This window comes from Silene latifolia, chromosome 6 (genome assembly GCF_048544455.1).
Source record: "Silene latifolia isolate original U9 population chromosome 6, ASM4854445v1, whole genome shotgun sequence".
Taxonomy (NCBI): Eukaryota; Viridiplantae; Streptophyta; class Magnoliopsida; order Caryophyllales; family Caryophyllaceae; genus Silene; species Silene latifolia.
In genome coordinates, this window is record NC_133531.1 from 137,757,634 (window position 1) to 137,829,722 (window position 72,089).

General features: G+C 37.1%; 2 protein-coding genes across 2 annotated transcripts; both read left to right on the forward strand.

Annotated features, from left to right (window-relative positions):
* Nucleotides 1-2,802: 2,802 nt before the first annotated feature.
* On the forward strand, nucleotides 2,803-4,410 carry LOC141588795 (protein FAR-RED IMPAIRED RESPONSE 1-like). The gene is made up of 2 exons (XM_074410220.1): nucleotides 2,803-3,060; nucleotides 3,481-4,410. The coding sequence occupies exons 1-2, from the start codon at nucleotides 2,803-2,805 to the stop codon at nucleotides 4,408-4,410; spliced, it is 1,188 nt and encodes a 395-aa protein (XP_074266321.1).
* A 25,649-nt stretch (nucleotides 4,411-30,059) lies between these two features.
* LOC141587379 (putative inactive receptor kinase At4g23740) lies at nucleotides 30,060-33,782 on the forward strand. The gene is made up of 3 exons (XM_074408855.1): nucleotides 30,060-30,250; nucleotides 31,012-32,333; nucleotides 33,026-33,782. The coding sequence occupies exons 2-3, from the start codon at nucleotides 31,070-31,072 to the stop codon at nucleotides 33,640-33,642; spliced, it is 1,881 nt and encodes a 626-aa protein (XP_074264956.1). The 5' UTR covers nucleotides 30,060-30,250; nucleotides 31,012-31,069; the 3' UTR covers nucleotides 33,643-33,782.
* The last annotated feature ends 38,307 nt before the right edge of the window (nucleotides 33,783-72,089 follow it).

The following is a 72,089-nucleotide window of genomic DNA, read 5'->3' on the forward strand; positions in this document are numbered from 1 at the left end:
AAGGTACATTCGATAAAAAATTCGAAAATTTAAGTAAAAACTTTAAAAAATCCGCCCCGGCTCCACCAGTGAGTACGGAGTATCGTTATCTTAATATAGAGAAAACTAATTATCGTCAAAAAATAAAAATACATAAAGAAAAATTAGAGAGCGCTTTTATATTAACAATTACTCGTACGAGATTGTATTATGATACTTATGAATTATGATTACTACGTCGCATTTTCTTATTAACTTTTCTACTTAAATTGCACGACATTTGAACAATATTGCTACATGATTAAATTGACGTAATTTAAAAAAATCAATTTAATCCGAAAATAAATGAACTTTCGAGTATGGTCGATCTCTCACTAAATAATTTAGATACCACTTTTGCTTGGAAGAAAACTTACCGTATTGCTTGGAAGAATGGGTGAGCAATTGGAATGCAATTCGTGCTTGGAAAGGGAAGCGGATGATGATTAGATAGTTTACTACTGCTTTCTTTGTTTTCGTTTTCTTTTGTTGTGAACTTCGTTTTGTGGCCCTACTCGCTGTAGGTCACGGGTTAATCCCATTTTAATCAAAAAAAAATGTAGATACCACTTTTATCTTACCTTTTTTAATTTATATTTTCATGCTGCTTTTGTTATCGGTAATTGTGATTTAGAATTTATCTTTCATTTGGAACATGTTTTTATAACGATTATACAATAATATCTATTTTATTATATATTGCAGCCACTTTTATTTATTAATACCTATTTTATTATATATTGCAACCACTTTTATTTATTAATACCTCATTTTATAGTAAACATACTAATTTTATTACCTTTTGTAACATCTATTCATCAATTTGTAATTGATTTCCCAATAAGTTTGTGTAAGATCTTCAATCTAAAACTAACACGCATGTTCATATTGATGTGAACTTATTTTATTTTATGAAATATTTTCCAGTTTATTGACCGTCTCTCCAGAGATAGACCTACTCGATTTATAATTAGTTAAGCCAAAAAGACATGATGATAAGGTAACTTTTTGCTCTATGAGAACAAATTTACTAGTATATTTGGGCTATCAATCTATCATGTCATTATATATCTTTACACTCCTACTTATGATAAGAAATTAGAATTAAAAGATCAAAGTAAAAAAGTTAAGTTTTCATTGATTAGGAATATGATTATGAGATGGGCAGATGGTAGACATGGTACTATACGACATCCAGCATAACTAAATATTTGCCAACACGCATGCTTGTGTTTTTTTTTTCTTTTTTTTCCGTGTAAAATAAGGTGTCCACCGTCGACAACAGTGCATAATCTTCTTAATGCGGGTGCTCTCATAAAGAGGTAAACGGTTGGTTAAAAAGATTGCTCCATTTTTATTAGCAGGAATCGAACCCTAATCTCAGGATTAAGGAATGAGATGAGCAACCATCACATCAAACTCATTTAATTATACATGTTTGTGTAGTTGTGTTACTTGTGTAGAAGGATTTTGTTTAGAAATATATCTTTCCATCGTTAATCATTTCCTCAAGATAAACCTATCTATGTTATGAATTGATGATGTGTGTATAGGTCGGTCTTCGTGATCACTAACACATCAACTTTTTCTATAGTTCTATTGATCAACTTAATAATGTTTACTTCAAGTGAAAAAAAAAGGAATCTTGTTTTTCATGAAAGCTGACTTAACTCGTAATCCGTCTTAGTAAAACCCGATAATTTTTTGTTGATGTAGTATCAATTACAGCAAATATAGATTCCGTCAATATTAATTACAAGTCTTATATATGACCGTCACAAGCTTGTGATATCTCACAAGCCTTTTCCTACTTATTTTCCCACTTACCCTTCCACTTACATCTTCTGAGAGATAACAAGCTTGTGACGAAAAATGTCCATCATAAATGAGAATTTGTGCGTATTAATTAAGCATCAAGCATATACAATCTTTCACACTCTTCAAGATTTAATACTATCCAATGATGGTTCGACTCATTGATGATCCGTATAAACTTGATCAACTCGGCACCTATATTATGATGTCTTGTAGTGGAAAAGCCAATACTTAGGTGTAGATTAGTAATGAGGCTGAAAGAACATTCTTCATGGTGTCTTGTCACTTGTGGAGTTGTGGTAGACAGTAAACCTGATAAATGGGTCAGTTGGGTTCGGGTCGGATTAATTAAGGTCACGTTAATTTTGAGTTTGTAAAAGTTTGGGTCACGTCGAGTGGGGGCTAAGTTATTTCGGATTCGGGGCCATTTTCGGGCCACCTATTATCAAATTAGTTATGATACGTTGATCGGGTTATATACTTATGTTGTATCGGGTTAATTCGGGTTCTAATCAACTTCGGGTCTTAAGTTCAAATGTCGGAGTTATTCAACTCGGGTCATTCAAAAACCGTGACAGATCAATTTTGACAAGTCTAGTGGACAATATTCTAAATATATAGTACGTTGTTTTTTATTTGAAGACTCATAATGTAATTGGTCATTGAGTTGCTAGTTGCTACATCTCTAACCACTAAATGGCGTCCACTCAAGATGGCATTGAGTTTCTCCTTTGATTAAGGAAAGGCTATTTTGTGTAATGTGGTATGTAGCCATGTAGGTCAGTAGGTCGGCCTTAGGAACTTGGGGGACTTCGTGGAGCAATATTCTTTTGTCACGTAGATAGAACAAAATTACTAAAGACCGCCCCTAAAATACTCATATCGCCCCTAAAATTCATTTTTTTTTCCAAGTTTGCCCTTCTCTCTACTTTACACTTTAAAAAATTGTTTTTTTCCGGAAAAATTTAAATGAGTGACGGAAATCCTTTTTTTAATTATCTCTTTAATTCGTACAATAATGATAATTCGTACAATAATGATAATTCGTACAACAATGATGGATATCGATTTCAAAACGATTGGAATGCCGAACAACATTATCGGTACAACGATCAACAATATAGTTACGGTAACGGTGAAGGTAGTGGTTATGGAGACGGTAGTAACACGGGAAATTACGAGGAAGCTGAAAATACGCAAGACAATGAAAACACGCAAGAGAATGAGGTAAATTTGACGCATTTTTGTATTAAACACGCGTACAACATTACCCAGAAAAATGATTTCGTGTGAGATTCACGAAATGGCCCAAGAATTGTCGTCCAAAATACACGAAACTGCCCAGACCAATTCGTGCAAAACACACGAAATAGCCCAGACCCATTCGTGTGAACTGCACGAAATGGCCCAGGTTTTTTCGTGTGGTTTACACGAAATGGCCCGGGTTATTTCGTGTATTTCACACGAATGGGCCCAGGCTGTTTCGTGTATTTCACACGAATGGACCATTTTTTTTTTTTTTTTTTTTTTTTTTTTTTTTATTTTATTTTTTTTTTTTTTTTTTGTAATAAACGTTATTGTGTTTTACATTAATGGACTTTTATTTGTTATTTAAATTTTAAAAAAACGTTTAATGGATTTAATTAGGAAAATTATGAAGATCCCGGTGAAGAGAATGTTGATTACGGTGATAATTTTGTATTTAAGCATCCGTTTAACACATTTGAAGAAGCATTTGATCGTTGTGATGAAGTTGCATATGGGTTAGGCTTTCATTTGGTAAAGGCTAAGTATCACATGGAAAAGAGTCCTCCGTATAAAATAGTGAAATGTGACCGACACGGACCGTATAATAGCAAGGCTAAGGATCCCTTGAAACCGCAAAGAAAATCGAAGACCAAAAAATTTATGTGTCCATTTTCATTAAGAATGATTAAAAAAGGTGAAGGTGTGTGGGTTGTTGTTCCGAAGTGCGGTGTGCACAATCACAAGTTTGGAAAGTTTCTAGAAGGTCACAGGCGTAGAGCGAAATTTACTGAAGAACAGAAAGAATTGATTAAGCAGTATCGGCAGTCTCACGTGAAACCGGGGATGGTTAGACATGCTTTTACGCTTCGGTATCCTGATCAACCGCCCCCGATTCTGAAACAAATTTATAATGAGAATGCCCGATTGAGTGCGAAGGATAAAGATGGGAGAAATAGTGTGCAATATATGTTGCATTTAGCGAACCAAGCTAACTACATTAGTGAGTCCGTCAAACATCCTGAAACAAAAAAACTTACACATGTTTGGTTTACTCATCCAGAGGTGGTGCAGATGTTTAAAGCGTGGCCAAATGTTATTCTAATCGACTCCACTTACAAGACAAATAAATACGGTCTTATATTGGTTCAATGTGTAGGTGTCACACCTGTTGGAAAAAGTTTTTTGATAGGTTACGCGTTAATTGAGAATGAGGATAAAGAAGGGTATAAGTGGGTTTTGAGAAGGTTAGAGTCATTGTTGGAACCAGGTGTGAGGCCAACAGTCATAGTTACGGATCACGAGCGTGGTCTACTTGCTGCACTTCCGTGATTTCGTACTTCCCATCATTTCTTGTGCTTATTTCACGTATACACTGCAATTGAGGCTAGAGCAACGAACATGGAGAGGAATGGTAATTTTGGGAAAGCGTTAGCACACGGTGCTTGGAAGAAAGTTGTTGAAGCTAAAACATTTGATGAATGTACCATGGAGTGGAATGAGTTGCGGAAAAAATATTGTTGTCATCCCGCACTTATCGATTATCTTGAGTTGACTTGGTGGCATAAAATCCATATGTTTGGCAAATGCTTTACTAATTTGGTGCTTCATTTTGGCAACACAACTACGTCTAGAGTTGAGTCCGCTCATGCTCAATTGAAGATGTGGTTAGGATCAGCTGAACTTACTCTTGACAAAGATATGGAAACGGGGGTGATGTTATGCTCCACGGGCAACATATTGAAATTAAGTAAAAACATTTGGAAGATTCTATAAGCAAGACAGTTGTTACTAATATGTATTATGGGAATATATTTTCAATGTTGAGTGGAAGAGTTTCGGCGACCGCCATTGAAGCAATGTTAGTGGAATATAATCGTGGGACTGATTTGGGTTATTATTTGGAGGAGAATTGTGGTTGCACATTATGGACGACCCATAAGCTATTGTGTGCTTGTCGGTTACATACAGTTTTCCATGAAGGTAAAAAAATTCATCCGGATGATTTACATGTGTTTTGGTCACGGTTAGCCTACACGGATTCCAGTCATCGGCTTGTCTCCTTCAACCAAATCTTTCAAAGCTTTTTGTAAGATCAAATTTCCCTTGTAAATCTTTGCATCCTTATCAGGTCCCCACTGACTTCCCAACTCCGCCTCAGTCATACCCAACAACTCCGACACGCCAAGTATCGGATGTGCCATATCTGCATCGGGTATGCTACAAGGAAATCCATCAATCTCGATCCCAAGAATCTCTTGCACATCATGTAATAATATCGTCATCTCACCCCATGGCATATGGAAAGTGTTGGTGTCTGGCTGCCACCTCTCAATAAAAGCACACAACAATGGCATGTTCAAATGTTTATGCATGATGTTGGGCAAATGACTAATCCCCGAATCCTCAACTAACTTCCAAGCTGCCGCCGACAATTTCCATGAACGAAGCTCGGCCAAAGATCGCTCTCTAGTATATTTAGTCAACAAACGCTGCAACTGAGGCTGACTCCACAAAAGGTAAGATATGTGTCCACCAAAACTCGGAATCAAATCCGGTACTCTTGTCCTCCGGTCTTTGGCCCTCTCAATATCCAACTAGTATCTTTCCCTCTAGCCCTTACTTTCCTCCGCGGCTCAGGAATCGAAGTGCTAGACCCCTCACCATAGACCTCAAATCTACCATGGATCCCCCGCCTAACACGTAAAGCAGAAGTAGCCTCCACATTTCCCGCCTCCTGATTTCCCGGCACCTCATTATCCATCACCTCATTTTCCATCACCTCATTTCCTACCTCCTCATCTTCCTCTTCCTCGTTTTCCGACCCCTCATAATTTCTCATCTCATCCGCAAGCTCTTTCTGATATTGCTCGAACTCGCCACCTTCATAAAAATCTGTCTCAGAAGGCATAGAAACTTCTCTCGAACCAAAACTAGTACTACCCATCTTGAAAGTAATTTTTCGGCGAGCTGAAGCATGAAGTTTGTTTCGACGTTCATCACCATCGGCCATCTGCATTAACGAACAATTTAGTTACGTAAAATTACAAATAAAATGCTAATTTAAACGTAATAAAAAAAATATTAAACTAATTCAAATCTAATATTACAAATAAACTAATTCAAACGTAAATATAAAAATAAAAAACGTAATATTCGAACTAAAAAATAGAAAAAAAAAACAAAAGTACACGAATTAAGTAAAATTATTTCAAACACCTAATTTACGAGTTAAAATAAGAAAAAAAAAATTAAACGGATTAAACTAATTCAAATCTAATATTACAAATAAACTAATTCAAACGTAAATATAAAAATAAAAAACGTAATATTCGAAGTAAAAAATAGAAAAAAAAAACAAAACAAAAGTACACGAATTAAATAAAATTATTTCAAACACCTAATTTACGAGTTAAAATAAGAAAAAAAAAAATTAAACGAATACAAATAAAACTAATTCAAACATAAAAAACGTAATATTCGAAGTAAAAAATAGAAAAAAAAAAAAAGTACACGAATTAAATAATCGAACACCTAATTTATGAATTAATATAAGAAAAAAAAAAATTACGGCTAAAAAAAAAAAAATAACGGTCCATTCGTGTGAAATACACGAAAATGGCCTGGTCCATTCGTGTGAAATATACGAAAATACCCAGGTCCATTCGTGTAAATCACACGAAAAAACCCAGGTTTTTTCGTGTATTTCACACGAAATAGGCCAGTTTTTTTCGTGTTTTTCACACGAAATGTGCATCGTTCCCAGAAATTTCTGGGTTTCCAGAAATAATTCGTCCTTTTTTTATTTTTTATTATTTTTTTTTTTTAGTTTCCGCATTCAATCAAACACAACAAATCACAAACAAACATCCTAATTTTGGCTCTAATCATCACAAATCTATACCTAAATCAACCTATACATAAATCTATACTAACCAAACAAATTTAATTGGGTTACAAAACAAAATTAAAAAACATACCTTCTTCTACTTTGGGAGGAATGGAGGACAAATCCGTTTGAATTTTGAAGCGATTTGTTGAACAAAGTTGTTGAAACGATTTTTAAATTTTGAATTTGAAAAAAAAAAGGGGAAGTTGTTGTTGTTGTTGGGTGTGCTGGGTTCAACGTGAGGATGAGTGTTGTGTGTTTTTTTTTTTTTTTGTTTTTTTTTTTTCAAAATTTAATTCAAAATTTAATGCTGTGTTCTATTTTTGAAGCGGGCTTGAAGCGGTTTTGAAACGGTTTTGTTGAGTTTATGGATTCAAGTACCTAAGAGGGGGAGGGGGTGAATTAGGTACTATTTAAAAAATTTATAACTCCAACTTTATTGAATTAAAGAGAGTTACGAGGACAAAAGAGATGAGAAGATACTTTGAATAATATTGAAAGATTGAACAAGTATTACGATGAATGTTTGCTGAAGTATGAAAGTAACAATCGTTCGATTTGTATCTATTTGTCTCGATTTGTGGAATATGACTGAGACCAAATGCGATGATATGATGATGAATTACTTCTAAGGTTAAGCAAAGCAAAACAAACACACAAAGTAAATTGCAGCGGAAATAAAGTAAAACAAATGAACACGAGATTTTTGAATTGGTTCGGCAAATACTCAAGTGCCTACGTCCAATCTACCTTTTTATTGCTTTCTTTTAGTGATCTACTCCGACAACTAAAAGACCCTTACAAAAAAAGACACCAACCTACTCCGGTTGTAAACCTAGTACAAGAACTACTCCGTTCTTATGACAAGCTAACTCGCAACCTACTAGGTTGCCAACTCACAACCTACTCCGGTTGCCAAGAGTTAAAGACTACTCCGTCCTAAACTCTACTAACACACTTAGAATGTTATAGGATCAAGTTTTCACTAACATATTCTTAGCAAAGAATAGAGATGGACAACTTTTACAAGATCAACAATTCTTAAGCAAGAGAGTTTAGTATAAAAGTAATGATGAGCCACGATCGTAACAACTTGAAGACTTTTAATGGTTTTGCAAATAAACACGATTTTTATGCTTTAAAAACAATTTGCAAAGTTGGAAAAATTAATTCAGAAAATTTTAAGGATTTATGAAGGAGGGGCTCGCCTTTTATAGAGGAAATGGGTGAGGAGGTTGCTAGGGTTTTGAAGGGTCAAAGACCTCACATGTGAAGGGTATTTGCAACCACCCAAAGCTTACACCAAAGAGGGCTCTTTTGCAAAGGCAAGAATAGGGAAAGATGGTTTGAAAGATATCCTTAAAAGCTCATGCAAATTCAGAAAACAAAGAGAGAAAAGACAAGTCACATGATGACAAGTTAACACCAAAATGGCAAAAAGCATTCTTTGTTTTCTTAAAGAACCAAAGGGTTGAATTTGCATAAAGAGGAAACATTTTGAAAATAATAATTCAAACCACTCTTTATTGAAGACCATCTCCTTAATAAAAATCTGATTTTTATCTTTGAAAAATAAGAGTCACGTGAAAGGCTTTTGAGAGATAAAATGGGACTTCAAGTTTTACGAGTTGTGGCAATAATCCAAGCAGCTGTTTACTTGTGAAAGCAACAGTCGTCTGGACTGTTTCTATTACTCTAAGATACTCTACTTTCTTGCTTGTACATTAGATGACACAACGACTTAATACAAAGGGATGATTAACAACTTCAACACTTCTTAATCCATGCTTGATATGATCATATATCCTGAAAAGGTAAACTAAGATGACACAAATCAAATGGGCATGTTATCATCAACATAAGGAACCCAACAAATTCCCCCTTTGATGATGACAAGCCCCAAACGAATGTATAAGCAATGTAAACACCTTGATTCAAGATTTTAAGCAAGCAAGATCAAATGAGAGAAGGGACAATATTACCTTACCTAAGGCAAAAGCTAGAATCAAACTACCATGACAATTTTACATTTCCCCAAAACAAGATTCAAAACTAAGAAGGTTAGACAAGGCATTAGTTAATCAATATGCAAAGAGATTAAGAGCATGAGTTTACCTTTTCCCCCTCTTGACATCATCAAACGGATAGGGATGTCAAAAGCATTAGAGTGCAGATATTTCACAAGAAAACACAAAAAGACACATGTAATCGTGACAAGGTAACAAGGTCAACATAAACAAGGATTAAACATAAGTTAATCAAATTTCAACATGGCTAAATAAAGTTTAAAATACACCACCAAATGTCAAGATAACAAGCAAAGAAAATATTGTCTTAGAAGGGCACAACCGAGGTGGGACAAAACGAAAAGGCACGGGTAAAAGTCAAGTAGGCCGAGAGGGAAGGATAGGCTAAGGGGAGGAAGCTTGTTCACCATCCGAGCCACTACCCAAAGGATCATCATCCACATGAGCATCATCACCAATTTCTTTTGTTGACACAAGGGTGGAAATGATATCTACCTCACCACGGATGAGGTCCACTGTAGAAGCAAGGGCCGAGATTGCCAAATCCTTTTGACGAGCATCTTCCTTAAGCCACGCACCCAACTCAGCCACAGCATTAAGAACTTCCCGCATACCACTCGTATTCACTTGACTAGATGACCCAACCTCCGGGTCCTTCTTAATTTTCACCGAAATTAATTCATCATTTTCAATTTTGATAAGCATCTTCCCCATTTGACCGTCACTCATAACATCACACATATCCAAAGAACCCAAGCTAGTACTCACTAAAACCCCTTGTGCCTTGAGCACAACCGACAACCACATTTCATAGGGTAAGTGAACCATGCTAGAAGAGGGTCTACGAAGTTTGGTCGAAATAAGATGAAAACGCTTAAACATTAACCCGACTAGGTTTACCTTCTTATGAGTTGCAATGTGATAAATAAGGTATTGTTGGGCTATGGTGAGTTTTCCCCTATCACCCGAGGGATAAATTGAGCGACAAAGCATATTAAAAATGATACGAAGAGGAGGGGGTATTTGGGTGTTGCTCACTGGACCGGGAGAGACGGTTTTGGGACACACTACTTGGGCGACATTAAGAGGTGAGGCATAAGGTAAAGCGACCCATGTTTCGGAGGGGAGTTTGTCATAACCTCCGACTGGAATATCAAGGGCGGTAGCAAAATCAGATTGAGACAGTTTTAGAGGCTTACCGTTCACCTTAGCCGTAACAAATTCACCAGATTTATCAACACGTACAGTTGCAAAGAACTGAATCACCTCGCTCACAAAGACCGGTTCACGCATTTCCAATAATTTTTCCCAACCTTGAGCTAAGACCATGTCACGGACTGAATGAAACGCAGGCGGCTCAAACCAGGTTTGGTTGTAAACCCGAGGAGAGTGGATTGCTTTGGTATTCATCAACCTCTCACAATTTTTGTAAATGGAGGTAGGGAGGTCTATACTTTCAAGGTGATCCCAAACAATAGCCAAGTCCCATTTCGAGGTTAAGGAAACCGGATCAGAGGGAGAAAGGTATACAAGCTTCTTCTTCAATGGTTTTGATTTTTTCTGGGGAGGTTCATTGGGAGTTTCAGTTGGAGTATCAACAATGGGGTTTTCGATGTTACTTTGCTCGACATTTTCTAAATTTGGGGGTAATTGGGATGAAGAGGCTTTTCTTTCCTTTTGTTGTTTTTCTTCGCCGGAGTCGGGTCAGACTCGGCGGACTTGGTTGGATTCTCATTTAAATCGAACTCGGTTTCTTCTTCAACATCTTCAACATTTACCAATACCGGTTCAGTGGAAGAGCTTGGAACAGTAGAGCTTTTCTTCCGACCTCCTCGTGTGCGCCGTCCTACCATAGTGGAGATGGGGATGTCGTCGGATGATGGTGGGACAGTGGAAGGAGGATTTGGAAGAGGGTTAGGCTGTTCTGGGTTTGGTTGAGGTGATGGAGATGGAGTCGAGGTTGAGGTTTGTGGAGGGAAGGCGTAGGAGATTTTTTGTGAGGGCATGGTTTGAGTTGTTGTCGGTGGGTTGGATGTGACAGGTGGGGATGTCATGTTTGTTGGTTTGATGGGTATGTGGGTATTGAAAGAGGTCTTGACCATGGTGGGTTAAGAGGTAGGTGAGATGAGGGAGTTTTGTGGATTTGGGAGATGAAGGGTTTAGTGGATTAGGAGGTTTGGACGAGTAGGCATAGATGGTGGGTTGAGGTAGTTAATGGCCCAATAAATGTGGGAGATGAGGTAGTTGGCCCAACTTAAACACATTTAATTACTCGAAATAAAAACGCAAGGTAGCATATAATAAACGTAAATTTAGATATGAGGTTGAGTGATTACCGACTCACAAATACGGTGTCAATTTTGGTCTAAACATGATGTCAATGCACTTAGAACACTTAATAACATATAACCAATTTTAATTTAATCAATTAAGGAAATTTGTAAAACTCACACTAAAAATCACAAGCTATTAATTAACCCAATTTCTAGTCTAAATTTCTCAAAATGTTCTCTTGCAAGTGGCTTAGTGAAAATATCGGCAATTTGATTTTCGGTTTTGCAAAAGATAAGTTTAATATGTCCTTTTTCCACATGATCACGAATAAAGTGGTGACGAATATCAATATGTTTGGTTTTAGAGTGTTGAATAGGATTTTTGGAAATATTTATTGCACTCGTATTATCACACATTAAGGGAATGGAGTCAAAAATAATACCAAAATCCAAGAGTTGTTGTTTTACCCAAAGGAGTTGAGAACAACAATGTGCCGCACTAACGTACTCACTTTCGGCCGTAGAAAGAGCTACCGTGTTTTGTTTCTTTGAGGCCCAAGAAGTCAAGCAAGGACCCAAGAACGTTGCAATTCCGGAGGTACTCTTTCTATCCACCGTGCACCCCGCATAGTCCGCATCCGAAAAGCCTATAAGATCAAAAGGACAATGTAAAGGGTACCATAAGTAAAGATTTTGTGTTCCAATCAAACCAGAAGAATTCGTTTAACGGCTTTGAAATGTGATTCTTTCGGATTTGCTTGGAACCTAGCACATAAACAAACACTAAAGAGAATGTCGGGACGACTTGCGGTCAAGTAAAGAAGTGAGCCTATCATACCTCTATACACCTTATCACTAACATTCTTACCGAGTTCATCTTTGTCCAATTTGGACCCGGCTACCATAGGTGTATCATGAGGCTTACCATTAGTCATCCCAAATTTCTTAAGCATTTCCTTAATATACTTTTGTTGATGGATCATGATTCCATCCTTTGATTGCTTAATTTGGAGCCCAAGGAAGAATCCTAGCTCACCCATCATGCTCATTTCAAACTCCGATTTCATTAGTTCCGAAAAAATATAAGTAAAGGAGTTCATTTGTTGCACCAAATATAATGTCATCAACATATACTTGTACAACCAACGAGTTCTGGACTGTTGCTTTAAGAACAATGTTTTGTCAACGGAGCCTCTTTTAAAACCATTTTCAATAAGAAATTTAGACAATCTATCATACCAACATCTTGGTGCTTGTTTTAAACCATAAAGAGCTTTGTCTAATTTGAAAACATGGTTAGGCAAGTCTTTGTTCTCAAAACCCGGTGGTTGCTCTACAAAGACATCTTCTTCCAAATATCCATTTAAGAAAGCGGTTTTGACATCCATTTGGAAGAGTTTAATGCCTTTGTGAGCCGCAAAAGCTATAAGTAATCGTATGGCCTCAAGTGTAGCTACCGGTGCATAGGTTTCATCGTAATCAATACCCTCTTGTTGGTTATAACCTTGCACCACTAGTCTAGTCTTGTTCCTTACGATTTCTCCCGAGTCATCAAGCTTGTTGCGAAAGACCCACCTAGTACCAATGACGGTACGATTAGGCTGTCTAGGGACTAAGTGTCATACCTCGTTTCTTTTGAATTGATTGAGCTTTTCTTGCATTGCAAGCAACCAGTCTGCATCAGTCAATGCGACTGTTACATTTGAAGGTTCAATTTGAGAAAGGAAGGCATTGTGGGCACAATACTCATTGAGATGAGCGATATTGTTGACAGATGATCTTGTTCGAATTCCCGAGTTGAGATCACTTGTGAGATTAGTGAGTGGATGAGAGCTTTGATGTTTCCACTTCTTTGGAACAATGGTTTCTTGTTCCCCCTCAACAAAGCATCGATCACAGTGGATGTTTCTATTGGCCTGGAAGGTTCTTCATCCTCTTTGTTTTGGGTTACTTGATTACGGAGGTGGATGCAACGATCGTTGGGTCATTGCTTCGAGAGAAGAATCGAGAGTGAGAGGTGCTACGTGTTCCCCCCGAGTTCTTTGATCTCCTTTGAAGGTGACAGTCTACGTATCATTGCAATTGATCTTTGGGAGCTTCTTCATCCGTGAACACGAAGTCCTTTCGAACAAGACCAATCTCAAACTCATCATCCTCATCCTAATCATCATCATCCATGTGTTGTACCTGTCCAAGCACACTAGATTCATCAAAAATGACATGGATGCTTTCTTCAATTAACAAGGTTCGTTTATTTTTAAACTTTATAGGCCTTGCTATGATCGGAGTACCCAATAAATACTCCTTCATCACTACGTGGATCGAACTTGCCCAAATTGTTTTTACCATTGTTATGAACAAAACATTTGCTTCCAAAACATCTAAAATATGAAATGTTGGGTTTTCTTCCACGTAGCGATTCATAGGGAGTTTTATTCAATATACTCCTTATCATGACACGATTATGAATGTAGCAAGCGGTATTTACCGCTTCGGCCCAAAAGTTCTTAGGCAACTTACTAGATAATAACATTGTTCTAGCCATTCCTTCAAGGGTTCTATTCATCCTTTCAACCACACCATTTTGTTGTGGGGTTCTAGGAGCCGAGAAGTTATGGTCTACACCATTGTCATCACAATAAGCACCAAATGATGAGTTTTCGAATTCGGTTCCGTGATCGGTTCTCATTGAAACAAGTTTTAAACCAAGTTTATTTTGAATCTTTCTTAACCAAATTAGAAACTCATCAAATGTCTCATCCTTAGAGTTTAGGAAGAGTGCCCAAACGAACCTAGAGTAATCATCAACAATGACACACACATAACGACTACCACCTCTACTTCTAGTTCTAATTGGTCCACACAAGTCGATATGTAAAAGTTGCAAAGGTTGAGATGTACTCATAATTCTTTTGGATTTAAAGGAACTTCTAACATGTTTACCTCTAGCACATTCATCACACACTTTATCAAAATCAAACTTTATATTTGGAATGCCTTCAACTAAGTCAAATCTTTTAAGGGTATTAAGAGTTTTTGTACTAACATGACCAAACCTTTTATGCCATAACCAAGGATCATTGTTCATTACACTCATGCAAGACATGGTGTGACCGGATAGAGAGTTCAAATTAGTTAAGTACACATCTTTGACACGTCTTCCTTCGAGTATTGGTTCATTAGTAGTGGCATCAAAAATTTGACACATATTGGCACGAAATTCAACAAAATTACCCTTATCACAAAGTTGAGAAATGCTAAGGACATTATGTTTCAAACCTTTGACAAGCCGCACATTGTCGACACAAAGTAAGGATGACTTACCAACCTTTCCAATACCAATTACTTCACCTTTCTTGTTGTCACCAAACCTTACCGTGCCACCATCGTATGCTTTAAGTGAGAGGAATTGGCTTCTATCACCCGTCATGTGACGAGAGCATCCACTATCCAAGTACCAATTGCGGACGCCTCTCACCAAGCCCTCGTTGTCGGAATCGGAATCGGAATCGTCGGGGTTAGCCATGAGGCATCTTAAGTGTTCAAGTTTTGAGGTTTTTGAGACTTTTTCTTTACTATGATTTGCAAGACACATTTTAGCCTCAAGTTCCTCTTCGATGAGTTCCTCATCTTCCTCGGAGTCAGACATTCCCCAAATAGCACTCATGACTCTATGTTTATAGTCCTTTTTAACTTTTTCTCTTCTTTCCTTAGATTTGATTTCTTCCCACTTGGGACATTCTTTAATTTGGTGAGTTTTATCACCACATTTAAAGCATCCCACGGTGGAGTTAGGTCGTTTCTTAGGAAAGCGTTTTTTCGAGTAATTATTGGTGAACCTTTTGTTACCTTGTCCATTGACCAACCCGGCTAGGTTCCTTGTGAACATAGCAAACTCGTCTTCCTCCTCATCTTCTTCATCACTTGGAGAAGATGTGAGGGCGAGACTCTTTCCCTTTGATGACTCACTATAATGCTTATCGAGGTTAAACTCGTGAGCCATTAGTGATCCCATTAGTTCATGAAGAGATAGGGTTGACAAGTCTTTAGCTTCCTCTATGGCGGTGACTTTAGGTTGCCATTTAGGAGTTAGACTACGAAAGATTTTTCGAATGATGTCCTCGGACTCGAAATTCCTTCCTAGACTTTTAAGCTCATTAATAATACAAGAAAAACGTGAAGAGAAACTATTTAAAGACTCGTCCTTTGACATTCTAAACATCTCATATTGTTGCATGAGAAGGTCAATACGGTGTTTTCTTACTTGTGACGTCCCTTCATATGCAAGTACAAGGGAATCCCAAATAGATTTTGCCGTAGGACATCCAGAAATACGACTAAATTCCCCCTCACCAACACAACGTTGAAGAATCGACATTGCTTTGGAATTCTTTTCGGCAAGTTTGAAGTCGTTCTCATTGTAATTTCTTTCCTCTTTTGTCTTGGTGAAACCGTTTAGAATATCGGTTTCCTCAATGGCAAGAGGTCCATTTTGGATGATGTTCCAACATTAATAATCGATACTTTTGATGTAATGTTCCATTTTGAGTTTCCACCATCCAAAATTCGAACCGGTAAAGACCGGGATCTTGGAGTGTTTCTCGGAATCCATTACCCACGAATCAAACTCTAAGGCGATTAGCCTCGATCAAGAGCACGAGGCTCTGATACCAATTGTTGAGTTTATGGATTCAAGTACCTAAGAGGGGGAGGGGGTGAATTAGGTACTATTTAAAAAATTTATAACTCCAACTTTATTGAATTAAAGAGAGTTACGAGGACAAAAGAGATGAGAAGATACTTTGAATAATATTGAAAGATTGAACAAGTATTACGATGAATGTTTGCTGAAGTATGAAAGTAACAATCGTTCTGACTGTATCTAGTTGTCTCAGTTTGTGGAATATGACTGCAGACCAAATGCGACAGTATGATGAACTGTTACTTCTAAGGTTAAGCAAAGCAAAACAAACACACAAAGTAAATTGCAGCGGAAATAAAGTAAAACAAATGAACACAAGATTTTTGAATTGGTTCGGCAAATACTCAAGTGCCTACGTCCAATCTACCTTTTTATTGCTTTCTTTTAGTGATCTACTCCGACAACTAAAAGACCCTTACAAAAAAAGACACCAACCTACTCCGGTTGTAAACCTAGTACAAGAACTACTCCGTTCTTATGACAAGCTAACTCGCAACCTACTCCGGTTGCCAACTCACAACCTACTCCGGTTGCCAAGAGTTAAAGACTACTCCGTCCTAAACTCTACTAACACACTTAGAATGTTATAGGATCAAGTTTTCACTAACATATTCTTAGCAAAGAATAGAGATGGACAACTTTTACAAGATCAACAATTCTTAAGCAAGAGAGTTTAGTATAAAAGTAACAGTAGCCACGACTGTAACAACTTGAAGACTTTTAATGGTTTTGCAAATAAACACGATTTTTATGCTTTAAAAACAATTTGCAAAGTTGGAAAAATTAATTCAGAAAATTTTAAGGATTTATGAAGGAGGGGCTCGCCTTTTATAGAGGAAATGGGTGAGGAGGTTGCTAGGGTTTTGAAGGGTCAAAGACCTCACATGTGAAGGGTATTTGCAACCACCCAAAGCTTACACCAAAGAGGGCTCTTTTGCAAAGGCAAGAATAGGGAAAGATGGTTTGAAAGATATCCTTAAAAGCTCATGCAAATTCAGAAAACAAAGAGAGAAAAGACAAGTCACATGATGACAAGTTAACACCAAAATGGCAAAAAGCATTCTTTGTTTTCTTAAAGAACCAAAGGGTTGAATTTGCATAAAGAGGAAACATTTTGAAAATAATAATTCAAACCACTCTTTATTGAAGACCATCTCCTTAATAAAAATCTGATTTTTATCTTTGAAAAATAAGAGTCACGTGAAAGGCTTTTGAGAGATAAAATGGGACTTCAAGTTTTACGAGTTGTGGCAATAATCCAAGCAGCTGTTTACTTGTGAAAGCAACAGTCGTCTGGACTGTTTCTATTACACTAAGATACTCTACTTTCTTGCTTGTACATTAGATGACACAACGACTTAATACAAAGGGATGATTAACAACTTCAACACTTCTTAATCCATGCTTGATATGATCATATATCCTGAAAAGGTAAACTAAGATGACACAAATCAAATGGGCATGTTATCATCAACATAAGGAACCCAACAGGTTTTTAATAAAATATGAAACTCGAGAAGAAATAAAATACAAACAAGTTTTTGCTTATTTATTGTTTAAGGGCAAAAAGGTAATTTCTAGGGGCGATATGAGTAAAGTTAGGGGCGATCTTTAGCAAACCCGGGATAGAATTAGGATGCCAATTGTGGCTCAGATTGAACCATAATCGAATCAACCTGAAAAAAAAAAAATTCGACCCAACCCAACTTTTAAAAATACATACATGATTCATTAATTAAATACTCATATCCAAATACACTATTAAAAAACCCGAATAATATCCAAACTCGATCCATCCATATCCAAACTCGATCCATTCTTTGATCATGCACAATATTTCATTGAAGACGAGCGATATCCGTCACAAGCTTATGACGGATACCGTTTCCTCTCACAAAATGTCCATTGAGAGGTGAGTGGGAAGCACATGAGGGTGCCCCATCTTGTCCCTCTCCCTTTTTTGTGAGAGGTCACAAGCTTGTGACGGGATTAACCCGTCACAAGTAAGACTAGCTGATCATCATGTAGGTATGCTTATCAATATTTTCTATTGCTTAGAATAATAAAAGGTAAACACTAAACGAAACTTATAGCAGTAAGTAATGTCTTGTTCTTTCTTCATAGCCTCTTTCATCAAACGGTGTTACTTCATCAACAGGACAATAACACAACTTAGCATAATTAATATAAAACTAACCATAAAAATAAATTTACCTCCATAATTCAAAACAGATCTTAAAAACTTTCTTAGAAAAGTAGGTATTTTAGTATAGTGTAAGGCGCTTTTACATGTAAAATCACCTAACATCATTTACCCTAAATGATGTCCAAATACCAAGGACACGCGTCGAATACGTGCCCAAATACCATGGACATACGTCGGACATGTGCCTAAATAAATGAAGAAAGCTAAACACGACTTTATAGGCATCCGACATGTTTAGGCGCAGTGGTGGAGTTAGGGGGCAAGCAGGGGCCCTCGCCTTCCTGGTGGTTGAGATTTTCAAGGTTTTTAGTTACATTTTTCGAATTTTTTTCGAGTGTACCTTATATTATTCATCCGCCCCCTAAAATTTCTCGCCCCTCCTAAGCTAAAATTTAGACTCCGTCAGTGTTTAAGCGTGAGCCCGACGAGTGTTGGTGTCCGACACGAAACGGCTGATTAAAAAGAGTCTTTGTGCTACCTAGATCACCCTCAACAATGAGGTTTGTCAACAAAGTTTTGTGTACTTTTTAGAAACAAACCCCTCTATTGTTGTAAAAGGATGAACCGATTTGTTCATGCAAATACTTCTAATATATGCAAATGGTTTGTGGAGAGAGGTAAGAGAGAGGGTGGGTCCCTTGTATAAACCTTAAAGAAGCTTTCTTATTGTTGGTAAAAAGTTTGTTGTAAAAAGGTTTGTGTTTTTGATGATTTGACATTTGACAAACCTCAATCTAAAGACAAAAACTGAAGAGAGCGAAAATCCCTAAAAAAAACCCCCAAAATCCCAAAAAACATTCCGAAATCGCCTTCTCGCCGGCGACAACTCCGTTTCACACGTTTCTGGTCGCCAGCGAGGTATTCTTTTTCACTGTTTCTCTTTCTTTTGCTCTTTTTGCTCTGTTTCTTTTTATCATCTACTACCTGGGTTGTGGTATTACTCGATTTCGATCAATTTCTCAAAACAGTTTCAGCTTTTTTGCCATTGATTGACGGTGTTCGGTCTTGGCTTCTCGAGTAATACATACGGTGGTTGATGTTTTTTGTTCTCCCCAACCCATTTACTCTTTCTCGGCTGCAGTCTTCAGCGATTCGATCGATCGGCTTTCATCTTCATCAGTCCAGGTTGGCTACCCATTTTCACTTTTCCTTTTTCTCGGATTTCATCGTTCGTTCCTTACTTGCTGGACTCTCCGTGGCTGCGTGTATAATCTCAGCTTTGATCTTCTTGTTGTGTTCTTTTATTTCTTCCTAAGGTTCTGTGGTGAGTTTGTTTGGACTCACTTTTTGATGGTGATAGCTTTTCTTTTATGTCTTTTTTGCTGAGGAATTTGTTGGTATTGAGGATTTTTACCTCTTATTTTTTATTTCTATTTAATTGGTATTAAGGCTGTTTGTACCCACTACTTCGGTACTCTTATTATGTCTCCTTCTACGGTTCATCATAAATTTCTGGAAGTTTTTGTTTGTGCCCATGTAAGCAATGGGTTTATGGAGAAGGATGGGGATTGGATGTTAGGCTCTTTTATGAAAATACAGGGGTCGGCTCGGAGCCTCCTAACTGAGGTGAGGGAGCTTAAAGATACGGGGAACAGTTTTTTTAGGCAAAATGAGTTTGATATGGCCGCAGCTTGCTATAATGAAGCTTGTAAACAACTTAGTTTGGGCTTGGAAAATGTTGGAGGCGAAGATATTCAATCACTATCGACCTCATTTGTCTCCCTCTGTCTAATATGGTGCATGTGCCCGAAAGGCGGAGGAATACAAAGCTGCTTCGGGTATGTGCTCCATGATTTTGGACACTTTTCCTCGGAATGTAAAGGCACTTTTTCGTAGGGCGGTTGCTTCTATAAAGTTGAAAAGGTTTTTGAAGGCTGAATTGGATTTGGTTGAGGCCTTAACTGTAGAACCTAGTAATAAGGACGTGTTAAGGGAATTAGATGTGGTAAGAGGTCACCTTCTCATCAAGAAAAATGGTAAAAGAGTGTTGGAGGTTGCTACTAATGATTGTGTGGATGGGAACAATAAGAAGCATATCCATATCTCGGAATCTAACGTGGGTATAAAAGATAGTGAAAGCGGGATCACGGAGGTGATGGAAGATCAAAGTGATGTGAGTATGAAGGATAGTGAGAGTGTGACTATGGAGGAGAAGGGGTTTCAAATTTTTTGTGCTAAAAAGTCAGCTCTTGAGTTCGCAAAAAAGGGATGTGGTAGTTCCCGTCTAAGGATCCCCGTGCAACCTTATAAACAGTTGCTTGATGGTAAAAAGATGAGTTTTTACCGTAAACGAGATTTGACAATTTTAACAATTCGGATCCTAAAGAGTGAGGATACTAAGGAGAGTGAGGATACTAAGGAGAATGACACTATCAAAGAATGCGGTAATAAGAAGAAGAAAAGGAGATGTCATAAAAAGTGGAAATCTAAGATGATGAGGGCAATAAATGAAGACATGACTTTGTCCTATAATATCAATGTAAGTTCATGCGCGAGCGCGTCCGATGCGGGGGTCACGACTTCAAGCGCGTCCTCAACTTGTGACAATTTTTCTCCTCCTGTTACTCATATCCGCCATGATAACACAAAGGGTGTTGTTAATGATCCAAGTGTCCTTGTTTGTCGCGTTAATGAAAAGGCTACTTCTTTTTGCCCTCGAGCTCAGAATGACTCAAATGACCATGAACCTTTCACCTTTTCAGCTCGTCCTAAAAAGTGTAAGATTTACTCGTCTGGGAAACCATCATGCGCCCAGTTTACTCCTACTTTTTGCAGGTACCTCTATGCTCATCATGCGCGCGAGAAATGGAAAATGACTACTTCCAAGAAGAATCAAAGCCAAGGGGATGAATCTAGGGATGAGAATGGTTAGGGTCTGAGTCGGGTCCACCCAGACCCGGACCCGACCCGGGATTTTCCCTTTGGAGTCATACCCGACCCAGACCCGCAAGGGTCTAAAATTTGAGGACCCATACCCGGACCCTATGGGTAAGGGTCGGGTCCAGGTCTACCCACGGGTCTGAGTTTCAGCCACTTTAAGAACATGATTAACAACTATGGGTCTATAATATTAAAAAAAAAATCATACTATTTTAAAATTATGAGTTTATTAATCTCTATTGTACACTACCAAATCCAATATACATACCAAAGAGATTAAGAAAGATAGCGAAGACCTAAATTAACCTTACCTCCAAATACATGTGAAAGAATCAAACTCAGAACCCTAAAATCAATACCGTACTTGATAGCCGTCTCCATCTGACCGTCGCTTGCCGCCGTCAATGGTGGTTGTCGGTCGCCGCCTATTATAGAGGTGGTTGCCAGTCACGTATCAGTGTTGTGGTGGTGGTTTTCTTGTGTCAGTGGTGGAGTGGTGGTATTGTCAGAAGAGTTTGGTTGGGTTTTATCACTTTATGGGATGAGGGAAGAGAAAAAGACTTTAGTTGCTTTTGTTTCTACGGTTTGCCAGTATAAATTCAGAAAAGTTGTGATTTTGATTATTTATTTTTTTTAAATAATTATTTATTTTTTAAATAAAGAGTCTAAGGGTCGGGTATGGGTCTCATAACTTAGATCCGGACTCGAACCCGAAATATTTTCTTAAGACCCATAACCGACCCATACCCATTGGGCCTGAAAAAATGAGACCCATACCCGACCCATTAGGGTCCGACCCTCAGGGTCTGGGTCGGGTCCCCGACCCACTGCCATCCCTAGATGAATCTCCAAAACACAATTTATCTACTTTCACAAAAAGTAGGTCTCTCTTTCATAAACTTCTACGTCCTTGTGGCGTAAGTGTTTCTTGTCGCAGCCTCGCAGGTACTCCTCCGAAGCTCAGTTGAAAAGGAAGAGAAAGGAAATGTTCGCGCAAGTTGCTGCCCCTGATCATCCCGTTAAGAAACCTTGTTTGGTTGTTAACCCTTTTTGTAGTTTAATTTCGTATTCAAATAATGTAATAATAAAATCCGACTCTGAGAGTCGGGTTGGTAGTGTGTAGGATACCTTTCTTTACGGCTGTCAAAAAAAAAAAAAAAGACATTTGACAAACTTCAAAATGGGTTCATCTACTGTGGATGCCCTAAGTATGAGCCTACAAGCCCAAACAATACCAAAGTGTCTTGCTTGTGACGGGTACATTTCGTCACAAGTTGAAGACGGGGTAAAATGTGACCCATTTAAGACGAAAATGTTACCATTTTACCTAAAAAATTACCAGAACAATTTTCTAAGGTATAACAATTTGTCATTAAAATGGTCACATTTTATCGTTAAAATGGCGACATTTAACCCGTTTTTAGCTTGTGACGAAAAATGTCCGTCTTCAATGAGAATTGGTGAAACAACCTATATAGGTTATTGGCCCACCACAAAATAAGCATACTTGGCTATATGTCAATCAGTCAATGTGAGTCAAACTGTCAATTAGTTAGACTAAATTCTCTGTTTTAGATTTATACCCGTGCAATAATAGAGAAAAAGAAACTTAGATCGGAGGTATTACCTCCAACTTTTTTGTTTTTGAGCATATATTTATATTTTTTGAGCTTATTTCCACAAACTTTATTTGTTTTTGAGTATATGTATGTTTTTTTTTAGCTTATTAAAATTTATAAGTTAGATTTTAATTTTTTTCCGTCAAAACTCAAATTTTACTAAACTTATATGTAATATTTTTGAGTATTATTGCAATTTTTTAGAGTTTAATGTTTAGATAAATAAACTCAAAAAATTTATATTAAAACTCAAAATTTTTAAAACAAAACTCAAAAAAATTATTATAATGCTCAGAAACTATGAATTGGTGGTAATACATCAGATGTATAATCCACTTACTGGCAATAATACCAGACGCTATCATTAGATATATGAATATATAATTGAGCGTGATTAAGTGTTCAATACCGTGACAATATAAATAGTCCATATTTGAAGATTCGAATATTTGATAAATATTAGATTTGAATATCAGATAATATACAACCGTATTTTATTTGAATTATATTAAAGGTATTTGACATATCTGACCCATTGAATATAATTTTTTATGTACATTGTGATATTTTAAATTATATTTTAACATAAGAAATTAAAATAGGAATAGGCGATATGAATTGGAATTGGGTTGAAGAAAGAGGGTAATTAAATAGAATAGGAAACATAGAGGGACCCACATATAGAAACTCAGCAGCCAATCAAAAGCCAAGAAAAAACATGGCTTTTATACTATGATAATTTATTTTGTGTATAATTGTTCTTCGATAATTGATTACTCCTTCTCGTTCTGTGGAATTATACCATTTAATTAAAATACTATCCACATGCATTCGACAAATAGTATTTTCTAGTGAATCGGACGGAGTAAAAACTTGTATTAAATCCTCGACAAAGGAACACTTCTAACTACACTGTCAATCTCACGATAATATATGTCAGTAATTTATAATAGTTATTGTGTAAAATTATTGTACGATGATAATAATAATTATTAGGGTGGTATATACGAAAAGTTGAGCGCAAGACTTTAATCTCATCTCCGGTAGCAGGGGTCTAGGAAATGATACTCAATTGTATTCTAAATTTGCCCCAAAGAGAATGGGATGGTGTTGTAAGAAAATTTTCAAATTTTGGTGAAGATCGTAAAATAAGTGTGAAAATAAACATGCTTGGAGGTTGATTTCGGTGTAAGGGTCTCTGTTTTGCCGTGTTTTCAGGGAGAAGTTGTTTGGATTAAATGAATATACTCTGATGGGTCAATGGTTAAGAATAGTTGAAATATGTTATGGGGTTCGCAAAGTATCATGCATGGTCTTAATCTTATTATGGATTATGTTTGGAAGGTTTATGGAACTGAAGGGTCGCTTAAGGATAGGACAAGGTTAAGCGCTACAGGCAAGAGTTTTTGTAAATCTCGATTCCGGTGCGTACCTGATCCTCATATGTGAAATGTTTTGGTGTGGAAGATACTTACAAACTCTCTCCCACTAGGGAGTGAGTTTGCTAAAAGGATTTTGTTGGTGGATCACTCTTGTCAGCTTTGTGGTAAGGATGAGAATGAGATTGAGTCGTTAGCACATTTTTTAGGGATTGCTATATAGCAACAAAGGTTTGGGCTGGCTCTGCATTTTGCATTAATACGAGCCAGAGTTCGAATATGGATGTTGGAGAATGAATCATTAATTGAATTCATTACTTGGCCTGGGTAAGCTTAAGGAGAGTGAACATCGGATTTTGCCGTTTCTAGCGACTGTTTAGGGGTTATGGGTGTTACGTAATAATGTTATATTTAGAGGTGAAAAGTTTAATCCCCTGCCGTTCTTTAAGCTATGGTCACAAACAATGGCTACGGCACTTAACGCTACTCAATTGAGTGATGAAGGAAAGGAGGGGGATACTATAGTTGGTCCAAGTAGGAATGATGGTAGTCAGGTTAGGATTCGCGAATGTCACTCTTTCTGTGTTATTGGAGGATCTGGGCAATGTCAAGCTGTTAGGGTGAAGGTGGACGCGAGTTGGCATATCTCTTGTGATGCGCTATTGGTTGCGTTGTCTATGATGGGGGTAGGAGATATTTTCTTTGAAGGAGGTGTCAAGGCTAGAGCGGAGTCGACTCTTCAAGCTGGCGCGTTCGGAATTCGGAAAATTTTGGCGTGGGCGGCGCGTGACCGTGGACTACTACACTTGAACGTCTTTTTTGAGTTCTGATTGTCTTCAACTGCTGAATCAACTTGCGGGTATTGAGAGCCCACATCATTTCATTAAAGAGATTCTTGAAAGCATATTTCTTTTGTTTGCAGGCTTTCACTGTTTATGCTTTAGTTATCTACCTAGGAGCTTGAATAGAACTGCTCATGAGTTTGCTCGTCAGGCCATAAGAATGTAGGAACCCTTTATTTTCGATTGCCAAAAAAAAGTGTGTAAATAAACAATGCAACTTCTACTAAATTATAAAAGAAAAACAATGCAACTTTCAGATCAACACTAAAATAAAATCTGTACAGATTCCAAACCTCATTCTCCAAACGTACATGAATACTCTTATCCTATAACACAGATGTGTATTTAAGATAATGGACATATCCATCTTAAATAACTAACGGGTAGTACAAGAGTGAGCTCTGTCGGGCCAATGGAAGTGGGTCGCGTTGGCTAGTGCTTGTACACCATGGTTCGAGAAAAAAATAACACGGCCTAGACACAGAAAAATGGGCTTCGTAAAGTCTATTAAAATGGAAATAGCGGCTCAGGCACCACCCCACGACTCATGGCGTGTCGTGCTTAGGCGTGCCAAGCAGTTTTTTTATTTTAGCCTTATTTCTCTGTATTTTTAGCGTGCCTAAGTGGATCGTGTCGTGTTGTACACTACTACTTGTACCTTTGCTAGCTAGGCACGATCTTCTTTCTCAATGTTCAGCCTTGTCACGACCCATGACGTATCGTGCCATGTTGAGCCGTGTCAATCTCGTGTTGAGCTAAAATGAGCCATTGGACGTGCCAGTCTGACAGCTTGTGATGCGTGCATTTTATATTGACTTATTATACCATATTTGCACGCATCTCTATGCATATTTAGTAGTGTTTAGCTACAAATGTCCCCCGAATTGTCTACTTTGGTTTCTCTTGTATTATTTGCAGGTATGAACCGGAGATGAGCATAATCAAGCTTAATACATGTCCATATTCATGCATTTAGGATATGAGTTGAGTCGGAGCTTGGAGACTACTATTTTGATATGCGCATAGAACTAAGGTAGCTAGGCGAGCAAATGAAGAGTTTCAAATTACTAGTGCCTACTTTGAAGAGATATATCTCGAGTTCTACAATTGATTTTCAAGTGATTCCAAATGGAGATGAAATCTTATCTTCTTAGCTTTCCAACGCCACCGGAAACGCTCTGTTTGCCCAAGTAACGAAGAAATGGCAGCCGTTTGAAGTTCAGTGCGCGAAGCAGGAATTGTGCGCTGGAAAGTACTCGATCGAGTACTATCTTGTTCGATCGAGTACCTAAACCCCTCGATCGAATGGTGCATTTTTGATAGTGTTTGATCGAGTACCTAATGGCCTCGATCGAGAGGTTTTTGCTAGGAGTTACTCGATCGAGGAGTTCTAAAGTCCTCGATCGAGTACTTTTCTATATGACGCGAGATTTTCTTATCTTGTTATGTATCTTAGGTCAAATAATTATCTTTCCTATAAATAGGAAGGACGTCATTAGGTTTAAACTCTCTCTCTCTCTCTCTCTCTCTCTCTCTTTCTCTCTCTCTCTCTCTCTCTCTTCTTTTGGACCCTCTTTCAGACGGTTATTTGGCTCTGCTATTTTTCCGGATCTAATTCTTTGAAACCTTTCTCTCTCTTTTATATTAATTCTCTTTTACTTATTTCTTCATCATGCTTGTTCTTGCCTTATTTCTCGTTCTTGTTTTATTTGTTATGCTTAGCTAATCCCTTAATGCTAGGATTAGGGGAGCCATGGTAGTATAGCGATGATGCAATAGTTGGTTTAGGAGATTTAATGTGAGAATTGTTTCATTAACAATATAACTATAATCATTTGGTTGAATGCATGCAACTGACTTAGTTAATCTGGTTAAGTTCAGACCTAGATCGGAAGATTGAAATGAATAGACCTGTTATGAGTAATAGACTACACTAGTGAGGTTGAAAGCTAAGCTAGTTGTATTTTAGGGCGGATAGCGGACCGGAAAGACCTTTCCTTTACCCTTCTCACATCAGACCGTTTGACCTACCTTTAGCTGACTTGTGCATCTATCATGGTGAACCGACATCCTGCATATTTCTCTCTATTTAGTTAATCTCCTTTCTCAATCCTTGCTTTTTAATATCGTTCATTAGTTTAGAAATCCACTCAAACCCCCGAATTGTGACCGTAGACAAACTAGAATAGCGAGTAGATAATGACCGCCTCCCTGTGGATACGATACCCGACTTGCCTCTGCTGCATTAGTTAGAGCCTGTTGGTTTATTTTTGATAGGGTTGCGACAGCCGTATCAGCTTGCATGCTCACTTTCATCGCTGGTAACGGGTCAAACAGATAGTTGAGACAAAATCGCAAAAAACATGTTTAGGGAATGAAACTCTCTTGTCTTATTTATCTGTTTGTTTTAATATGTGACGCTTTTTATAATTAATTTATACAATATGATTGTATTAAGAGAGCCCAATTTATCGCTTCCTCCATTTCGAACATTTATCAACCTAAAATAATTAAGATAGAGGAATAATTACCCGTTAAAGCATGTATAATAGAGACGATGTTTTGATCCTCTTATTTTTCTTTTTTCCTTCTAATTTTTTGATACATCACTCACTTTTTATCCACTTCATTTTCCACTATATGCATCATCTATTCTTCTCTTATATTTTCTCACAATGGAGAGGAAATGTTCCTCTTCCTCTTACATTAACCACAACACTATAAACTTCAATATAAAGAAAAATTAAAGAATTGGATATTATATGATAAATATTAATTGGTTGAATGACACAGGGTCAATACATACCTTCCTCTAAAATTAGAAGAAGTATTCTTCATCCTCCTTTTAAGAAGACATTCCACATTAATTCCACAATAGAAGAAAATAAAGGATATTTTCTTATATGAGACAGAGTGTTAAGAGGCGGTAAATCCTCTTGATTGTACATGTTTTTATGCCATTACTATCAAATAATGGAGTGAACTTTAAGTAAATGTTAGTGTGCTTCGGATTTATCTAAATCCAAACATTTGGGACCAAATATTTTGGGCTCATATAAATTGGTCCTACGTTACCTTTGCTCGTTAGCCAACTCATCCGGGCCCAACCATAATTTCTTTTTCACTATCTGGGCATCTTTTTCTTTTTTCACTCGTGTTTTTTCCAAGTATATCAAAATTCACAAATTTTCATGGTAGACGGGGATATCCGTTTATTGTTATAGACGGGTTAAATATTCAACCACTTTAAATATAAGACAAACAATAAGCTGTATGGTGGGATTCAAAATGTCATCACTTTAAGCATATTTGACCCGTCTATAGGAAGACTAATTGATCAAAAATTCCATTAGTCTCACTATAGACGGATAAGTATATCAAAATTTCCCATTAATATCACTATAAACGGATATATCTGTCTAAAGTAAAAGGCGGATCAAATATACTTAAATGCTAACATTTTTTAGCCTAACCATGCAACTTGTTGCTTGTCATATACTTAAAATGAGTGGATATTTGGCTCGTTTATAACTATAGACGGATATCTCCCGTCTATAATGAGAAAGTTGTGCAAAATTTCTGGTTTATTATTGTGTACCAAAATTTTAGTTACTTTATTCCACTTAGAAAAACATTTAAGTGTGATTAGGATAAATTCTCATTTAAGGCGAACACTATCCGTTTTAAGTTGAAAGCAGGTTAAATTACTAAATCACATTGCAAGTTGTCTAAGTAATGCTAAAAGTTTTGTCTTTATTACCCTTATGTGGTAGTATTTGTTCAGTCTTAAGCAAGATTTACTGCGTAATTAATGGTCAAAAAAATGGATTTTATTTAAGCATTTAATATCTTCTGAATTTGGTATTAACTTAGAAATTAAGGACTATTACACATTTATCTATGCAATTAATACATGGTTAAAAATTATTTCCACTTTTGGTTCCTTAGGTTGTATTTTTCATTTTTTAAAATATATTTTCCTAATTATTTAGATGTCTTAATACTCATTCTATCTTAATTATTTATTGTCTTTGATTAAAATACCACTCGCAAAAGAAAATTAAAAAAAAGGCAAAAATGGTTAGACAAAGGGAGTAATTTCTTACTTATTCGTTTTAATAGATTCATGCTATTTCTTCTCATATATGCGAATTACTTTCTTAAGATTCAAACAAATAATTGCGTATAAAATGACCGAAGAAAATATATACACTTGTATAATTTTAAGATTCAAACGGGTCAAATAACACTCTACTTGAATAAATGAAATATGTTTTTTGCTATTTCCTAGGCGTTTTACTTTTGTTTTATATCTGATTTGACTTATTTTTAAGTTTAAAACGATATAATCATCTTAACTAAAAAATTGTAAAAAATATAAATATTACAAATAGGTGTTGTTTAAACCTGATAAAATTGACTCAACCTGAATGATTCAACCTGATAAGCCTAACCCTTGTAATAGGTATTGCTTAAACTTGATAAAATTGACCCAACCTGAATGATTCAACCTGATAAGCCTAACCCTTGACACGACAAGCCCAACTTGAAGTAACCCGGTAGACTCAAAATGACCTGAAATGTTAGTTGAGGCAAAATCCTAATCCAAAATGATTTTATAATAACCCGATAAACTGTTGATTCGAAATGACGCGATTCAAATCCAATCCAAATAACCTATTTACCATATCTAGATCACACCCATTTTTTTTGACTCATCACAATTATAACAATCTGTCTCATTGTAGATGAACACTATCTGTCTAAAGCTATAGACGGATAGTGACACTCTCACAAAATGTACAAAATGTAAGTGGGAGGGTAAGTGAGGTATCCATTTCCCACTCACTTTCACTATCCACTCTTATTTTGCGAGAGGAACACCATCCATCTATAACTTTAGACGGCTAATGTCCGTCTAAAGTGAGAATTTTCTTATCCATCTAAAATGAGAATTCGGGCAATTATAAACATTCATTAAAATAAAAATGTAAAATTAAATTGACTTGTCGTCGGTGAGTGAATATTTAATTAACCCACCATTTACCGTTATTATGAAGTTCCCCACCCCCACTTTCTCCATTCATCATTCATTTTACCCCTTCATTTCTAAAACGGAATACTAATAACTAATCACACATACATGACACATTAATTAACAGTTGGACATTAAAAAGTCACGTTACACACATCATTTATTTTCCTGTCACTTCACCCTTTCTTCTTCTCCCATATGATATCCCCTTCCTCATCATCATAAACCCCTTCCACTTCCTCACTCACTCTCTCTCCATTTTCTGCCACTCTTCCCACTCCACTCAGATCTACTCCCACCATTTCACTTTAAACTAACAGGTATGTACTCCTATCTACTACTGCATTCTTTCATTTCCGTCCATCTTCACTTAAGACCGTCCTCTTTTAAACTAACCATCCGTCTCAATCATTTGTTTATCTTTGATTAAAATATTACTCACAATGAATACTAATGACTGAGACGGAAAAAGTATATGTTTCTAACAAATGGCTTTATACTACTCACTCCGTTCTAATTATTTGTTTATCATGGATTAAAATAGCAAGGTGTACAAATTAATAGAACGGAGAAATTAGTTTAATATAAAACCGTTTTACAAGAGACCAACTCGACTACTCTCAGGGGAGTTACACTACAATGCTACAACCACTACTATTACTAATGCTTTGGTTTTATAAAATAAGTAGATAAAAAAAGTGTGTTGGAGATTCGGTTCTTCTTTTTGTGTTGTAGTGTTTGTTGTTTTCTATCGGTTAATTCAATTTTTGTTTTACCTCGATTTTTACAATTGTCAAAATGTGTTATTTTCAACAAGCCCATTTTTTTATAACAGTGAAAAAGTAACTGGGTTTGTCTTTATTTTGCTTTTTTCTGGGTTTAAACAATTCAAAATACATCGACTTTTCCGTAGTGTTTTTGTGTATGAATTCAATATTTTTCCCTGCTTTTTAGGGGACAATTTTACCCTTTTTTCCCTTTTTCTTTTTTTGTTTGGATAATTTTCTGCTAAATATTAGCGCGAAATTTATATTTGAAACTATAGAAGTTTAATTTCATGCACATTATTTATATATTGCAGGTTTGTTCATTGAAGTGAAGAAAAAAAAATTCAAAAATTATTTTTAAGGGGAAAAAAAATGAGGGGTGAGTTAAAGCTGCTTGTAATTTATGTGAAATTAATGCTAATTTTGGGGGGTATTTTTGGAATTATTGGAGGAAATGCTGAGGTTTTAGAAGAGGATAAGAGAGCATTGCTAGATTTTGTAACTAAATTGCCTCATTTTCATACCCTTAATTGGAGTGAAGCTAATCCAGTGTGTAAAAATTGGACTGGTGTTACTTGTAATGCCGAATCGACACGTGTTATTGGGGTAAGGCTGCCAGCTGTCGGGTTTAGCGGTGAGATTCCGGTTAATACGCTTAGCCGGCTATCGGCCTTGCAGGTGCTTAGTTTGAGGGAGAATAGGATTAGTGGTGGTTTTCCTAAGGATTTTGGGAAGTTGAAGAATTTGTCTATGTTGTTCTTGCAGTTTAATGATTTTAGTGGTGTGTTGCCTGATGATTTTTCTGTTTGGAAGAATTTGAGTGTGGTTAACTTGTCTAATAATAGGTTTAGTGGGGGAATACCCAAATCGATGTCGAAGATGTCACAGTTAATGTCGTTAAATTTGGCGAATAATTCGCTTTCTGGGGAGATTCCTGACCTGGGTTTGCCTAATTTAGAGGAACTGGATTTGTCGAATAATAATTTGAGTGGTAGTGTACCCAAGTCTATGGAAAGGTTTCCTAGTTCGTCATTTGTAGGGAATAATGTTGCTGTCGTGGATTCTAATTCTAATACTAGTGTTGCTCAGTCTGATTTGTCACCATTGCCGAAATCAAAGTCAAAGGGTAAGAATTGGTGGAGGGAGAGATGGTTTTTGGGGGTTGTGATTGGGTGCGGTGTGCTTGGAGTTGTGGCATTTTTGTGTTTGTTCTTTGCTTGTTGTTCCCGAAGAAAGGATGGTGACGAGGGGTTTACTGGTAAATTCCCCAAGGGTAGTATGTCACCCGAGAAAGCATTATCACGTGATCAAGGTTCAAGAAACGGGCTTGTCTTCTTTGAGGGATGTAATTACGCGTTTGATTTGGAGGATTTGTTGAGGGCGTCTGCTGAAGTTTTGGGAAAGGGGACGTTTGGAATGTCTTATAAGGCGATTTTAGAGGATGCTAATGTTGTTGTTGTGAAGAGGTTGAAAGAGGTGAGTGCCGGGAAGAGAGAGTTTGAGCAACAAATGGAGTTGATTGGAAGCATTAGACATGAGAATGTGGTGGCACTTCGAGCTTATTACTACTCAAAGGATGAAAAACTCATGGTAAATGATCATTGCAGCCAGGGGAGTGTTTCTGCAATGCTTCACAGTAAGTCACTGTCTTATCTCTGTAATTTGCATAGTTTCATTTTTCCTCTTGCCATTGTTCTTTCGAATTACTCTCTTTTTGAAGTCTTGTTTATGATTATTGGTCTTCACAAGAGTCAAAGTCTCAAACTATGACTGTCAGTGGTGGAGCTGGAGCTGGAGCTAGGGGGGCTAGCAGGGGCGGTCGCCTCCCCGGCGAATGAAATTTTTTCGAGTGTACCTTATAAAATTAGTCGTTCGCCCCCCTAAAATTTTTTGACCCCCTAAGTTCAAATCCCGGCACCGCCACTGATGTCTGTACATTGCTTTGCCAATTTTGAGCCTTATATCTTCGTGCAAATCTTTCGTAATGTGCCCAATTCAATGATCTCAAGTTGTCATTAGAACATTTTCCTGGCATTTTTGTGCCAATGGGCCTCTATTTTTCGATGACTACTCTAGTTAAGTGCTTGCCGCCCCATGGTCTATTTTGTGGTAACATTGGTCATTCAACATTCTACTGATGAGGTTGTTAGCGTAGTGAATTAGTTAGTGATAGATGACGAGAGCTTTTGATTGGAGATGTTGCAAGTTTGAATCTCCTTCTCCTTTGTATTGTGTATTTGTGTACTAGTGCTGTGCCTATATCTTGATCCTACTTCCTAGTGAATGACAATGAGGTACATTTTCTCTTATACATTGACGATTTTACAGGTCAAAAAGGAGAAGAGAGGATACCTTTGAACTGGGAAACACGGTTGAGGATAGCCCTTGGAGCTGCTCGGGGAATAGCTCATATCCACTCAACTAATGGAGGCAAGTTTGTCCATGGTAACATTAGATCCTCGAACGTCTTTCTGAACACCCAAAAACATGGATGTGTCTCCGATTTTGGATTGGCCCAAGTGATGACCCCACTGGCCCCACCTATTTCCCGTGCAGCGGGTTATCGAGCACCCGAAGTGACCGACACCAGGAAGGCCACCCAAGCAGCTGATGTATACAGTTTAGGAGTATTTATACTCGAGCTGCTTACAGGTAAATCACCAGTCCATGCAACCGGAGGTGATGAACTTGTTCATTTGGTGAGGTGGGTCCACTCGGTGGTCCGTGAGGAGTGGACTGCCGAAGTGTTTGACCTTGAACTTCTGAGGTATCCTCATGTTGAAGAAGAGATGGTTGAGATGTTGCAGATCGCATTATCCTGTGTCGCAAGAGTACCTGATCAAAGACCTAAGATGACTGATCTTTTAAAGATGATAGAAGATGTTCGCTGCACTCTCTCTGAGACTCGTCCTGAATCAACGTCTGGACCCACTCCATCAGAGTAGCTGGAACTGTTATTTATTTCTTTTTTTCTTTATGAATCGACATTAACCTGGACATTAGAGTCGCTATCTCATCGTCATGTAGTCATATTCAATACCCGTATTGGAGTTGTTTCTAATTTTCCAATCTGTTTGTTTTGTAATGTCTGTTAGCATTGTCGCCTTTTTCTCATCTCGTCAATATTTTGACATGACCCAAAAGGCCGAAACTTGTAGAACTTGATTGGAAACCGACTTGAGTGACTCTAATGCCGACTCTAGAGTTGCCCGAAACATCTTCCATAGTTTCCTCCAAAATTTCCAGTTTGTTTGTTGTGTTATGTCTTATTTAAAAAGGCAAATTGTCATTCCAAGCTGTATTGAAATGTAACCATCTCTGATGTCATCTAGTTACATACGGAGTATTCTTCATAGATGGTTGATTGATGTAAACATACGGAGTATATTTCTGTCCTTTCATTTTCTTTCCTTTCAAATTCCATCTTGGTCGATTTTATTGAGGTGAGGTCCACTACGGCGACACACGATAAATGCTTGAACGAGACTATTTGTTTATTTAGATCAGTCAAGTTGCTCTTGTTATCGGTATTAGATCTGGATGGAGAAACCGTCTTTCAAAAGTTTTTAGATATTTTGTGTGTGTATTTTTTAAGTGGGCTTTTCGTTTTCAAGATATACCAACCATGAATGTTGTGAAAGATAATGGATACGGGAGGCTATAGTCTACTTTAGAGATGATAATGGGTGGAATATGGATGGGGTTGAGCTATATCTATATTCATATCCATTTAGGGGCTGTTTGGTTCAAAGTGTGAGAATGGAATGGATTGGGATGAGAATCCAGGATGGAATGGAGTTAGAACCCCATACCTTTTAACACTTGTTTGGTTCAATTTTGTAATGGATTGTAATTCAATCAACAGACGGAATGAAGCGTGAACTGTCAAATAAATAACTCTACTATTCAATCCTGCGAAAATAATTCAATCATGTGCATATTTCAATATTACTTATACAACAACACAATTTTTTAAGGCAATTGTCATACGAGTCGTCATACAACCCGTAAATATTGTTTAAAGCAATAGACACATGTATTATTGCAACGAATCATGTATACCTATAAACAATCGCAAGCAAATTTTTTATAAAAGCAAAAAAAAATATTATGAAAGTAGAAGATAAAGACTTACGTAGAGTAGAACAACAGCAATTTGGGTTTTTTTTTTCTTTCTTAATTTTAGGTTTTGTATCCAAGGGGGATTGGATTTAGAAACTTGGGGGAGGAGTAGAGTATGGGATTCCAAGGGATTGAGGTGGATTGAGAAACCCTTGGGTTTCTAAATCCATTCCAAAAGTGGTCAACCAAACACTTGAATCGATGATATCCATTCCAATCCATTCCATACCCCCCAACCAAACACCCCCTTAATTTATGGTCATCCATATCCCACTCTTATCCATTTAATATTTTTTCATCCATTTATATCCATATCTACCGGGTGAAGTGGGTACCCGTTGGATATTTTCACAGCTTATGAAATTTAAAGATAATATATCGTAAAAAAGTTGTGGCGATAAAATTAAAAAGCATACATAATTCAAGTAACAATATGTGTTGACAAATAGCAACCCAATATATATCCAACAACAAAGTGTCTTTGCAAAGCAAGTGACCATACAAATACGCCACGCCAACTACAAAGAAACCACCAACGCATTATATTATTGATTAAACTAACAAAAATAAGTTACTTTGATTAGTGAAAATAACAATATCCATATAAACACAAGTTTTACTTTTCCTAAATAACAGCATGATATTAAAATTAAGTAAAATTTCTGATAAAAAAAATATACTTTTGAAGGGAAATCATTAATGACCTAAATAATTATTAACTTAATAAAAAATTAATTATAAATATTAATTTTGGATATCCACAGGGTGGTTAAGCGGGTGAGAGATGATAATCCATATCCCACCCTAAATTCACCCATATCCATATCCTACCCTAAATTCAAAAAAAAAATCGTCATCCATATCTCACCCATTTAATTTCGGGTGGATAGATATCCACAGGATAAGGGTGAGACTGCCATCCCTAGTCTACTCCATTATGAACGATTCTTCTAATCCGCGATTTAACATTCGACAAGGCAAATTAAGAATAGTGGCATAACAAGCGATCCATTTTGATTTTTCCCCATAAATTACCTTATTGCATATTTGCATTACTTAGGGTAAGATTATCAGTTGCCGATTGTAGGCTTTTAATCGACTTATCTGCTGAAGGCTTATTACAAAATGCGAGATTGATACGGACTACTTTTTTATGTTTAAATAATGATAATGATTAATTCTGATAATCTCGCTGTTTGATTTATATTGTTTAGCCGCTGATTGTCTGCTTTTGTGTTAGGCCCAAATTCTGGATATGGGCCGAGCCAAAGAAGCAGATCAGGAAGCAGAGGCAGGATAGCGCGCAAGGAGGACTTAGATCCGGACTAGGATGCTAACGGGTTCACGAATAAAATAAGGAAGTCCTAGTTATTGCCATATTCTGAATAAGGAAAGTCCTGGCTAATACCAACTGAAGACTTAGGGAGCAAGCAAAGAACCCTAGGTGAGAGAGCTTCACTATATAAGGGGCATAAGCACAAGACCAAAAGATCATTCAGATACACACACAAAAAGGCCCTAGCCTCCAAAGTACGATCGTTTTAGCATTGCTCCACGTTGTACTCTCAACCGAATTATAGTGAAAATATTGGTGGGATTCCGTCTCCCCTCGCGGTTGTTTCCCATATCAGGTTTTCCGCGTAACCAAAATTCCTTGTGTCCTTTATTTACGTTTACATTCAACTCATCATAGCACGCAAAACACAATCATATATAAATCGTAAATTGATTAGGCACTAAGACCACTTTAACCCTACTTGGTAGAAATTTACCAAATCAGTTTGGCGCCCACCGTGGGGCATGGTGGTCGTCTCCATTAATCAGAATACGTAGAACCACAGCATGTCAGGACAACCAACAACAAATCCGAGTAGAACGGACGACATTCCAGCCATACGAGCACTACCTCTTTCCACGACAGTACCCGCAACCCCAACGCAGTCACCAAACGCTATACCTACACAGGGGGTAGCTTCAGTACCAGCTATTAAGCAAAGCCATAGTTCTCAGACATCACTGAATCAACCACAAACAAGAAGGGTACAAGCCAGGGACCCAGGTGTCAGCCAAGGTAAACAAAGGACGGGATAATCGGAGAAAGGGGGACAGTCCAGGCATCAAGATCCAGCTCCACCGAGTCCCACTAGCATCATGATAAGCGGGCTGGACACCTTAGCAAGAACCATCAGGACAATGCAAAGTGAGAATAGGAGCATGAGATCTCAGATGGAAGCAGATAACAACCTCCTCTGAGCTCAGATTGATGAGCTACGACATCAAGCTGTGAGTCCTGCAACCTGGACGCACGACGCCAGATTCAGAGGAGCACCAACAGGAGATAGTGAAAGGAGGCAGACTCGCCTGCTGCCACAGGATGTTCGTTGCACTCTCTCGGAGACTCGTCCTGAATCAACGTCTGGACCCACTCCATTAGAATAGCTGGAATTTCTATTTATTTCTTTCTTTTTTCTTTATGAATCGACATTAACCTGGACATTAGAGTCGCTATCTCATCGTCATGCAGTCATATTCAATACCCGTATTGGAGTTGTTCCTAATTTTCCAATCTGTTTGTTTTGTAATGTCTGTTAACATTCTCATTTCGAGTTGTTTTGAAATGTCGCCTTTTTCCCATCTCGTCAATATTTCGACATGACCCAAAAGGCTGAAACTTGTAGAACTTGATTGAAACCGACTTGAGTGACTCTAATGCCGACCCTAGAGTTATCTAAAACATCTTGTTGGGAAATTAGCGTCAATCTCCCACGCACAACGGAAGCAACCAATCGACAAGTAAACCGTAAAAGTAAATAAATGTAAGCAATAATAAGATGAGACAATATTTTAGGGTCAAACCCAAGGCAAAACCTTCCAAACCGGAAGTAAAACCCACTAGCCAAATCGACTAGAATCCACTATTATAATATAGAACCAGTACAACGTAACCGCCCCGAATTGATACCAATTCGAAACCCACAATACTATAAGACAACTACCTCTAGCCCTCCAGTAATATTTGTCAATGCCACTAATATCACCCATAAAGTAACCTCATAAATTATTGTATAAAAACACCCGTTGTACTGCCTCTCACCCTCAAACCCGACTTGCTATTTTCTACCAAGCTAAGTCACCTTGTTTGATATATGTTTTTTTCCAAAGGATTGCAATTATATAGATTGGTTAAGTTTCTAAATAATATCAACTCTATAGATCTCCCTTTCTCTGGTAATTTTTTACTTGGAGGAAAAAGAAATGTGGTTCTGATAATATTTTTGAAATTCTTGATAGAGCATTAGCATCCCCTAACTGGATTAGTATGTATCCGAATATGCAATTTGTGCACCATGCTTTCACTAGCTTAGACCATTGTCCTATCTCCGTGAAGTTTCATGACCAAATTCATAACAAAGCCCCTCCTTTTCGTTTTGAACTTATGTGGACTCTCCGAGATGACTTCAACAAAATGGTCAAAAGTTGCTGGCAATACTAGTTTGAGGGGTCTTATATGTTCTGTCTTTCTCAAAAATGCAAATTTCTAAAGCAAAAGGCTAAAAAATGGAATGAATCTACTTTTGGGAATATTTTTTAGACAACTTTCAATTGCTGAAAATAAGTTAGAGAATATACAAAAGCAACTAGGGTCATCCCATATAGCGACTTTAGAAGTCGCACAATTGAAATGGTTAAAAAAGCGTGATGCTCCTCTTAACTATAATCGCATGTATTGGCAACATAAAGCCCGTAAAAACAAAGCTAATTTTGGAGATAATAATACAAAGTATTTTCAAAATCATGCCACAAATAGACGTAGTAAAAATGATATTAAGTAATTTATTAATAAGGATGGTGCGTTTTTTATTGATCAAGATCTCATTCAACAAGAAATATCTAATGAGTTCAAACTAAGATTTGCAAAGAATCAACTTTGTCATTTTGATAAAAATGAGGATTTTAGGTCTATTAGTGGAATAATAACCGATGAAGATAACAATTTTCTTACAAGTAAGATTAGTAATGAGGAAGTTAAAGAAACTGTTTTCAGTTTAGCTGCAGATAAATGCCCCGGACCTGATGGCTTTCCCGCAGAACTTTTTTGAAAATATTGGGATATAGTTGGAAATTCTGTTACTAAAGCAGTTTTAACATTTTTTCATTCTGGTAAACTTCTTAAAGAAGTCAATCATACTTTTATAGCACTAATCCCTAAAATTGATAATCCTCAATCAGCAAACCATTTTCGGCCAATTAGTCTTTGTTCAACAATTTATAAAATTATTTCAAAAATTTTAGCAACTCGTCTCCGAAGTGTTTTACATAAGGTTATACATCCGTATCAAGGTGCTTTTACACCTACTCGCTTTATTCAAGATAATATCCTTCTAGCGCATGAGATCTTTAACTCTTTTAAGCGTAAAAAAGGTAAAGGAGGATGGATTGCTATTAAACTTGATATGGAGAAAGCATATGATCGACTTGAATGGAACTTTATTGAAGAGACTTTTACTCAAATGGTTTTAATCCCACTTAGATTTCTAGGATTATGGAATGTATTAAAACTGTTTCTTTCTCGGTTCTTGTAAATGGAAGACCAGGGAACGTGTTCACATCTACTTGAGGTATTAGACAAGAAGACCCACTTTCGCCATATATTTTTATTATGTGTGCTGAAATATTAGCAAGATCTTTACAAAAGAATAGCGATCTTAGTTCTAGTGATATTGGTATTAGAATTGGATCTGGATTGGAAAAAATTTCATTCCTGACTTTTGCGGATGACACTATCATTTTTGCTAAAGCCTCTAATCAGAGTTGCAGAACTATTAAATCTATTTTAGATAAATTTTGCACGATTTCTGGACTATTTGTTAATTTCGACAAATCGACTTTCCAATGCACTAGAAATATTGACCGCTCACTTCGTGGGTCTTTTAGAGGTACTCTTGGTATGAATGAAGAAGCTCATTTGGGTAAGTACTTAGGTTGTCCTTTAATTGACGACAGAGTGACTAAAAATATGTTTCAAAGTATTATTAATTCCTCTTGCGCTCAATTATCGAAATGGAAAGCGAATTCTTTATCACAAGCTGATAGACTGGTTCTTGTTAATGCTAATCTTGCCGCGAAGGGAACCTTTCAAATGCAAAGTTTCCTCCTTCCCTCAAGTATCCGTAACAGATTAGACAAAATTAATAGATATTTATTATGGAATAAGAATCCTTCACAGCGTTCTCCTAATTTAATTGGTTGGCATAAAGTTTGTTTACCAAAGTCTCTTGGCGGATTAGGAATAAAATCCTCTGAAGTAGCTAATAAAGCCCTTCAAATGAAACTTTTATGGAAAATTATTATGGAAAATGATAATATATGGGTCAAAGTGGTGACTAAGAAATATTTGAGAAATTGTTCACTTTTTAAACATAAGCCTAATTTAGTTTGCTCCTGGCAATGGCATAAACTCATGAGTATGCGGGACATATTTAGAAAGGGGTTGAGATGGCAGGTAGGTAATGGTAGCAATATCAAATTTTGGACTGACAATTGGGTTTTTTTTTATCCTCTTACTAGAAATATAGATGGTCATAGTAACCTTGACTTAAATTTTCTCGTTAGAGATTTCATAACCCCTAATAAACAATGTGATATCAGTAAGTTATCAGATATAGTAAATAATGATATTGTTAACCAGATAGTTAATATTCCATTGCCGCACAATGATATTCCAGATACCCTTTTTTGGAGGTTGTCTGTGGATGGAAATTTCTCGACCAAAACAGCGACATGGTTAGCACAAGGCTTGTTCGATAGAAATATTGACAAATGTGAATTTTTCTGGATTTGGAAACTAAATGTTCCTCCAAAATTGAAATTTTTTCTTTGGAAAACTTGTGTAGATGATCTCCCTACGAAAAGTAGGCTTCTAAGAAATCATATAATTGTCCCACCTCAATGTGTTTTGTACAATCATCCAATTGAAGATAAATGTCATTTCTTTTTCAAGTGTTCCTTGATTGCATCAGTCATCCAAAACATGAATAACTTTAGCTTTAACAATTTTTTGGCAATATACGATAATATTGCAAGTCAGAGTTTTATAGAGAAACTTAATAATCTTAAAATTTTAATTCCAAAAGCCGAATTCATTAAGATTGTTTTTATTTGGTGGAATGCATGGTTCCATAGAAACGATATTATTTTTAATGATGTTCATTTTAATATCAGCAAACTTATTCTTTTATGTAATAATAGCATCAAGATTTGGAACGAGACTAGATATAAGGATCTTAACAATCCTGATAAAAACATGTCGGTTAGAAATATTATTAGCAACGAAGAAATTTGGTGGGAGAAACCTAAAAATGGGTTTCTAAAACTAAATTTTGACGGATCAAAAATAGATGGTAATAAGGCTGCTCTAGGATATTCTATAAGAGATCATAATGGTAAAGTCGTTCTGCTAGGAGCAAAAAAGTGCGGATCTAATTGTATTCTTGTTGTTGAAGCTCTTTAAAAGAAGGCATTTTAGCAGCTAAATACTTAGGAATCTCGAAGTTAATTGTAGAAGGTGATAATTTATGTGTTATCAACTCAATCCATAGTATTTGGCAAATTCCTTGGGAAATTTCTAGTATTATCAAGGATGTAAAATTAAATCTTCAGTCTTTTGATGAAGTAATAATTAAACATTACTTTCGTGAAGCCAACAAAGTTGTCGACTTTATGGCTTCTTTTGGACATGAATGTCCAACTCTTTCGAGGTGGTTTGAAAGCCGGTAGCTTCAACTTACCTCTATCATTCGAAAGGATGAGATAAGTTGGTTCTACCTTAGAGGATCAATCTAGTTTTATTACCTTATCAAAAAAAAAAAAAAATTTATATAACATTGTGAAGTGACGTTATATTTTAATGTTATAAGGTCACTTCACGTTACCACACAAATGAATTGAAGTAATTCATTTGATTTCTACATAATCCTAAACAAACATATATCCACATTTATTTAGCACCAAATGTTACATGTACATCATCAATACTTGTACATGTAACACTTAGCTTCATTAAAACCTTGTGTGTGTAACTTGTGTTAGGATAAGTTGTTTTAACCCAACACATCTTCCATAGTTTCCTCCAAAATTTCCAGTTTGTTTGTGGTGTTATGTCTTGTCTAAAAGGCAAATTGTCATTCCAAAGCTGTATTGAAATGTAACCATCTCTTTTGTCATCTAGTTACATACCAAGTATTCTTCATAAGGAGTATATTTCTGTCCTTTCATTTTCTTTTCTTCCAAATTCCATCCGATCTTAGCAGCATTTAATGGGTCAATTTTATTAAGAGATAGACACTGGTGAATTTTCTATAGATATTTTGGGCTTGATTTCGAGTCACCAGATTGTTCAAGTCGATATCAGGTTAAGCATAGCGAGACAGATAGAAATTTAGGTCCACTATGGCGAGACACAATAAATTCTTGATCGAGATTATTTGTTTATTAGATAGATCAGTCAAGTAGCTCTTGTTATCGATAATAGATTTTGAGCAAAACACCGTCTTTCAAAAGTTTTTATACATATATTTATGTGTGTTTTTAGTGTAGACTTTTTTTAAAATTTGACATTTTCAACCGCGAATGTTCTGATTTGTGAAAGATAGTGGATAGTAACGAGAGGCTATAGCCTACTCAATTATGATTTTTTTTTTCTAATGTGCGACCTAAACATTCTACAAGGTAAATTGAAAATAGTGGCATAACCAAGGGATCCATTTCGATTTTCCCCATAAATTACCTTATTGCATATTTTCCTTACTAGTTCAACCCTTAATATTTTTATTTTAATTATATATCCTTGGTTTCCACCGATTTTAAAAAAAGAGCTTTAATTCGTTCATCAACCATAAATCTTCCAATGGTGTGAGTGGGAGGAGGGTTCGGGTGTGTGAGTGGGAGTTTGTTGGTGTTGGTTAGAGATGGAAGTGAGCATGTGGGTTGTCATGTCCCAGTACGATCCATGACCCATTTTAGCACGACATTAGATTGACACGGCTCATAACAGCACGACGCGTCATGGGTTTTATTTATTTCTTTATATTGTTACCAAACAGTGATATTTCCCGCCAAATAAAACCCGAGTGTTTCATAAAATCTCTTGTTTCATCTCTCTAAACGCGTATTTCTAGCTCTCAAGTAATTTAACCTTACCGCACTTAATCCATCTCCTTCTATATCTCTATTTTCCTCCAATTTCTAGGGTTCGTAGGCGGCGTTTCTAGGATTTAAGCCATGGGGTCGAAACGAATTCTCAAGAAACTCAAGGATCTCCAGTACTGCTGGTATATGTCTCTACTTTTTCTTTCAATTTTTTCGTTTACTGTCTCCAGTAATTTAACCTTACCGCATTTAATCCATCTGTATATTTGTATTCATAATTCCCTAAAATCCATCTGATTTCATTTCTCTATGTTTACATCATGTTGTAGTTCATGATGTCATCACCGTCACCGTCATCGGAGTTGATGGAGCATACTTACGCATTGATGGCATCTTTTCCTTGGAAGGGAAGGTATTACTTGAACCCAACTGTATTAAGCTACCTGTTTCTACTTTCTATCGCCATTACTATAATGTGAATTTGTGAGACGCTTTGGATTTTTAGTATAATTATCAAATATACTCCCTCCTATTCACTCATTTCCTCCCTCTTTCTGTTTTCATGATTGTCGGATTTTCTTCCCTCTTTCCTTTTTTTGGAAGGTTTTGTGTGGTAATACAGAATGCTAGCTCAACCACTCATACTGATTCATAACTAATTTTTGTTTGGGTTTTATGGAGTAAAACTAAGCCTATAAGTAGCACATTTTGTTAGCCTTTCTGAATTCATTCATTTATCCTGTGTCTATGGTCGTTGGGTGTCCGCTGAAAGCTATAATGTCATCTACAATAGCATGTTTGCTTCAACACATAGAAATGGTACTCTTAGTTGTGTCTAGAGTTACTAAGTTTATCCCAGTAGAACGCCATGGAAATGGCGTGTATCCTAGTGTCTTTGTTTAAGAAATTCTGATTATGTGTCGAAGATGAAGATGTTGCGCTTGAAACCTGAGGGAGTTTTATAATGATGCAAGTGAAGTTCAGGTTTATGGTGGCTTTTATAGTTTACCAACTTATCATTATCTTTATCATTATATATATTAATCTTCTAAGATTTACTGCCACATGACATGCTAATATTTCAGTCATGCTCACATGGCATTCTGTAATTATTTTCAGTTATTTTGAGTGATTTGAACATTGCACATATCACCGGAAAAATAAGGGAAATTTTAACATAACACTTAAATCAATTAAAGAAGCAATATAAAACCTATCATTATTTACCAAAATTAAATTATAATTATCAATTAATCCCTAAATTCACAAATATTTCAAGTTCAGATAATCAATGGAAAAAATAGATTATAAACTAATTTACTATAGGTCTATAGCTATATGATATTCTTTCAAACAAAATTACAGAATATATTTATATAAGCAAAATTACGGAATATATGATTCTAAAACTAATTTATAACCGAAATTACGGAATATACTTTAAATTCCTATATTGATAGTACTCTTCCCAAAAACAAATGTACTCTTAACCATCTTAAATCTACAAACTACAGTAAAAATAGAATACGACATTACCTATTGTGGTTGCCATAAATTATTAAGTTAAGACGGTCTTATAACGTGAGACGGTTCTATAATGTGGAAAGACAACTTATTTGTTAGCATTAAATGAATATTTTTTTTATATATAAAAATGGGCTGTCTCATGATGTGAGACTCTCTTATTCTATAATTTTTAACTCATTAAATAAAAAGACAATTTTTTATTAATCTAATAATAAAACTGATGTTTTTTTATTAACAAAAATGGGCAATTTCATAGTTGAGGTTGTCTTAACCTATAATTTATGAATACATTTTATAAGCATTATTATTTTTTTTTCTGATGACTTTTTTTTTATGTGTATACGAGGGTAAAAGGGAGGGTTTCATTTGAGATTATTTTCCCGATAATTTTTTACACCATTTAAGTGAGGTTAAATATCCTTTATGTTGTATATATATATCTCAAACGAGTTGGGCGGGTCAGATCATACATGTCGGGTACGGTGGGTTCAAATACGGGTCGAGTCATATGGGTGATGGGTCGAGTTATTAGGGGCAAAGTGTGGGTCAACAATTAGTATCTAACGCCTTTTATAGATCGGAAAAATATTTTTAAAAAATAAAGTATATTTAATATTAATATATTAATATTTTAATCATATTAAATGTTTAGTTTTTAATTATTTTTTCAAATATATTATATAACAAATATTAACATTTTAATAAAAATTATTTTAATTTATCTTTGACTCAACGGGTCGACGTGTTCCTGTCGGTTTCACTTAAATTAACGGGTCATTTCTGGTTCGAGATCGAACGGGTTACTAGTCGAGATTTTCGGGTTTTAACCCTGGAAAAAATGGATGAAGTTGGGTTGGGTCGAAATTTGACAGATGTATATCTTAGTCATGTCTTAAACTCATAACTTATCATTTAGTTAAAATAATATGGATACGAATTGTACAAATAACCAACTCTAATCTGTTGTGTTTTACATTTATATAATATCAACTTTCGTATGACTTTAAGTTTATTAACAATATTTGAAGTATTAGCTTAAAGGTAATCATCTAACCACGGAGTATAAAACAGTCCGTGAATTTCACGGGTTTAAAACTAGTTAAATATTAACCTTATTATTACTAGACATGACAAATGGATCATTCGGGTCAGATCACTTCAACTCGGGTTATTTTCGGGTCACTAATTATTGGGTCGGTTATTCTGGGTTGTTTGGGTCACTCTGGGTCAACTTTTTGCACAAAATAAATCATTTTGGGCCATTCTGGGATAAATGGGTCATTCCGGGTCACTTAAAGCCGGATCATTTCGCGTTGGGTCATTTTCGAGGTCGGGTCAGCTCGGGTCTATCAGGTCAATTTCGGATCACACTTTTTAGATCACTTTTATGTTTCGAGTCAATCTTATCGGGAATTTTGTTAGGTTTATTAGTCACCATTCACCAAGAAAAGCCTTACCAAAATTTCTCTAAATTCCCCAAAAAATTATTTAAATATTATGTAGGTTAGCGGTCAGCATGATTCATATGCGGCGAGAGGGAGACTATTCTAGTTAGTACAGTACTCTGTATCTCCGACTTACTCAAGAATTAAAAATATAGAAGTCAACTGTAGCTAATGTATATCTATCTATCTATCTATATTATTAAAGGAAGTTTTTTTTCGAGCGATTATAGAGAAACTCACTTTTACGAATCACAATTAATTATATTGAACTAAATAATTCTAGAAGATAATCATTATTATTTGTATAATAGGCCCCAACTCATTATACAATTTGATTGGGAAAGAAATTTGAATAATAAGAAATTGTTTTAGATTCTAACAATCCTATAAGGACAGTACTACTCCGACAGTCCTACATACGCACCGCTGCTTTGGTATGCCTCATTGCTACAATTCTATCTACAATAAGATTGTAGTCCTATTTATGTACGAGTATATTTAATTACCAATCTCTAATTGTGTGCACATATAAATCTAATTGTGTGCACATATAGATATATACGCCCCCTCCAAATTTTCATGCATGTTATTACGCACTTAACGTGTTAGGAGATTAGGTTTAAATATATACTAGTTAATAATAATACGTTCTTTTATAAAAAAAAAACAAAGCAGTTGGAATTCAAGTGTTAAGAGATTAGGTGTTAAGGTTATGAAGTTGCCTTTATATAGTTATGGTGTTAGGAAGTTTATAGAATTAAGTTGTTATAAAGTCATGTGATTATGTATTTATGGAATCAAGATGTTATGAAGTCATGTGATTGTGTATTTATGGAATTATAGTGTTATGAAGTTATGCCTTTGTGTAGTTTATGGTGTTATTGCGTTAAGGTATTCGGGAGATATGGAATAAAGAAGTTGTTAACTCTGAGCACGACAACTACATAGCACCTTAATTCCATAATACGACAACTACAGAACTCCAAAAAGATATTTTTAAAACACAAACAAAAAAGCAAATAGGAAGTTCTTAGGTTAACAAAGAACTTAGGTTATCAAACAAAAAAACAAATAGGAAGCACATGGCTCGGATACCTCATGATCACCATGATGTAAAAGATGCTCGTGCTCGTGTGGTATCGGCGAAGGTTCATCGACAACTTGTTCAGAGCATTTCAATCAGATTTGGTCATAATATGTATTTTTTGGGGCTTATTAAAATTCGAAGGCAAATTAAGCTTTACCATATCAAGACTGCTTATAGGGATTATTGTGCTAGGAAATTTATTCTGAGCACCTTGCATACTTATTGGGCTACGATATTTACTCTATCTAAGAGTGTTATTGGAAAGATTGAAGCTATTTGTAGGGGTTTTCTGTGGCATGGCACTGGGCAAAAGGAAGGAAGTGGCCAGCATTGATTTCATGGGACTCTATCTATCAATTAAATAAGGTGGATTGGGAGTGAAGTATCTGTATGACTGGAATATTGCTTTTTTGGGAAATATGTATGGTGGATAGAGAAGAAAACCCACCATATGTGGGTGGAATGGGTCCATGCGGTGTACATCAAAGTTAGTATATAGAGGGACTATGAACCGATTATCAACAGTAGTTGCGTTTGGCGAAAAATATGTCAAGTAAAGACTTTTCTGAAACAGTATATGTATTGAGGGCAGGGCCTAGGTGAAAGAGACTACACAGTTAGAATGGGGTACAAGTTCGTGAGACATTGTCAAGAGGTGGTGACATGGTTTCCTTGGGTAAGCCTAAGATAATTGATCCCTAGACATAAATTTCTAGTTTGGCTCATTGCGCAAGAAACATTACTGACACAGGACAACACAAGACAAGACAGACTCCATCGAATGCAAATAATTCAGGAGAATAAGTGTTATCTGTGTGGCCTAGAGGAAGAGAATTAGAGCTTACCGCATCAGGTTTATACTTCAGGAAGGCTTCCACCAAACTCCACGAATCCAGCTCATCCGGGTTTACATGGTGCTTTATCATGTCGATGAGATCTTCCAAGCTTTCTGTCATACCTAGGCTTGAGGCATTGGACATTAAACCCTGTAAGCAGAACTCCAGAAGCTTATCGCCCATTTCTTCACTGATTTCAAGCGCTTGCTTTTCAAAGCAACAATGAGTTCCGATCTTGAAAATTCTCGGAGCGGGTTCCAATAAACCTCCACCTTATAAATTGTCGGCAACACATTTGGGCTCAAGCTTGGCAGAATGTTCAAGCTCCAACTCTATCTCTTTGCATGAAGCACACCTGTGCTTGATATGTTCATCAAAAACACCACTTCTGGTTAGGTTGGGTAAAAATGGTATGCAGGGGCGTCTCAAATATTTCGGAGGCCTCGTGCAACAACAAAACGGTGGTCTCCAAATATGTTGAGAAAATTTAAAATAAAAGCAAAGTTAACTAGAATGATCAATATGGGAGTCGAACCCAAGCCTCTTGGCTAAATTGCAAACTCAGTACCACTACACTTGCCGCCTTTGTTTGTTAATTGTAGTGTAGGTTTTTTTTCTTTATCATGTTTTACAACATTTTTGAGGCCCAAAATGACTTGAGGCCCGGTTCCCTTGCTTAGCGTGAACCGGGCCAAAGCTGTAACACCCAGGATTTGTAGGAGCGTTGTTGACTGACCATGTTGACTAAACAGACCTTAGGAATGATTGGTGAGAGATCAGACTGGTGATAGGAGACATTTTGGTTAGTTACTCGACCTAGCGGAGGCCACTCGGCCGAGTACCACCAATACTCGACCGAGTGGAGTCTACTCGGCCGAGTGTTCTTACACTCGACCGAGTATGGCTGCTGTCGACGCGTTATTATAAATGCGAGTTCGCGAGATTCATTTCTATTTTTCTCATTTCCTCGACAGTTTCTCTTTCTCTAACCCTAGACCATCACCCTACTCAATCACTCCATAGCCTCATACCTCTAAAGAGTTAGCCTAACCCCTACCATGGGAACGTCGGGATTCGCGGAGCGAGGTGATCGTGGTTGGTGGTTGTCTATGTCGTCACCGATGTGCAAGGTTAGGGTGCTTAATGGAGTTGTGCGTGGCTATAGATGGAAGTCTTTCATGCTTTGTTATGAGGTAGGGTCTCCCTACTCAGTCTACTGTTAATTGAATTGAATTTTTTGATTGTATTGTGAATCATGGCTATCCGCTGATCATCGGAGTATAGTGGTTGTGGTAATGTTGATGTTGTCGTGGGACAACTGTGACGTTGTGATTGAGATCGTGGTGGAGTCACTTGCGGGAGTGGCTTCACACCCTAGTTCGCCCTCCGTGGAACCCGCCACGGGAGGGGATGTGCACATTAAGGGACAGGGACTGTTAGTCGCTCGTTGAGGAGCTGGACTAGGTGGGGATGGGCTGCGGTCACCCACTGGCGGCGAGGATTACCTGTTGCGATGGGTAATCTGGCAGGGCTACACACTTCGTGTGTAGTCGGTGTTGGTACGTGGTGATGAGTGTGGGATAGTGGATGATCAGCTATTTACTTCATTGTTTTATCTTATATTTGGTTAGTCAGTACTGACCCCGTTTTGTGTTGTGGTATCTGCGGTGATCCATTCGGGGATGGTGAGCAGTTGGTTTAGCAGGTATTGTGGTTACTGCTGCTGGGATTGGAGGGATCGAGTCATCACGCTGCCGGTCTAGAGATGTAGAATCACAAGTGTTGTAACTGTATTTTATTTAGAGTCTTGTATAATATGGTGTTGTGACAAATATTCTATTAATGTAATAGATGTCCTCATGATGTAATATTGTTCTTATATTGTCTAATTTGATCTACCTCCTCGGGAAACCGAGATGGTGACACCGTCATACACTGGAATGGACCTTGGTAAGGCGTTACGGGTGTACGGGGTGTTACAAAGTGGTATCGAGCCGACGATTTTGGAACTGAACCAACGAAATTAATGAACATAGGGTGTCAACTAAAATGAACCTGGTGTATGTACGTTGGGAGCCCCGTACCGATGCTAGATTTTGGGTGAGTAGGCGCCCTCATTTCAAAATCATGGCCCCATCGGACTTAAGCCAGACACGGGTAAAGGGTAGCTAGTGTGAGTCGTGGATTGCTAAGTGTTGTGTGTCGTGTGCATCTGTTGTGTGCGTATCTATTACTAGAGTGATATGTGTTAGTTTGAAGGTAGAAAAGTGGAAGTGAATATGGAATTGTTGCTATGTGTGATCAGTGACGACTTAATCAATGTGTTTAATTGGAATGTGTTAGGTGTGAAATTATGGTATTACAATTGTGAATAAGGCGTATGTTTGGTGATTAGCAGAGGTGGAAATGATGTGATATAGAACCAAACCTGGTAATTATCGTAATTAGATTGTGACATGTGCCTTATGGGTACAGTAAAATAGTTTCTTGGTATAGTGAGGGATAAAGTGAAAATAATGATTATTGGGAGATGAATGTGCAGATATACGTGTTGTTGTGTGTTTATGTGGTACAATTCAGCGTTAATAGTGACGAGCCGGAATCCCGGAACTCCGAACGATGTTAATTGTTTTGCAGGAACAGTGAAAGGTTACGACTCCTTCTCTAACTCGAAAATTAATTCGAATAGATGCGCATACTCGACCGAGTGGACCAAACTCGACCGAGTATCAAGTTTCATAATTGAGTCCCCATTTTGTCAGAATAATGATCGATACTGATCTTTAAAACTCGACCGAGTAGGAATGGTACTCGACCGAGTAATGTACACTCGGCCGAGTATCCTAAATACTCGACCGAGTAGTGAACACTCGGCCGAGTACTCCCAACACTCGACCGAGTGTTGCTGTAGCAGACCGTCTGCGGGTTATACAAAAACCCTAATTTCGTGTCTTTCTTTCTTATTTCCGCCTCCCATCTTCATCTTTTCTTCTCTCTAAAACTCCATACTCCTCTTTTCTCAAGCTTTTGGGTAAAATCTTGGTGCCACACTTGTCCTCAGTTGCCCTAACTCAGTTTAAGGTAAGATTTAAACTCAAATTCCTTTATTGTTTTCAAAGATTTTGTGTGTCAACATGCTATATTTCGATTTCTTGCTAAAACAGTCTGAATTTTGTCCTAAATCATTTGATTTTCGAATGTGGACACGTATAGAACTTGTGTACATCTTTGGTTGATTGATTTCATGAGGTAAAATTCACTTTCTGAATTCTAGGGTTAGCAAAACGAGATTCTCCTTATTGTTGATGAGTATTTCCTGATTTGAAGTAATTCAAAAACTTAAAACTAGGTGAATTGTAAAATACATGGTGATTTCTGATAGTTTATCTTCCAAAGCTTATTCCAAAATAGGTATACAAGTAGAACAGTCCGTCTTTTGTATTAAGAACTTTCAAGTGTCAATCTTTGTTAAAAATGTTTTTCTTGCAGTATGGTGAAAACTAGAGGTTTACCCAACAAGAGACCTCGCGCGGAGGTCCAACTCGAGGTTGGGCAAGGTAGCAGTGAACCGGTTGTACCGCCGGTGGCGGCTCATCCATCAGTAATTTTCGCTAACTTTGATCATCGTAAGGCTTTCGTGGCTCTCATGCGTCGTCCTTTTCGCCCCACCCGTTGTGTCAACCCTAGTATTCTTGAGACTCTGGGGATTAAGGAAGACATAATTCACATTTTCAAGATTTTGGGCATGGAGGGGTTGTATCACTTGAGAAAGAAATCATACCCTCACTTGACCCTAGAGTTTTTGAGTTCTTTTGTGTATGATAAGAAGGGAAAAACCGTCTCTTTCCGTCTCATGAATAAGGATCATGAGCTCACCCTGGATGAGTTGGCTGACCATTTAGGTTTAGAGGCTGAGGAGGATGACTACCTTAGTGACGTGGCCAAGAACAGTGGCGCACCTCAGTATCTACCTTATTTGACTGGCAGACCCGCCCCTACCGTCAGTGCCATGTTGATTAATGATATTCAGCACGTTTCCCTTCGTATGTTTCTAAGGATGTTGACCTGTCTACTTTACTCGAGAGAGGACGTGAGTAAACTCAACTCTCACGAGGTCATGCTTCTTGTGTCCTACCTTAACCTCCACCGCCGGAAACCGTTTTACTACAGTGCCCCTGGTATAGTGTGCTCTAGTCTGGAGCGCATGGCACAGTCTGAGACCCGATTTGTTGCTTGCGGGGCCATAGTGACCCGCCTAGCTCAGCGACTGGCCGACTTTGAGGCCCCACCTCCTGAGGGGAATGAGTATGTTGAGGTTGTACCTACCATGGGCCTTGATGTGGCGTCGAACCGATGGTTGAGGAAGATGGATGATGGGTCGTATGCTTGGAGGGTGAGAGGGACTATGTGGATGGTACTTCCGGACCCAGCTCGTCTCCCTGTTGTTGATCATTTGGCCGAGTGGGAGCCTTGTGGCATCCCTAGACCGAGCCCCGCCCTTCTCCGATCGACCCTCGGATTCTTCCGGACTTACCCGAGCCGGTCCACCGTGCACGAGGGGGCGGCGAGCACCTCCCCACCTAGGGAGCGTCGTGGAGTTAGGCGCCTAGGGGTGACCCGATTGTGTACGAGCCCTCTTACTCTGTTCCCGACTCTTACCCTTACCACCCCTACCGATTCTCGCCGTACCCTACGGTGCATGACCCTAGGATGCGGCCTCGTGAGTGGCCGAGCGGATCTCTTCTACTTTGGTGCTCGCAACCTTCATGAGATGACCCTTAATCGGGGCATCGGGACCGGATTTGGCACACCATGCAGTGGAGAGGACCAGGAGTGGATACGGGAGTGTTCCACAGTTACGGGGTGGACCCGAGTTTCTGGAGACCTCCAGAGGAGACCGAGTTCGGCTACCTCGCGGGACCATGGGGAGCCAACTCCGGCAGTCAGCTGGGAGGAGACTACTCAGCAGCAGCAGGTTTTCCAGGTGCAGGGAGCTCAGGTGCAGGTACCTCTGGAGCAGGTGGCGGTGATGACATGGAGGAGGGCCCTCATTGCTGATCTTGGATGTTACTCTTATTTAGTTGATTTCTTGGATGTTAGATTTATTTAGTGGTGACGGATTTGTTTTGTAGTGTCGGATTTATTGCCTCTCCTTTGGATATTGCTTTTGAAATTTGGTATTTCTCGTTGGACGATTGTATTTGGCCATAAGGCCGTTAGCTACTTAAATATCGTGCGGAGACATGTTAAGTGATGTGTACGTTGGGACCTAGATGTGTTTCATATTACTGTAATGAGTGTGATGCAGGTTGATGGTAAAAGCTTTAAGTAATGCCTTTAAGGGCTCTCGGGATATGAATATTCGACCGAGCATAGACACTACTCGACCGAGTAAAGCTCACTCGGCCGAGTGTGATCATATACTCGACCGAGTGGCTTTCACTCGGCCGAGTGTCCACTTCTATTCGGCCGAATATTGCTTAACCAGAGAACTAAAAGTCGTGTAATAATAAATGAAAGATATGTTAATACCTTGTCTTCCTATTTTATACGATAATATGCTGCACATAGGTGTTATGAATGTCTCATGGATGCGTGATTGTTGATATAGGCTATAAATTACGAATGTTTTGTTGTGTTACCCAGGTTAGGGGGATCTTAGAGTGTTTAGGAGTGGGATACCCTAGACATTAAAGTATATGAAGGTAACACTTGACGCGTATCACGTAGTCACTTTAAAGTTTGCATGTATGTATATGTTCGACCTCAACGATAATTGTTTCTATGCATAGACATGCTCTTTCTTAATTATTTTATATGTTAATTGTCGCTACAAGAGTATACATGTGGGTTGCTGAAGCATTGAGTCCTTGTAAGTCACAAGAGGGTAAAGTTGCCAAACAAATTGGGGCTCCACGAGTTTATGAGTAATGTCACCGTCATGTAGTCATGTAGTACATTTTTGCGTATGGTTGGGGAAGTGTTAGTGGTGAACTTCGGGGACGAAGTTCCTTTAAGAGGGGAAGAGTAATGTCGCGGTATTAAGTATTTAGTTATGTAAAATATGTGTGTAATGTCGCGGAATTGAGTATTTAATTATGTAAAGTATATATTAGCTATACCTATGATTTTGGGAACCACATGTATGTAGTCAACATTCGGAATATGTCATGTTTCCTTGAAGCATAAAGATTATACTATACACGGAAGGCTCAACCCAGTCTTATGACAAGCATTTTATTTATGAAAGATGTCTTATTCCTGGGTAAGTGGTTAAATATTGGGAATCATACGTATGTTAGGTGTGCTCACATTCGGGATTATTGGATTACAATTATGTTGGTTTTAAGCCGCATCTATGTTGCATTCAATCAATATGATTATTTTATGGCGAAAAAGGGGTCAAGTAAAATGAAGATTTGATGCAATTGATGATAATTGGTATACGTGTTCGGAATGTGGTGATTGTGTACTTATGTATTTTACAATGGTGTATTGCTTTGCATTTGAACATTTAATATAAACGTATGGAACGTGGTAGTTACAAGTATGTATGGTTTTCCTACATTGTGTAGAGTGTTGCAATTGCATCCTTGTGTAGGTATAGGGTGAATACTGTTTTGGGAATGAATTACTGTTAAGAAAGGTAGCTGTGGTAGATGATTGTTGTCGAGTAGGTTAGCTGATGGTAATGTATGGACATTGGGAATTTGTGTACCTTTGTGAAGATGGTTAAGGTCACGGTATGTATTATTGCAGGGAGTGTCGTGCGGGCTGAACTTCGGGGACGAAGTTCTTTTAAGGGGGGAAGACTGTAACACCCAGGATTTGTAGGAGCGTTGTTGACTGACCATGTTGACTAAACAGACCTTAGGAATGATTGGTGAGAGATCAGACTGGTGATAGGAGACATTTTGGTTAGTTACTCGACCTAGCGGAGGCCACTCGGCCGAGTACCACCAATACTCGACCGAGTGGAGTCTACTCGGCCGAGTGTTCTTACACTCGACCGAGTATGGCTGCTGTCGACGCGTTATTATAAATGCGAGTTCGCGAGATTCATTTCTATTTTTCTCATTTCCTCGACAGTTTCTCTTTCTCTAACCCTAGACCATCACCCTACTCAATCACTCCATAGCCTCATACCTCTAAAGAGTTAGCCTAACCCCTACCATGGGAACGTCGGGATTCGCGGAGCGAGGTGATCGTGGTTGGTGGTTGTCTATGTCGTCACCGATGTGCAAGGTTAGGGTGCTTAATGGAGTTGTGCGTGGCTATAGATGGAAGTCTTTCATGCTTTGTTATGAGGTAGGGTCTCCCTACTCAGTCTACTGTTAATTGAATTGAATTTTTTGATTGTATTGTGAATCATGGCTATCCGCTGATCATCGGAGTATAGTGGTTGTGGTAATGTTGATGTTGTCGTGGGACAACTGTGACGTTGTGATTGAGATCGTGGTGGAGTCACTTGCGGGAGTGGCTTCACACCCTAGTTCGCCCTCCGTGGAACCCGCCACGGGAGGGGATGTGCACATTAAGGGACGGGGGATCGTTAGTCGCTCGTTGAGGAGCTGGACTAGGTGGGGATGGGCTGCGGTCACCCACCGGCGGCGAGGATTACCTGTTGCGATGGGTAATGCGGCGGGGCTACACACTTCGTGTGTAGTCGGTGTTGGTACGTGGTGATGAGTGTGGGATAGTGGATGATCGACTATTTACTTCATTGTTTTATCTTATATTTGGTTAGTCGATCGACCCGTTTTGTGTTGTGGTATCTGCGGTGATCCATTCGGGGATGGTGAGCAGTTGGTTTAGCGGGTATTGTGGTGCTGCTTTGGGATTGGAGGGATCGAGTCATCACGCTGTTGCCGGTCTAGAGATGTAGAATCACAAGTGTTGTAACTGTATTTTATTTAGAGTCTTGTATAATATGGTGTTGTGACAAATATTCTATTAATGTAATAGATGTCCTCATGATGTAATATTGTTCTTATATTGTCTAATTTGATCTACCTCCTCGGGAAACCGAGATGGTGACACCGTCATACACTGGAATGGACCTTGGTAAGGCGTTCTGGTGTACGGGGGTGTTACAAAAGCCGCCCTGCTGTTATGGCAGAAGGATAAAAAAAAAAAAGTAAGTTATACTTACATGATTGACTTTCAAGTTCTTCTTCAATGTTTCCGGCCTTGAATCAGAAAGATAGAAGTGAAGTGGGACGCTTGAACTGTCTTTAAGGAGGATCTTGCATTGTCAACCTTAGAATTTGTACGGTAATAATACCATGCCTTAAGTAGAGACGTTAAAGAAGTCAATTTGACCTTCTTAAAATTAAGGCGCTTCCTCTGTCTGTTTTCCAACCTCTCAACATCACCCATGGTTCTTGTAAACATGACTTTCACCCAATTAGTCTTCTCAAAGGAGTCTATATCCTCGACAAGACTAAAGGCATGATCACCAACTGATTTTTGGTAGTTTTAACAACAAACACATATTTGAACAAATATACGTACATGATCCTCTTGAAGTCATCTTTATTAACCTCGTTTATCACCATCTTATTCAAAATAGTCTGAATACTGCTTTTAGTCAGTAAATTATTTTCCTCATCGTCATCAAGCCACTTGCTATAATAATGAGGAGGAGGTGTGACGTCCGTACTAGCAATAGAAGTCTCAATGCCGTCGTTTCTCATGCCTAGCGCGTGTGCCGCCTCTTCGGCGCATAACTTCAGGTATTTACCTTCAAGACAAAATGTCTCCTTTTGATTATCGAATGAGCGAGCTACATACTTGAAGACATGAATTGATTTTTTTTAATCGGCGCTTAACAACCTTAGGAACGGAGAATCTTTGAAGATATCAAGTTTCACCATACAATCTGCCTCATCTCGGAAAAAACGAGGCAGATCATCGTGACCCTCTATGTCAGGGAAAACGAAGACATCGGGAGAACCAATCTCATCGGTGAACTGCCTCGTTCATTGGTTCTCCCAATGTCTTCGTTTTCCCTGACATAGAGGGTCACGATGATCTGCCTCGTTTTTTGCGAGATGACGCAGATCGTATGGTGAAAATTGTTATTTTCAAAGATTCTCCGTTCCTAAGGTTGTTGAGTGTCGATTAAAAAAAAAATCAATTCCTGTCTTCAAGTTTGTAGCTCGCTCATATGATAATCAAAAGGAGGCACTTTGTCTTAAGGGTAAATACATGAAGTTATGCGCCGAAGAGGCGGCACACGTGCTAGGCATGAGAAACGAGGGCATTAAGGCTTCTATTGCTAGTACGGACGTCACACCTCCTCCTCCTTATTATAGCAAGTGGCTTGATGACGCTAAGGAAAATAATTTACTGACTAAAATAAGTATTCAAACTGTTTTGATTAAGATGGTGATAAACAAGGTTAATAAAGATGACTTCAAGAGGATCGTGTACGCATATTTGTACAAATATGTGTGTTGTTAAAACTACCAAAAAATCAGTTGGTGATCATGCCTTTAGTCTTGTCGAGGATATAGACTCCTTTGAGAAGACTAATTGGGTGAAAGTCATGTTTACAAGAACCATGGGTGATGTTGAGAGGTTGGAAAACATACATAGGAAGCGTCTTAATTGTAAGAAGGTCACATTGACTTCTTTCACGCCTCTACTTGAGGCGTGGTATTATTACCGTACAAATTCTAAGGTTGACAAGATCCTCCTTAAAGACAGTTCAAGCGTGCCAGTGCACTTCTATCTTTCTGATTCAAGGCCGGAGACATTGAAAAAGAACTTGAAAGTCAATCATGTAAGTGTAACTTACTTTTTTTTTATCCTTCTGCCATAACAGCAGGGCGGCTTGGGCCCGGTTCACGCTGAGTAAGGAAACCGGGCCTCAAGTCGTTTTGGGTCTAAAAAATGCTGTAGTACATGATAAAGAAAAAAACCTACACTACAATTAACAAACAAAGGCGGCTAGTGTAGTGGTACTGAGTTTGCAATTCAGCCAAGAGGCTTAGGTTCGACTCCCATATTGATGATTTTAGTTAACTTTGCTTTTATTTTAAATTTTCTCAACATATTTTGAGGCCTCCGTTTTGTTGTTGCACGGGGTCTCCGAAATATTTGAGACGCCCCTGCATACCTGTTTTGCCCAACCTAAATAGAAGTGGTGTTTTCGATAGACATATCAAGCACATGTGTGCTTCATGTAAAGAGATAGAGTTGGAGCTTGAACATTCTGCCAAGCTTGAGCCAAAATGTGTTGCCGACAATTTGAAAGGTGGAGGTTTATTAGAACCCGCTCCGAGAATTTTCAAGATCGGAACTCATTGTTGCTTTGAAAAGCAAGCGCTTGAAATCAGTGAAGAAATGGGCGATAAGCTTCTGGAGTTATGCTTACAGGGTTTAATGCCCTATGCCTCGAGCCTAGGTATGACTGAAAGCTTGGAGGATCTCATGGACATGATAAAGCACACTGTAAACCCGAATGAGCTGGATTTGTGGAGCTTGGTGGAAGCATTCCTGAAGTATAAGCTTGATGCGGTAAGCTCTAATTCTCTTCCTCTAGGCCACACAGATAACACCTATTCTTCTGAATTATTTGCATTCGATGGAGTCTGTCTTATCTTGTGTTGTCCTGTGTCGGTAATCTTTCTCGCGCAATGAGCCAAACCAGAAATTTATGTCTAGGGATCAATTATCTTAGGCTTACCCAAGGAAACCATGTCACCAACTCTTGACAATATCTCACGAACTTATACCCCATTCTAACTGTGTAGTCTCTTTCACCTAGGCCCTGCCCTCCATACATATACTGTTTCAGAATAGTCTTTACTTGACATATTTTTCGCCAAGCGCAACTACTGTTGATAATAGGTTCGTATTCCCTCTATATACTAACTTTGATGTACACCGCATGGACCCATTTCACCCACATATGGTGGGTTTTCTTCTCTATCCACCATACATATTTTCCTAAAAAAGCAATATTCCAGTTATACAGATGCTTCATTCCCAATCCACCTTGTTTAGTTGATAGATAGAGTCCCATGAAACCAATGCTAGCCACTTCCTTCCTTTTGCCCAGTGCCATGCCACAGAAAACCCCTACAAATAGCTTCAATCCTTCCAATAACACTCTTAGGTAGAGTAAATATCCTAGCCCAGTAAGTATGCAAGGTGCTCAGAATAAATTTCCTAGCCTAATAATCCCTATAAGCAGTCTAGATACGGTAAAGCTTAATTTGCCTTCGAATTTTAATATGCCCAAAAAAATACATATTATGACCAAATTTGATTGAAATGCTCTCAACAGGTTGCCGATGAACCTCCGTCGATACCACACGAACACGAGCAGTTTTTACATCATGGTGATCATGAGGTATCGGAGCCATGTGCTTTCTATTTGTTTTTTTGTGTTTCATAACCTAAGTTCTTTGATAACCTTAGAACTTCCTATTTGTTTTTTTGTTTGTGTTTTGGAAATATCTCTTTGGAGTTCTGTAGTTCGTATTATGGAATTAAGGTGCTCTGTAGTTGACTTCTTTATTTCATAACTCCCGAATACCTTAACGCAATAACACCATAACTACACAAAGGCATAACTTCATAACACCATAATTTCATAAATACACAATCACATGACTTCAGAACACGTTGATTCCATAAGTACACAATCACATGACTTCGTAACACTTTAATTCTATAACTTCCTAAACCTATAAATATACAAAGGCAACTTCATAACCTTAACACGTAATCTCCTAACACATGAATTCCAACAGCGCCTTATTTAAACCCAGTTAAGGTTATAATATGACATAATGGCCCGTGCGATGCACGGGCATTAAATTTTGTATATTTATAAAGAGAGTTTTTTCGAGCGATTCTAAGCTGTCCACATAATCAAAAATCAATTTAGGAAAATATCATAAATAATATTTTTGATGTGAAAAATGAAGTAAAAATCTTTTAATTATTATAATATATATTTCTTAAATTATATTTAAGTGATTTTTCTATTTTTTATATAAAAACTTTTTATATTTCATTTGAAAAAAAAGTATCGTTAAAAAAATTATGAAAATAATATAATTAGATTCGTGGTAAAAAAATGCTATCACTAGAGTATAGATTTCATATTATTTGCACATATTAAAGATGATATATTTCTTAGTATTTTTTATGTTCCACATTGAACATATATAAATAATAAAATTGCCCTACAACGAAAGATTAGTATAAGGTGGGGTGATCATATGATTAGAAATAGAAGGCATCCTTGGAATTTATTTATCAATCCAAAATCTTTTGAGTCTCTCAAGTATTATCTTAGAGAGTTCTTAAGAGTTTGTATCATTATCTTCACAATATGATATACAAATAATGTGGAGAATGTTTGTGGAGAATGTTTTAATTATTATAATAATATTTCCTATATTAAAATGGGTTATAATGTTTATAATGTTTTAGTTATTCAATTTAATGAGATTGAAAATATAAAAATGAGTTAGGTATTATTTCGTTACAATGGGACCAACTCACTGAATATTAGTCAAACAATTAAGCGGACAACAACTGAAGAAATCCAAGTATAGCAAAGAGATCATGGTTCAGCTACCATCTACCATCTTAGCTGCTACCATCTTAGCTCTAGGAACTGCCAACACACTCATAATAAAATGCTACAAAAATATTTTCCTAAAAGACCCATAGGCCATAACGACTTATGTAGTCTTAATACCAATTTTATTTGTATTTTATTATCACGAATTTTTATTTGAGACGAAATTATCCGTCTTTAATCTTTTTTTGTTTAAATAGGTACTTAAATTAAAAGACTAACAAACAGAGTTTATATATCAACTAAGGAGGAGTAGGAGGCCTGACTCCAAATAACAAATCGTTATTAAATCGAGTTAGATGTAGAACTAGGTGCGAAAAATATGATGTAGTTCTTAGTATGTTATATGTCACACATTGAAAAATAATTTAGATATGGTGAGCATAATACGTATAAATAGTAGAAAAGGTGAGGTCATTTTATTATAAATAGTAAAATTGTCTCACATCGAAAGTTTAACATAAGGTGTGCTGATCCTATTATTATAAATAGTAAATTTGTCATATATCGAAAGATTAACATAATGTGAGGTGATCTTATGATTATAAATATGAGTTATCCTTGGAGCTTAAATATCAACCCAAAATCTTTTGAGTCTCTTAAGTATTGTCTTAGATAACTCTTATAAGAGTTTGTATTATTACCTCCACAATAGTGAAATTTATTTGTATTATACTTTTGATTTTGGTAGTTTCACAATTATATAATTATATATTGTTATATCATCTCCTTTTCTACTCAAATTTAATAGTTTAGCAATAAGTTATTTATTTTTAATTTTTAAGCTGAATTTTTAAATAACGAATATACATCAGCAGTATACTTATTATATAAGGGACTTTAAAAGTAACGTTACATAATGTTAATTTTTCAAGTATTATTTTTTTTTTCATCTAGAGAGTCCAACCCTTAAAAACTACTTAATATTTATAAGAAAAAAATGTTAATTTTATATGTAAAAAAAACTTTGGACTTTAGATAAGATTAGTTCGTTAGCAATAAGATAAAATTGCACAAATGTTATCTTTATATGTGCGAAAAACTTTAGACTCTAAATAAGATTAGTTTGTTAGTATTTGCTCATTATTAATCAGATTGGATGTTGAACGTACGAATATTAACATATAGTATTTGCTCATATTATTAAATATAAATACTATTAGATATAGTGAGTAGCAATTATCTGTATTTCGGGATTCGGGTTTGATGTTCAGCTAGGTGTGAAAAAGGTGGTGTATTTCTTAGTATGTTATTTGTCCCATACTTAAAAATAATGGAGGTGTTGTGAATATACTACGTATAAAGATTAGCATAAGGTAGGATGATCTTATGATTATAAATAGAAGTTCTTGAAATTGGGAATCAACCTAAAATCTTTTGAGTCACTTAACTATTGTGAAAGAGAGCTATTAAGATTTTCTATTATTAACGGTTAAAATTAAAATTTAGCAAACTATAATTTTGTTGTCACTAAATTATATGCTTGCTTAAAGTGGCCAAGAACATAGATGAGTTTATCTTTTATGCCTTTACGGTGGACTCTCGAACCTTTCTTTGTGACGCAGGGAATATCATAGTTCAATTTAATCGAGAATTGAAAGCCGTAAGGGATCACTCGAGTGAGTACGAGGTCACACTCGACCGAGTGGGCAAGCTCCAGAAACTGGAAAACTTCTGGAAAATTTGCCACTCGACCGAGTAACCTGTCATTCGACCGAGTAGAGCGGCACTCGACGACCGAGTAGAGCAGCACTCGACCGAGTTCAATCTGTTCTCGACCGAGTGGGTTTGATGAGCTGAGAAACTCGTGAAATTTTTTGCTTTTCTCCATCTTATCTTCTTCATTTCGTCCTCAAACCTCGTAACTTCGACATCGGTTTATCTTAAAATAATTTCAACTCCATGTCGGTAATTTGTTGTTTGGAATACACTTTTTACTCCACTTTTCTTCATCCGTCTTCTCAATTTTTACCGCGTTAGAGTGTTGACTTTCTTCATTTTTTTTTCTCAAACTTGATTTGGGTAGATCTACACATATTTTGTTCAAGTTTTATCAAGATGTTTTTTTACGTTGAAATTTTGTCTACCTTGGATGAGCTTAAAAACTTGTATTCTTGAGTCAATAGTTGGATTTTGTGTTCGTTGTTGGGACTAATTGGATAATAAAGGCTTTATATTTATTAATAATGTTGAATTTTATCTTGTATGTGAAAATTTCATCTCAAAAGTTTATTTTAATATTCAAGATTTTGATCTTTCATAAGTGAAACTTGGTTTAATCGTTTTACAAGACTACTATCTTCATTAGTAGTGTGCTACACCGTCTTAAAAATGAAGATTTCATCATCGATTTGGCTCAAAATTTAAGTGAGAATATGAACAATTTTTGATTTCATCTTAAACATGGTTTAATAGTATTGTGAGACTATAATTTTATTGGGGGATTATCATAAAATGATTTGAATTTTTCCGCCCTAAAGGGGTGACAAACTTTCCGAAAAGGTTGTGACAAGTATATATAAGCTTTGACTATAACATCTTGTGAAGTAATGAGAGATTTATCCGTCTTAAATGTTTCGAAAATGAGTGGTATACCTACCCGGATTTTGACTTTTACCAAGTTAGGTTCTTGTCTTAATTGATTCTTAATACTGTGAACTTTGCTTATAGAGACATGTGCCATCTTATATCGGCTTATTCCGTATTAAAGTTTTCAAGAAATTTGAAACAAATCATTGTTATGTTAGAGTTTTAATATAATAATTCACATTTTAGTCAAGCTTGAGTAAAAATTGCATAATAAGGGGGGACATTTTACAAAGTAGGTAAAATTACTAGAGTTGATTTTTGAATTTGCACCACTTTACAAAATTCATCATATTTCAAGTGTACTATTGAAACAAGTTTGTGGTTTGTTTAAAATACAAAGGAAGCCATGCCATAATTTCTTTAGTTCCATTCTTCGGGTTAAGTAAACTTCATCTCAATGACAAGCTCATGTCAAGGGTTTATTTTAAAGTGTTGGTCACCGATTTAAGCATTGGGAAAGTTTTCTATCCATTCCAATTTATTTGATTTCCTAACTCTTCCGTATCCGTTCCGGATTGTTGTAATTCTCATCACCCCTACCCGAAAGTTGCATGTAAAATGAGTCCCGGGGCGTGCCGAAGTAATCAAGCAACGCGAGGAGCAACCAATTAAGGGAAGCTCGCCAAGAGCCGGCGGTACCTTCGGTGATTACGGGGATCTCCGAGCATAGAATTTGTGTGTGAGCCTAATAAAATGATTTTCTCACCCTAACCCTTAGGCATGTGTCTTCGACGAGATGTGTGAAATGGGATATAGTATAGTCATCGAGTTTAAGAATTTGGGAACCTTAGGAAGGTATACTAGCCTATGAAAAGTTTTGAGTTGAGTGAATTGATCATGAGAGACAACCTATATTAATGAGTGGAGTACGACCAAGGTTGGATATTTAGCGGTTGTTCAAACTCATAGTTAGGGAACAGAATTTAAAGGACAAGTGAGAGTGACTTTATTGAGTATAACTCGGGTATCTTGGGATAGAATAGGTTAGAGTTAAGACTTATAGAATGATGAGAGAATAGTGAGGTATCAAGAGTGAAAAGAGAGTGAGGACACAAGTTGATAAAAGTTTCGGAGGGTGTGAGATTTGACTTGAGGAAGGGTATAAATTGAATAAATAGTGACAAAGGTTTATGAAACCGGAAAATGAGAGGGAATACTAGAACGAGAGATGAGTTGGAGGTTTTGCAAGTTTTGTAATCCAACATGCGATAAGAAATTGTTATAAGTATAAGGGAACCCTTGTGAAGAGGTCGCGTTGACGGTCGTGACATACAGGGATGAGTTTGAATTTTAATAATTGGAATATATGATAGTGGAGTTAGTATTACCAAGCTTGGTTTCGCGGTTATGAGAGTGAAAGTGTGATATGTAAAACATGTGGGCTTAATTGTGTTGTTCAAGTGTCCTGATTTCTTGTGTTATGTAGTATGGCCACTTAAGCTAAGTGTGTATGCATGGAGTGTGAAACTTTGGCCTATGAGCGGTAGTATAGATGTTGTTTGTAAAGTTGCCTCCCAATTGTCAGGTGGAACACCCACGGTGTACATCCTGACGTTGTTGTAGTGCCTAATTGAGTGGTGAAATAGGGAAGCTTGGAAACAAGTTTGAGAATGAAAACCTCATGCCCTGGTGACACTCGGCCGAGTACACCATGTACTCGACCGAGTGGCCGCCTACTCGGCCGAGTGACTTCCTACACTCGACCGAGTGGTCTACTTTGACCCTTGTTTTGTTAATACTCGACCTAATATTGAGTGTATACGCTTATTTTCACAATTTATAATGGTTGGTTTGTGCCGGATGAACATGTTGACCCATATAGATGAGACCTTGTGAATTGTTTGCATTATGTGACTTTTGAGTGAAATTTAATTGAAAGTTGTTAATTCACATGTGTAATTGGATGACAATAATGATGTGATAATCTTGTTTGATGTGTGTTAGTTAACGTGGGTTTGCTTTGTTGTGTAAAAGTAAGATGAAACAAGCAAGTTATGTGTCGCATATTGGTCATTGCATGATAGTGATCGTGGCCTTCCGTATGAGCAAAAGTGTTGATGATGAATGGGAACAGATTTGAAAACACATGTTTGATCATGTGGTAGATTTGACGCGGTATATGCGTGACATGATGTCCGAAAATAAGAATGTTGATCATTGTTGAGTCACATAACGGGAAATTTTGCATTAATTGATTGTTTTCTAAAGTCCGCATATTGGTGTTTTGATTTGCATACATGTGAAGGCATGAGAATTGACATGACATAGATACGTAGTAATAATCGAGTTATACCGCGTGATAGATACACATTCATATAACCAACACGAGTTCAGAGTTATTTGTGGGATTAGAGTTTCGAACCGTGGGTGGACCTTGTGATGTGACGTTTAGGAGGCTTCTAGAGTGGAATTATAGCAATGGCATAAGACGATATGAGATTTGATTATGGATTTGTAATGAGTAAGAGAGAGTGTTGAACCTGGAACATAGTCACTTGTGGAAATTGGTAATGAGCGTATGAGAACACATTATGAGCTTGATAGTCGAACTTCGGGGCGAAGTTCTCTTTTAGGGGGAGTCGATGTAATAATTTGGAAATTAAGGAAAGAGTGATGTTGGATTAGTGTGGGAATCGATGTGGGATTAGTGGATTAGTAGTGTTGGTACTATGGAACTTGATAGGTAGTACTAACGGTGTTGCGGTAGTGAGAATCACTTGTGAGGTTGACCTTGTCCGTTGAGTGGATGCTACGAGTAGAGTTGAGCAAAACCGGATATCCGATCCAGATTTTAAAACCGGATCGGATATCCGAATTTAAAATTATTATTTTTCTTGATCCACATCCGATCCAAATAATTCGGATATCCGAAAATCTGGAATCCAAAAATTCGGATATCCAGATTTCGGAAACCGGATTCGATCCGGATTTAAATGTACAGTAAAAATTCCACTGAAGCTGGTGGTATTTGGCTATTGGCAGACTAAAACTAAAGACAATTTCGGTCTATTTCGCATTTTGCAACCCACTAAAAAAAGCAACATCTTCGATTGTATAAATTACAAGTCTCGATCGCATAAATTATAGGTCTCGATCGCATTTATTACAAGTTTAATTTCATAAATTACAAGTCTTTATTACAAATTTCAAAACTAATCTTAAAACCGCATAAACTAAACATAAAATTTTCCTTTTTATATATATATATATATATATATATAAGTTTTTAAAATTCGGATCGGATTCGGATATCCGGTTTTAAGAAAATCACAATCCACATCCAATCCAGTTTATTCGGAAAAAACCGGATCGGATATCCAATTAAATGGTATCCATATATTCGGATTTCGGATCGGATTCGGGAAAAAAAAAATCGGAACATATATTTTTTGATCAGGCCTAGCTACAAGTTTATGGGACGTCTTTCGGGATAGTGTTACCTTGGCTTTGTGAAAGGAGAGTAAGGACCGAGATTGTGATGGGATATAGAGTATAGAGTTAGTAGTACCTTGTTAGAGTCGTGTGTGAACTTCGGGGACGAAGTTCTTTTTAATGAGGGAAGATTATAATACCTCGTAGTTTGTAAGGCGTTCACTCGACCGAGTAGACCAAGTGGACCGAGTATAACCTATATTAGACTTAGTGGAGTTGTGATAATGCCCGTCTGTAGAAGGGTCGTCTTAAAACTGTCATAACTTGAGATCTAGACATGATAGTGATTCCAACTGGAGGTGGTATCTTGTTCTCTTACGAATTCAACGGTAGGTCACACACCCAAAATGACCAAGACTAAGTTGCTTATATTGAGGTATTATCTGTTACTCAGTTTTCCAGCTGACGTGTTTTCTTCCTTCGGGACTACCCGTCATGGGAGTAGTTCTTTTATGTCTTCTGGTTTTATTTCAGGTTACTTCCGTTGCAGTTCAAAAGGATTTTATTTCAAGTGAAGGTTTTATTTAAAGTTTTGTAAAAGTTTTTGTTTTCGATTTGTATTTTTTAATTTTTAAAAAGATTTGTAATAAGAGACTTTGTATAATAGTTATAATATTCCTGTATTTTGGCCAGTTTTATACGTAAAAGTAAATTTTAATTTAATCAAAAATTAGGGTATTACACTTCAGCTTTCCATTTTGCTGCAAACACCAATGACATTAACTTAGAATGGATTCAATGAAGTATAATTTAGATGTGAAAAAGATTAAAATATTGTCGAACATAGAGATGGAAGATAGAATGGTTAACTAAGAAAGTGAAGCCAATTCAAATCAAAATTAAAGAATTGTAAAATAGATACACAATACTCCATATTGCATTCATACCTAAGGCCAACATGATAAGAAGTTAGAACCTTTATTGAGCAAAATTTAGAAAAATTACGTGTCTATAGTTACAATACAGTAAAAAAATTAGCTATATTAAAATTACAATAAGGCTTCGCACGGTCTCGTGTTATCCTAAATATCACGTTCAATTTAAGGTGCCATTAATTAAAGAGATACAGAATATAGTTTACATAAAACAACATAAATTAAAATAATAATCCTTCCGTCTCAATCATTTGTTTACCCTTTTTTTTGTGAGGGTATTGTATTCAAAGGTAGCAAATGATTTGGAGAAGAGAGTGAATATTGCAATCACCGTGAAATCCTCAAAAGTGAAATTGTAAATATTTTCAAAATATAAAAAACACTCCTAACTAACCATAAAAATAGGATGGTAATGGTGGTAATTGTTAAGATGGTAATGGTGGTAATTGGGTAACAATGAATATCTCAAATAACACAGTGCATTTGAAGAGGTCAAGACAATTCCGAAATTTCGAAATGGTGGCAACAAGCGTTAATAGAGTAAACTATTTACATTTGTTAGCTTCTATGAATACTATATTTCATTCCGTCACCAATGTAACACATATTTGTAGAAGATATAAAATGTGGAAAAGAAATAAGATTAATTGAAGGAAATAAATGATGGAGAATATGAAGAGTAGGAAGTTAAAAATAGAGGGGAATAGGAAGAGTAGAAGGTGAAGCTATTCATTCTAAACGGTTGAATTTATCACTGTTTAATGAAAATCAATTAATGAATCCTTTTGTTTGACTACTTTATTTTTTTTTACGGAAAAAGACTTTGATCTTCTGGTGCCACGTGGCTTTTATACATGACTTATTAAAAAGCTTACATGTTGACCACGTGACTCTTATACATGACTTATTAAAAAGCTTATATGTTGATTGCTCAAGTACCCTTTTTATAGTATTTTATAGATAAACCAATTTCTTAATTATTTTATTTTGTACTTGGAAATATTGCGTATGTTTTGAGTGTTTGATAGCATAAAACTTTGCTTTGTTCTTATTCATTTTTCTCTACCTTAGCCATCTGCTCTTGAAAAATGTCCTCAATACCACATGACTTTCTTCTTTGAGTTCATTTTTTCTGCTCTTGAAAGATGTTATTCATATTACTTTATGTTAATTTGATGAATTTCCGTGTCAATTACATTTCTTTTCATCATACTCTTTTGCCTGTCACTCAAATAAACAACTACGGAATATTATTCGCAACAACAATGTCGAACGACTATTCAATTTCGAATGAATAAGTACTGTAGTACGGTGTTTTTGAGAAAATTTACCTAGGAAGAAAAAAGAACAAGAACACTTGAGCATGAGTTTTGGATTTCTTTTTCTTTTTTAATCTTCTATCTTTTTACTTCTAGTCTTTAACTATGCGCTGGAATACGGTGTTTTCGAGGTCGACGAACTTGATTTCAATACGTGTGACGCAAGTAGCCCGATTAACAACTATACCTATTTCGTTGGTGATAAAGGGGAAACAGAAATCATGCTTCCTGAACCTGGGCCAAGTATACTTCTTATGTGGTTATTCTGACCATTGTGAGCCGGATGTTAAAATCAGCACTCAAGTTCAGCCCAATTCCGACTTCGATTCAGCTACTACTACAAGAAATGGCGTCATTCAATTTGGCACTCTTGTGGGGGTCTTAGTTCTTTTTATTTTTCAGTTTAATTAGTTTGTTTGGTACTTGGTAGTAATGTTGGAAGAGGTAGTGATTTTAGAATTAATAAGTTTCAAATCGTGAGAAAGTATGGACTTGAGCTCACGATTTGAGAAAGTTTCAAATCGTGAGCTCAAGTGGCCAAGTAGAAGTTTATTATAAATGATAAGTTTAGTTATTACAAACATCAACTGATGAATAAATTAAATACAACTCGTCTATGGCTATGTCATCTACCTAGTGACTATGTACTCGACTCCAAAGTCCGTAGCGCGGCCCGAATCCCAATCACGTTCACAAGCAAAACCTGTACTCAACCTGCTCCCCATATGATCGGAAATATCAAAGGATTGACTCAGATCACCCCGTAAATGGGTGACAATTATACAGACACACAAACGTCAATTTCAATAAATAGAGTGTGACACTACTCAAAGTGTGTGAGTATGCAATATGAGTATGATATGAAAAAGACGTTATCAAAAACCACCACAGCGGAACTGGGACACGCCCTGACGTACCCATAACCACCACAATACCGGGACACGCCCAGACATACCGACAACCACACTGGTACCGGGACACGCCCAGACATACCAACAACCACAAATAGGTACCAGGAAACGCCCAGACGTATCGGGTCCGAAAGTCAACCGGATCTCCGGCCAGACGTCGTGCCTCAACCACACGAGTCCCTCCGTAACTCAAGAAATTAATGTCCACATCCCTCTTTGAGTTGGAAGTGACACGGTTGTCGCTACACTATAAAAAATAAAACAAGCCGGTTCTAGCTTATGCAGCAGAGGTAAGTCGGGTATCGTATCCACAAAGAGGTGGTTACTATCTACTTGTTATTCTAGTATGTCTAAGGTCACAATACGAGGGGTTTGATTATTTTGGTTCTAAACTACGAAGATATAAGGGAAGAGAGCAGAGAGGGAACAAGGTTTAAACTTTAAAGAAATTGACAAATAGAGAAAAATAGCCAGGACAGTCGGTTCACCATGGCTTTCTAGGAGTCCAATCTAGGGTCATAGGTCAGCATAAACTCGGTCAACAGGGTAATGAAAAGGTCTTTTCGTTCCGCTATTCGCCCTAAAACATTACTAACTTAGCTTTCACCCTCATTAGAATGCTCTAATGTTCATTGCAAGTCTTACCTCTTCCAATCTTTCGATCTAGGTTAAGGCGTAACGAAATTAACTAGCTAAATGCGTCGACTCATGCAGCTAATTACAGTTAATTGCAGTGATTAACAACACAAACCAAATTCAGCCAAACCTAATCATCTAATCTCAATCTCCCTAATCACCATGGCTCCCCTATACCCTAGCACAAGGGATCTAGCTACGCATAACGGTAAGTAAAACAATAACAACTGAAATAATTATGAAAAACATAGCACAGAGAAATAACATAAACTAAATGAAGGCAAACAAGAAAGAGGATTAAATTAAATGGAAAAATAATAAAGAGAGACTACAAAGGTTGAGATCCGGAAAAAGAAGAAGCAAAGCCACGTTTAACAGTAGAAAAACGAAGATGGAAGTGATCTTTAAACCTAATTTACTCTCTTCTATTTATAAGAAAGATATTTTTATTGACATAATACGATAACAAGATATTAAAATCTTGCGTCAGCTGGAAAAGCACTCGATCGAGGACATTAATACTCCTCGATCGAGTAAGTCCTAGCAAAACCTCTCGATCGAGCACAAAAGTACTCGATAGAGGACCATAAAAAAGGCACATCTCGATCGAACACAAAAGGTACTCGATCGAGTGGTTTCCAGCGCGTAATTCCTGCTTCGTGCACTGAGTTTAAAACGGCCGCCATTTCTTCGTTACTTGTTGGAAACAAGCGATTTTCATGGCGTTGGAAAGATAAGAGGATAATATTTCATCTCCAATTGGAATTACTTGAATATATGTCGTAGAACTCGAGAAATGGCTCCTCAAATTAGGCACTAGTAATTTGAAGCTCTTATTTTGCTCGCCTAGCTTCTTTACTTCTACACGCCTCACAAATTAGTAGTTTCCAAGCTCCGACCCGACTCATCTCCAAAACGTATGCATAGGGACAGGTTTTAAGCTTGATTATGCTCCTCTCCGGTTCATACCTGCAAATAATACAAGACAAACCAAAGTAGACTATTCGGGGGACATTTGTAGCTAAATACTACATAAAATGCATAAAAATGCGTGCAAATGAAGTACAAAATGCCTATATAAAATGCACGCATCAAACCTCCCTAAACCAAACATTTGCTTGTCCCCAAGCAAACTATATTCAAAACTAATGGAACATAAAAGAAAACTTAGAGCTAGATACAAATTGTCCACTTAAACCGATTTAATGCAAGCACTAATACTTACAGCAAAACAGTCAAATGCAAACGAGTTATGAGATGTTTATAATAAAGCTATACCGTCGACCTTACAAGAACTTTAATGATGGACTCTCATGGGTCACTATTTTCTCATGAATCAAAGGGTAAGCAAGTATATGTAAGAGAGAAAGAAATATAGTCTCTCACCTAAACTAGGACTGACATAAACATGCATGCAATATAGTATAATAGACAATTCTAGCTACCGTACACATACATTCCAACCAAACAAGGTCCTGTCACGGCCGAGGGCTTACTGCAGTATGGAAAAGTGAGGTAATGGGTAAGAAAAGCAAAACATTTTTGGGAATGTGAGGTTAATAGCCAAGCTAGCTACCTAAACAGAATCAAATGAACCATATTCGCTTCTAATCCATCAAAATTAAGCACAATGCCCTTAATTCGGCATAAAAACTCACTAACCAAGTGTAAAATAACTCCTCATAAGATATAATGAGAGTATAGGAGTAAAAGCGATATCGATCAAATTCCTTTTCCATTTTTCCTTTTCTTTTTCTTTTCTTTGGTTTTTTCCCCATCTGATTTTTTTTTTCTTTTTTCAACTTCTTTTTTCATCAATTCTCCTTCTCCATATTACCAACTCCTGGTAATCAATACAAAC

What these genes read in the sequence shown, in the direction of transcription:
- LOC141587379 (XM_074408855.1), top strand. Translation starts at nt 31,070, where the DNA reads ATGAGGGGTGAGTTAAAGCTGCTTGTAATTTATGTGAAATTAATGCTA. An exon ending in TGTTTCTGCAATGCTTCACA is followed by an intron (nt 32,334 to 33,025) that starts GTAAGTCACTGT and finishes ACGATTTTACAG; the next exon opens with GTCAAAAAGGAGAAGAGAGG.
- LOC141588795 (XM_074410220.1), top strand. Translation starts at nt 2,803, where the DNA reads ATGAGTGACGGAAATCCTTTTTTTAATTATCTCTTTAATTCGTACAAT. An exon ending in AAAACACGCAAGAGAATGAG is followed by an intron (nt 3,061 to 3,480) that starts GTAAATTTGACG and finishes GGATTTAATTAG; the next exon opens with GAAAATTATGAAGATCCCGG.